Raw genomic sequence first — 72,089 nt, forward strand, 5'->3', positions numbered from 1 at the left:
CTACTAGAACATGATGCCTCTATGCACTTTTTTATTTTTATTTTCCTTCCTAAGATACTTGGAGAGCTGGAAGAATGAAAATGAGAGGTGTTATTCCTTTGGAAGGTACTAACAGTGTCTTGTTTGTTCTGGAGACAGTATGGTTGGTTGCTGAAACTGATAGTTCTGCAGGCTCTGGATGTCTGAGAATTTCTTCTCTTACCATATTTCCCCTTGGAGCTTTCCTAGTTCTTGTTGACTTTTTTGTTGTTGTTGTTGGGAAAAGTTTGGTTAAATCAGCTGAAGTATTCTCTAGCTTGTACCCTGTGTCCTAGCAGAGACTCCATCATGTTAAGTTTAGAACTTTGCAACCTCATGCAAAAGTTTGAGAGCTGAGAGTGTTGAGGGGAAACAGGGAGACTTCTGAATAGTAAGTGTGAGCTGTTTCCATTTAAAACATTGCCAGTGTTTCTCTTAAAAATAGAGAAATGAAAAAACCAAAAGGGGTGAAAGAAGTTGAATTTAATTTGAGAGAATACACAAATTTTAATGTTTTCATTTTTGGTACCCCATCTACAATAATATCCTCCTATTTTAACAGCTAACTGAATTCGGAAGTTAAATATCTTGTTGCAATCCACAAGAAGTAATAGTCTCATTTTGGATGAAAATACAAGTTCCTGACTTTGTGTTCTACCCCAGCAAGTAAATCTGGCTATCTACAACTCACTCTATTCCAACATACAAATACTATTGAACTATAGAGCAATGGTCTTCATACTCTATTCTAGAAATGCTCTATCCGTGTCCCTTGTATAATATAAAGTATTGACTGTAAAGTAAGTGGAGACATTAGTATGTAAATACATATAAGGAAATATAAATAAGTAAATAAAGTTTTAAAAAAGCATGGTATTTGAAGCTGGTCTCTCAAAATGAAGCTGATGCATCTGGGTCCCCACATGACTAGAAACATACATAACACTCTTGTGCTGGCTTTCTCACCTCTTTCTGATGCTGTTAGCAAAGTGAAGGAGGCCTTTGGCAATGCGTAGGAGCCAGGATAATGAGTGTTTCAGGTGTCTTGGGATATGTGCATGTGGAATGCATATCAACTCCTTAGCATTTACTTTAGTTGAAAAGGAAGAAGTTGATAAATTTGATTTTTGAAACAGTAAGTGGCTGATGCAATCAAAATATGGACCAGAGGGAGTATTGGAGATTTTGTGAAACAGCTGCTTCAAAGACACTTTCCACTTTCCTGTTCTAATTCTGCTTTTTCCTGAAACTGGGGCTAAATATTTTTGGTCATATGTGGCTGTTCTGGTTTTGCACTTGGAACTGTTTGTATTTGGAGTCATATGTAAAGAAAAAAAAGGTAACATTTCTCTCATTAAAACACAGAGTGAAGAAATTGAAAATTGCATATTTCCTTAATTCTGTGTCCCACTTCCTTTATCTTTGGTCTCTGGAGTACTCCCAACAATTGCCTTGTCTTGTCTTGAAGAGAGCATTGATAGTATCAGGATGGCCTGACAATACTGACATAGCAGTTTAATTCGGAGATGGGCAGAAATGGTTCTCTACTGAATAACCTTCACAGGCGTCTTTAGCACTCTAGTTTTCTTCTGAAATCTACAGTTTTGAATGGAGGGGAAAGGAATGTGGATGAAAGTCTATCTTTGAGTTAAGGAAATGTAGAGCTTCTTAATGTGAAGGAGGAAAGAATCTTGGGACATTCCTCTCCCCTCAGCCCACAGACAAAGCATAAACCATAATCTAGTACAGTATTCAGAAACTCAGTGCAGATCCAAAAAATTAAGACACTATCATTAAGATAAAACCAAACTAATTGTACTAAATTTTTTATGATGCAGGGGTGTTTCTCCCTTTGTGGTATGGGGTTTTTGGTTCTGTAAGGGTTTGATTTTGGGTTTTACATCTGGTACAATATTTTTCATCATTCTAAGTGTAGATTTGTATTTTAATAGTGGTGTTCACTTAGTTTTGTGTTGTAATCATGTTTTGTCAATTTTCTTTTATGATGTGCTGAATGGAATAAAAGCATTTGTGAATAGTCTAAAATGTGTCAGTGCAAATTGTCAAACCAAAACTGACTATGGGCCTTTTTTATCTTTATCCTTTTTTTGAGAATAAAGACCAGTTTCTTCATGATGAAGTTTCATCTTCAGTGTCACATCTTGCAACAAAGGTAAATACCTGTTCTTTGAAAATGTAACATTTAATAGCATATATGTATTTCAGTCCATGTATGTTAATAAGTTGCCAGTTTTTCATGGATAGCTGATTAGGAATATGTATAGTTCATTGATGATTTTATAATTATGTATGATCCTTGGTCATGGGGTCCTCACTGAAGTAATATTAGTAGTGCAGGATTAGTTGGAAAGCTCCCTTATTTCCTTTCATTAATGGGGATGGGAAGGTACCCTGATTTTTTTTCTTTTTCCTCCCAATAATGGCTATTAAAACACAAGATGAAAATAAGAAGCCACAGGAATAACTGAAGGCTAAACAAGCACTAAATCCTAAAAGCAACTGGCAATAAAAACATGAAAAGTAGAAGAGTTTGGGGTTGTTTATTCCATAACGTGTAGCTCCACTGGCTCTCTGACCACAAGAGGTTAAGGATTTTATTTCATATCTCTTTCAGAAAAGAGAAGTAGGAATGCAAGTTAAATTTTTTTACCTTGATATGTGTCCAAGAATCTTCTTTTATGTTCTTAAAATACATTAGTAGAAGATGAAAGAATTGGAAGTTATTATGATAAGCTAGAGCTTGTTTTGAAATTCCATAGGTATAAAGAAAAGTATTTTAAAATAGGTTCATTAGTGTAATAGGATACTTTGCATTAATATGTATAAACTGAACATCTGTCTCTTCTTTTTGTTCTACTTCAGATGCAGCATGATTTTCATTGAAAATAGAAGTCACATTGTACTATACGATTTTCTACCCTTTTGAAGAAATATGTTCTTTTTTATGAAAACATACATTACCATATATTTTATACCAGATGATAAATGTTTAGGGAGAGAATCTTCAAATGAATCTATTCTATATTGAAACTTTTTTTGCCCCTTTCTTAGTAATTCAGGAAGGCTTGCTAAGTGTGTGTTCTGGCTTAAAAAACCAGAAATGTCACTAGGTAAACCACTGAGCTGCAGTATTTTTGTGTTTTAAAGTAAAAGCGTCTTGTCTTAAAAACGTGTTCTCAAGAAAGCACCTTATCCTTCTCATCTTCTCCTTCTAAAAGCAATTCGGTGTTTTATCTGGTTGTTCTGTGGTCTTAGAAGCTGTCAGTCCAGTGATATTCCAGAAGTTCTAAAATCTTTAATATGCTAATAAAAGGCTGATGACTTGCATGTGTGGCCTTTCCAGAACGCACATGTCATGAATAAAATAGTCTTCATTTTGAAACAGTATGGTGAAGAGCAACAAAGATCTTGAAGAAGAAGGTGTTGGATGAATAATGTGTGTGCTCTTTAGGGAGACAGCCTTCCCTGTCTCTTAAAACCTGGGTTTTAAGGCAGTGCCGATGCCCATTTGCAGAGGAAAGCCTTTGACCTAGGTTTGGAGGTCTAGAAATGGGAGCTAGTCCTAAAGGCTGGAGGTGGAGGTTGGAAAGTGGTCTTAGATCCTGCTCTTGCAGTCAGCTGCCCACTGAGCACTGAGGACAGGCTAATTGCAGTGCTGAGGTTTTCTAGTTCTCTCATCACAGCTCTCTTGAAAGGCAGGTATGGGTGGTTAAAAAGCCTCATGACATCTCAAAGTGAGGAACTGTCAATGCTCCAGTGGTGCTCTGCAAAACGCAGATATGTTCACACTCTGCCTGGATGTATGAATTAGAGAGTAAGTCCTAGAGGAGTGACTGACTGAGCTGAGGGTGTTTAGCTTGGAGAAAAGGAGGCTCAGGGGAGACCTTTACAACTGCTTGAACACAGGTCGTAGCTAGGTGGTGGTCGGCCTCTTCTCCCAATTAAGCAGCAACAGAACAAGAGGAAATGGCCTCAAGCTGCATCAGGGGAGGTTCAGGTTGGACATCAAGAGGAATTTATTCGCTGAATGCATGGTTAAGCGTTGAAACGGGCTGCCCAGAGAGGTTGTGGAGTTACCATCCCTGGAGGTGTTCAAGGAATGACTGAATGTGGCACTCAGTGCCATGGTCTGGTAAACCACCTGGTATTCGGTCACAGGTTGGACTCGATGGTCTCAGAGGTCTTTTCCAACCTAAATGATTCTATGATTCTCTGCAAAAATAATCTTTGTGGGTCTCACTGCCATGCTCAGCTTCTGAATTAAAAGTGCAGTAGAAACTTCTTCTGCAGTTGGTTTTAGGCCAGATTTTGAAAAGAAACAAAGTTTTGAGAAACACAATAGATCAAGAACCTTGGTGCGTGCAAATCCATGGAAACTGATGAGATATGTTTGTGGGTTCTGAGGGAGCTGGTGGAGGAAGTGGCTAAGCCACTATCCAGCATACTTGAGAAGTTATGGCAGTCTGGTGAAGTTCCCACTGACTGGAAAATGGAGAACATAACCCCCATTTTTAATGAAAGAAATAAAGAAGACCAGGGAACTGCAGGCCAGTCAGTCTCATCTCTGTGCCAGACAGGGTCATGAAGCCAATCCTCTTGGAAACTATACTGAAGCTAATGTAAAATAAGGGGGGAATTGGTGACAGCCAGCATGGCTTCACTAAGGGCAAATCATGCCTGACAAATCTGATGACCTTCTATGACAGTGTTACAGCATTGGTGAATGAGGGGAGAGCGACTGATGCCATCTATGTGGACTTGCCCAAAGCATGCGCATGATATCCATGTCTTTCTACTGGAGAGACATGGATCTGACAGATGGATCACTCAGTAGATCAGAAATTGTCTGTATGGTCACACGCAACAAATTATGGTCAGTGGATTGATGTCCAAGTGGAGGCCAGTGACGAGTGACGTTTCTGAGGGGTCAGGTTTGGGACCGGGCCTGTTTGCCATCATTGCTGGGACATGGACAGTGGGATTGAGTACACCCTCTGCAGGTTTGTGGATGGCATCAAACTGTGTGGTGCTGTCAGCAAGCTGGAGGGAAGGGATGTCATCCAGAGGGACCTTGACCAGACGGAGTTGGGCCCATGTGAACCTCATGAAGTTCAATGAGACCAAGTGCAAGGTCCTGCACCTGGGTCGTGGCAGTCCCAATCACAGGTACAGGATGGGTGGAGAATGGATTGAGAGCAGCCCCACTGAGAAGGATTCAATGGTGTTGGTACACAACAAGAACCCTTTGTCTGCACACCAGAGGCTGGCTGACTTGAGAAAATCCCATCCACCACCAATGCTTTAATATCTGTAAGACAAATTTGGAGGGGAGTTGGTTTTTAAATTTCTGTTATCTGTGTTCTTGCATGTTATGAAGAGGTTTCCTATAATTTGGGGAGAATGCTTCTTAATAATTAAGGCTGATTGGTGTTTTTTTTAACTGTTAAACACTTAGTTGTAACTTTATTGAACTGTAAGGTATGTATATGGAAAATTCTATTTCTAGCTTTTTAGTTTAGCTTCACTTTTTTTAGGGGAGGAGTAAGTGAATCTGTGGAACAATTGTTTCTTCTCAGTCAAGGTCAAGAGGAAAATGCGTTCTTTTTGTTTATATTTATAAAAAATTTCTGCAAGTGTTTTGTGGAGTGCCTCTACTTATCTGGAGAATTTTGATTCACCAGTTGTCAATCCCCTGTGAAAATACTTGTGAAGGTCTGCTAAAACATGGCCCAAATATAAATTTCTGGAAATCTCATTTCTTACATGCTGAGCAGTGACTTTTTAGGGATTATCTACATAACAACACAATGGTATTGAACGTGCTGGTTCTCAGTGGAGGTGTACAGCAAGAATCCCCTGTAATTGCTCATTTTGCTTGCTAAGACTCTGGGCTTGTTCTAGCCCGCAGAGAGTAATTTCTGTGCTCCAGAGCCCTGCTGGCCTGGCAGTTGGGAAGTAGAAGAGTCTAACAGGAATATACTGAAAGTACTGATACCCACACCTAATGCAGTCAGAGTAAACTTCAGACATATTTGAATCTCTTGCTTTGTAAACTGTTGGTCTTGTACCTCTGACTCCATGTCCCAGATCTTCTTATTATTCTTTGACTTGATTGAATTCTGTGCTTTTTTATCTTTCCCATTATAAGGTGTTAATCTGTATTAACCACATCCATCTGATGCAGAAGTTTACCTGTTTTCAATTAATTTTACATTATCTTCTTCTTTAGTATATATTCATCTGTGTCTGCATACTTTTTTTGGGTGCAATATACTTTTAAAATTTGCTTTTAGAACTGAACTACTTCTTTAGTTTATACTCAGCTGTTAGTATTCCTGGTTTGTTGCCTTTTACCCAAATTTTTCATGAACCTTCTTGCCCTCTAGCAGAGCTCTAATTATCAACTGTTTACCTTTGACAGTAAAATTAACTGAAAAGTCTTCATAGTGATGCTTTACTGTTTCCCAGTAGACTCTTTGATTGTTCATTTATTAGTCTTTGCCTGTTTACCTATTACGGGAAGATGGGAGTCTTGTAAACATCAGTGTTTGTCGATGTGAAGAAAAATGGTGTAATTAAAGTAATTTTTGGTTATAATACCTATCAATTTTGTAGGAGACTTCCAACTTAAGAGGTCCTGACCCATTCTGGGGCATTTTATTAAGTTACCTATCAGTAACTTAATACTAATAATAAATAATAAATAAATAAATAATAAAACATGTGTTCCCTGTTTTATCTAAAGAAAGAAAAATTGCAGTCAACATACACAATTTATATACAGTTGACTCACTTGAATCAATACAGGTAACACAACTGAAGTCTTACTGTGGAGGTTGAGATTAGAGTGAAGTTTAGGGGTTTTGGGGGAGCCATACTGTATGTGCAAAGCTCTGATTATGGAAGAAAGTTGATAGATGACAGAGGATGCTTCAGCTGTTATAACAGTTGCTGCTACAAAAAAGGTGCTGTTGCCCCTAAATTCCACATGCTTTATCTTTAATGAATTGATTCTAAGAACTAGCCTAAAAGAATGCAAAAAATGAGGGAGTTAGATTTCTGCTGGCATAAGTAGTTGAAACAGTTTTCCACAGCATCACACAGGTACAAAACCATCGCCTAAGGAAGGCAGTATCAGTGAGCAGGCAGTGGACTGGGTTGACCCTTTTCAGAAGCAGTATCTGATAACCATATCTGCCACCTTATGAGACTTCTCTCTGGGGATCTGTGTGACAGATGGGCACCGATACTGAAGCGTTGGCAAAGCAGAGAGGAGAGAAGTGAGCAGAAGGAACAGTAGACAGTGTGACCAGGGATACAGACCACATCCTTTGCATGATGTTCTAGGAGGGACTGCTTGTACTCCCAGTTTCAGAAGATACACTAATTAAATGGCAGCTTTCTCATGGTGGGAAAAAAGTAGTTTATAAGCTAGGAGGAGCTAAAGGAAAAGAATCTGTGCTCTGGGCTTGAGCTCTTAAGATAGCAGTTGGAACAGAGCATGAGGGCTTCTCAATAGTTTGCCAGTTGATGGATTAATGTGTATGCTTAATGTCAGTTTTTACTGGTTCTTTGAGGTGATTGCACAGCGCATTGCTGCACAGGTTTTCACAACCTAAAGTGGAAGATACAGGAGAAAATTTATTAATTGCTGTTCAAAATTTAATCATGTGCTGTCATAGTCAAACTACTGTGAGACCAGTCTGTATTCTACTTCAGAGAATACTGAAATGGCATCTCGAGAAGTTTCTGCTTTGTTTCTCATTGACATTTTTGAAAAATAGTAGATTGCAGCATCCAACCTGGTCCTCTAACATCTGATGTTACAGTTGTAGTCAGTAATAGTGCTTTCTTCCTTAATAGTGGTCTCCTTTTTTTTTTTTTAGCTGTCCCATGGCATTTCACTGAAATTTTTTTTTAACCTGGTTTTGAGTGTACAGCTGGTTCTATCAGTCAACTTTGATTTTCAAAGATCACCTACTCCAAGCTCAAGCCCAACCCATCAGGCACAGAAAGAAGCAAAGGTGACAGGAGGCATGAACGTGATGTTCCTGAAAAACCTCAAGCATTAAAGGGAGGCCTACTAGAGGTAGAAGCAGGGTCGAGTGACCTGAGGGGAGTATAGATACACTTTTTGAGCATGCAGGGATGAGGTTAGGAAGGATTAAATCCACCTAGAGTGAAATGTGGTGAGCAACAAGAAGGGTTTCTGCATGTACACCAGCAGCAGAGAGATTGTGAAGAAGATGGAGCCTGACTCTTCTCAGGGTACTCAGTGAATGGGCAAGAGGGAATAGGCACAAATTGAAATAGAAGAAATATAATTTAAAAATAAGAACAAATGTTTTCACCATGAGGACAGTCAAGCCCTGGAACAGGTTTTCCAGATAGGTTGTGGATTCTCCAGCTGTGGAGATACTCAAAACTTGGCTGTCCATGGTCCTTGGCAATCTGCTGAGGGTGACCCTACTTTGAGCAGTAGGGTTGGACTAGATGGTCTCCAGAGGTCCTTTCCAGCTGTAAAGGCTGTGTAATTCTGTGAATTCTGGATGATGAATTATTTCTTTTTCCAGTGACACAGGGAAAAGTAGTTTAAAGTTTTGAGAATATAATCAGGTCAGTTATATTTATAAACCCTCTAGGAAATTTTAGGACTAAATAATACTTTTGTGTAGAGAGTTACATCATAAAAATGAAATACAGAGCTTCTGCCAGTGGATTGATGTTTTAAGACCATATCAGTACTGTGTTTTCATACTTTGCATAACTTTAATAGTTTTACATAAAATGAGTCTCCAGTGTGGTGAGGAGTCAGCTTACTGAAGTGTCATCTTTACTTACTGACCTTCCTTTGACATCCATTGCAAGGAAGCTAATTGTGCTGGGATATGGGTCTTGGTGCTCTGTAATTTGTAAGTGATTCCCAGCTGATTCAGAGACTGGCCCATGTATTCTGGCAATCTGTGAGTGTGGCAACAGGAGATGGTGTTCAGGGAGAGCATAACATGGCTGGTGTCTAGGGCCTCTTTCCCTAACATCAAGAATCATTGTTTTGAGGTATTAGAGAGTATACCCCTTTAAATAGGGGGTATTCATTTATGGATCTCCTGTCTGAATTTGTCTAATTCTTCTTGTGATGGTTCCCAGCATTTTTTGGCTGTACGGCTGCTGCATGTCAAACTGATGGCTCCAGGGAATGGTGACTTCAAGATCTCCTTCCTCAGCTGTACCTACCAGCTGATACAGTTGTAACTGTTCCAGCTGCACTTGCCAGTCAGTTAAAAGTGTTCCAAGAACTCTGAAAAGAAGCATGGAAATGCAGCAGGCTGTTCTGAGGAATTCCTTTATTATGCATCAGCTATATGACAGCAGTAGTCAAAAACCAAGATTGTTGTCTTAAAAACAGTTCAGTAGTTACGAAAATGCTTCTGGAAGTGTGAAATATGTATTTGACCTCCTCGTTTGCTAAGACTTAAATTCTGCAGTATGCTACCACTGAGAAGACAATCAAGAGTGAGCTGTTTACTCCTGGTTGGTGGAGTGAAAAGATGTTTCAGGAGATCGGTGCTGGCACGGGCAGGTACAGGAGAGGAGGCTTAGGCATGGTAGGCAGTGATTCTGGTTTTATTCTTGCACTTCTGTGGTTTCTCTCAGCCTAGTCTGTTTAATGTGTAGTAGGCTTTGTGCAATGAGTTGTATCACGTATTGGCAAAATATGGTTTACTTGGACACTGGTGTTCTTCTGCAGATTATCCTGACAGTGTTTCCTTTGGAAACCCCAAATAAGTAAGTGGTGGAAATGTATCTTAAATGTTCAGTGTGCATTTCTCCTAAGGACTAGTTGAGAGAAGAATAAATCAGTTACCATCTGGTTGTTAGCCTTATACCTACCAAATGCCATGGATATGAAAATATGGAAGGAATGGTACAATGTGTACATAGATAGTGATTTACATACAGGTAGAAAGAATGCAGAGCTTGTAAAGTTTTATCTGAAGACCTGCACATGCCATTTTTCTTGACAATGAAATGTTCTCATAATTGTTCTTAAAGGTATCTGTGAATCAGAATTGGACTAATGAAATTAAATTATAAAAAATCTAAAGTTAAAAAGTATGGAAAGCTTCTGGCTAGATATAGGTGCTTTTCTTTTTCTTTTTGGTTGGAGGATTGCTTGGGTATCCAAACAGTGCAGCAAAGGTTGGGATTGCATTGGCGAAGTATGTATGATGCCCTAGATTAAAGAAGGTGTATGTATAGGTATGTCCTTTTTGTTACATTGAATGTGTGGGTATAAATGCTTCTCTCCAATGATGAGTCTTTCATCAATGTTGTTCTTTAAAGGCACATATAATTTTAATTAAGCCTGTTCTATGTCTTAAATTGCTATCTCAAAACTAATAACAAGGTGGTTCTATTTTTTTGTAATCAGCAAATTTATTAGGTGGAAATGACTTGATGAAACGTCATTATTGAAAGAAGACAGCCCAAAATAATAGAATTTTAGTAAGATAACAGATGATAGAGTCATGGAATGGTTTGGGTTGGGCGAGACCTTAAAAATAATCTAGTTCCAACCCTCTTGCCATGGGCAGGGACACCTTCCACTAGATCTGGTTGCTCAAAGCCCCATCCAGCCTAGCCTTGAACACTTCCAGGGATGAGGCATTCACAATTTCTCTGGGCAACCTGTTCCAGTGCCTCACCACCCTCACAGTAAAGAATTTCTTCCTAATGTTTAATCTAAACTAACCCTCCTTAAGCTGAAGGCCTTTCCTCCTTGTCTATTACTACGTGCCCTTGCCAAAAGCTCCTGCTTGTCTTGACAGCTGTGGTTTTGTTTTGATTATTATACTTCATAATGTATCGTATTTTTTTAATATAGTCAAGTAACACTGACAGGCTATGCCTGCCATTCTTACTGGATCCTGTGAAGAAGAGCAGCAACTTTCACATTCTGTGCTTGACACACACGTGCATGTTTTTGTAAGCATGCTATCAAAGTAAAAATAACCTATACCTAGTTATTTTGCCTTGAGGGAGGGAGAATCAAACCTTTAATAATTTAAAAAAGTAATTTATGCTACATGCTTAATGTTCAGAGTAAATTTAGAGTACACACTGTAGTGCACCAGTGCCACATCTTCCATTTCACTGGTGCGCCAGTGCTCTTACCCTTCTTGCTTGCAGGGCCAGAAGTTGTAGTTTTAGGGTTACGAAGAGGGACAATATGTATAAAGCAGGTTGAATCTAAAGGGTTTCATAATGCACGTGGCTGTCCTGTCTGTGGTGACTCTTTCTAGAAATGACAGTTTGTTTCATTTCTTGTCTACTGAAGCCCTTTAGACTCTTTAAACCTGCCTGGATTCCCTTCTTACTGTGATACATTAAAACGGAGCCCAGCCGTATTCAGTGACATCATAAAATCACCAAGGATTTGTATTGTTTGCTCAGCAAGGAAGAGCTCTACTGCAGAAACTGGACTGGCTCTTTTCCCAAGCATGGCCATCCTCTGTAGCTGTATGGATTTGCCTAATTGCCAATGGCACTGCACGCAGGAGATACAGCAATTGCTGCCCGTCAGCCCCAGCGTTGGCAGTGGCAGTCCCACTCTGTGCCTGTAAGTCTGTCACTCCTACTGATGAGGATTTACTTCTCTGTGTAGGTTCAAGGTGCAAGTTTCCGGGGTTGGAAGGAAGTGACATCTATGTTCAATAAAGATGATGAACAGCAGTTGCTAGCAGGATGCAAATCTCCAAAATCCAAAGGGTGAGTAAAACCATTTGGTCTATCTGGTATTAAAATACACTCACTGGAACAGAAAATAGCTGTGCAAAGTAATGGAGCTGGACACTGAGAAACAATAGTGTTCAACTGCTGGAAATCAAATCAACAGAGAAGGGTTTATGGGCAAAGCTATGTATATGTTAAGCTTACAGTGAATAAGGCATGCTGTATTAGGAAAGGACAGACAATATTGTAAACATCTTTAGGTTTGTCAGGTAGTAAAGGCTTGTAAGTACAAGGGTCATTCTCACACTCTCCCTTTCCTCTTAGGGATTAATTATGGTTGAGTTTACAAATTCCCTTTTTTACATGCCTTACTCTCTCTTTTGAAGTCTTACTACACCTAGAAAGGTTAAGTGGAGTAGCTATACTAGGATCTGTTGGTGCTGGGGTGGATTTTTGGCACAGTTGTGCTGCCGATGTGGTGAGAGCAGTTCCCTGGACAGAACTTCGCTCTTCCAGGACTGACTATCATTCTGTTACGTGTAGGCTTTACTTCCATGTGCTACCTCACTGCCTTGGTTACAAACTAAATATGCCACACATCAGTAGATCGGTTCCTACCAGACACTAGCTTTGATAAGACTTGCTCTAGCAGGCTTTGTCTCCAGTTTACTTTGAAATTAATGTGTTTCAGAATGCAAGTGTACATATATGCATGTTAGGGGGGTGTATGTATATAAATAAACAATTTAGAATATAAATCCATGTATTTTATTTCTACTTGAGCCTGTTCCATAAAACTTACCAAAAGTTCCCAGCTACTATCCCTGTGCAATTTTATGGGTGTTATTAAGATGCTAGGCTCCTGTAATAATGCTTTGCAATTGATGCTGAATATAAGAATCAAGAAGAAGAGTGAAGAGAGCAGAAGTATGGTAAGAAGAGTTACACCAATGTAGAAACTATTTTGATATTACTATGAGAACTGCCTGGTTTTTAAGTTAAGGATATTTTTCTTTAATTATATGTCATGATTTTTACTTTACTTTTAAAGACAAGTGCAACTTTTATGTGTGCTGTTCACAAAATACAAGAAAAGTGTTTGGAATCTATGGCTGGTTTTAGCAAGATGAAAATTCTGATGAATCATAAATGCAAAATTCAGTAAAGGAAAAGGGATTTTTAAAGGTATTGGTTGAGTTGCTTCTGTTTAAATATGATAGAGCTAAGCTTTCATTAATGGAACAAAGCTCTTTTAATGGAAATATTTGAAAAAGATTCAGTGGTGAGTTTAGTTGTGACTAAGGAATTTATATGCTACTACAGATAATGTTTTCAATTTGCTTTTTAGCTCATTGAACCCTGAAGGCTGTGTGTTTCACCCCTGGTGTTCAACCTTTCCTTGTGGCCCATTATTTGACTATATATGTAATACTGCATATAAAGTTATGCATAAACTTCTGACATTCTTTAATTTAAATATTTCACACTGCAAAATTATTCAGGTTGAAGATTCTTAATGGGATAAGAAAAGTAATAATATGAATAGCCTTTCAAATGTCTGAGAGAGAAGTTACAGTTATTTTTTGGGTTTGGGAGGGGGATTTGAAGAGTTCTTACCAGAAATACAAAACAGCTGTTTTCACAGTATTGTATAGATCTTTATTAAAATATTAATAAAAAGCCTGGTATCTTTAAAGTCCTAATACTGTGTACATCAACTATTTTAGGGTATAAGGTTTTACTGGTGAGGTGGTAACATGTATATGAAACTGAGTAACATAGTGAATGTTAAAGCTGATGTTAGAATATTTTCATATTCCTTCTACTATCATACTCCTGGGGTTTTTTTAAATTTGTTTTTGTTTGGTTGGTTGGTTTGGTTAAAGTCCTAAATTTTTCTAATACATCCTAAAATACTTTGTACATTTCGGAAGGCAGCTCTGTGGAATTCACCCCACAGGAACAGGGTGGGAGATAGTGTTATGTGAATTCTTTTGTAATAGAAAATGACCATACTCAGTCCTCTTCTGATTTATCACTGAAAGATTCTGCTGTGTTTAGGTTTATGTGTATGTGAGGGTGTTTTTCCTGAAGCTGGCAGTAATGGATATGCTGCCTCAGGCTTTCCTTAGTGTAAAACATAATTTAATTGGATGTTTATTAATAACTACTACATACATTGTTAAATCGAGAAAATAATCACCACATCATTGTTATTTTCTAGAACAAACCTAAAATTAAAGGAAGAGATGAAGTCTGAAAAGAAGCCAGGTTTTTGGGACAGTTTGGTGATAAAGCAGAATGTTCCATCTAGGAAACCAGATGAGATTGAGGGATGGGAACCACCACAGATTACCACTGCTGACTCTGCCAGTGATGCAGCAACTCCTTTAAGTGACTATACAGCCTGGTCAGGCTGGGAAGATGAAACCAAAGGCTCCACAAAATACACAAACCTGGCCAGCTCAGGAAACAGTTCCAGGTGGAGTATCAAATCAGCTGGAAAGCTGGTTAGTATTAGACGTCAAAGCAAAGGTAACCTTACTGACAACTGGGAAGAACTAGAATGATACTGGTAGTGTGAAATACTTAATAGGTAAGAAGAGAAAGGTTCCATGATTTACTCATATGTTTAAACCAAAATCAAATCTGCTCAATATTGCACCTTTATACAGTGTTTTGTTTTATTCAGATTGTTACAAATTTTTGCTCACCAGATAGTAAATTTTCTTATTACATTGTTAATAGCTATTTTTTCCACACTGAAAAAAAAGTAGAGAATCTATTTTGTGCCTATATTTCACATTCAGACTCTGCGGTATGTCAGATTGTTGATTTTACCAAAAAAACCCAAGTAATTCCTTAGTGAATGTATATGCTGATTGTAAATTTGACTGCCTTATGTAGGAGCTTCCACTAGCTTGAGGTCCTGTTTCTTTTCTGTTATTTGAGGGCCATTCAAAATTTTAGTTTTGATGCTGTCCATTTTTAACTATACCAATCTGTTGCTTGCAGGGAGAATGCTTGTACTTAGTACTGTTTTCCAAATCTTCAGCCTCAGCATTTGCTTCAGCTTGTGCATACAAGATGCTTACTGTCACATTGTGCTGTACTGTGTGTGACATGGGAAAATACTATTCTAATGTAATTCCTTCCATTACAGGATTGTCACCAACAGTTGGGTCAAATGGGTCTTCCAGAGTTGGAAGTTTTTGCGTTTTGGGTTTTTTTTTTTTCCCCTGTTTGTTTGGGGGGTGTTTTGTTTTGTTTTATTGGGTTTTCTTCCTGTGATTTTTTTGGTTGTTGTTTTTTGTTTTATTTTGGTTTTGTTGTTGTTGGTTTTTTTTTAATATTGAACTTTTTTTGACAAAGCTAAGTTTCTCCGTTTTTAAGATGCATGCTATGCCAGAAAATAGAAATTATTGAAAATTTGGAAAACAGCACTGAGTAAAGTGTAAGATGATCTTGATATTCTGGGGGGATATTGAATCTGGATATAGGAATAAGCTGCTTCTTATGGAAGGGCATATGTTTTCATTTTTTTATAATAGCTGATCCTTGTCCTACAAACTTCTTTTTTGGTTTTGAGTGTGTTTTACCTTTCTTCCCACTGCATAAGCAATGACTGAATTATACTCTGGCATTTTCAGGGTAGCTGAGTAACTGAGCCATTGCAAGTATGTGCGTGCACACAACTTCTGAAGCATTTTTGCTGAAAAGTTCCGTCTTATTAGCTACTGATACTCTGATTTTTTGGTAAAAGAAGGAGAAATGTTAGATTTGAGATTTGAAATGTATATATGACTAATAAAAGTGCCTCTTTTTAGCATATTGTCTCTCACTAGTGGTGCAGCTGATGTCAGATCCAAAGTTAGTTTCTGTTTTGTTTCTATGACCCACACAAAGACTTCTTTAACATTCATGTATACAAATCAAACCAAAAGTTTCATAAGAAATGAACAGTAGGCCTTTTCTCTCCTGATTGTTAAACTGGTATAACAGAACTGAAACTTGACTGTCTAGCAATATGGCCAGTGCATTTGGAAGATGAAGCTAGCATGTCAGAGAAAATCAGCATTTTTACAAGAAAGTGTAGATCTTTATATAACAGATGTCTTGTAAACATATTTTTGCAAGAAGGTTATGCTGATGAAAAGGGATGCATGCAATTTTTTTCTAAGCTTGTTTCTGTTACTGCCACATTACTCCTCCCTTAGCTCTCTCCTTCTCCTCTCTCCTCCAGTTCATGTACAGTTTTCTGGCTTGCAGTTCCTGCATAGGTATTTTTTGGAGATTCCTGCTGAGATGTGCCTGAAGGGAAACTGTAGCAAAATGGTTTCAGTTGGTTGGGTTTATTTTCCTAATAGGATGCTAAAAGATGTTCTTAAGTTTATATAAAAGAACAGTGATGTTTTGTGCTACAAAACAGGATCTTTCAACTGGTGAATATACTTGTAAAATTCGCATTAGATATTAACAAGTATTAATAGGGGAGAAAAAGTTAGCATTTATATTGCATTGTTTAGTCTGTGAGTAAACTCTTTTTGCCTTGGGCAAGTACGTATGCTGAGGTTAATTATAGGAAAGAATTAGTATTCTTGGGTAAAGTATGCTGCATTTTATAGTTTATGGAATACCCTCTAAGGCATGAGCTAGTGTTAATTTGGTTGTTGGTGCTGACCTGAAAGAACAGAAGAAGATCTGTTAGTAGCCCTTAATATTTTGCTCTCAAAAATGGACTGAGAACTTTTAATTTCCCTCTTAAGAAACTATTTATACTGTGACCAGTAAAGGTTTTGCCTTGCACATTATACTGTCAAGTGCCTGTTTCTCACCTTGATGTGTTTGATGCACAGCTTAACTGCAACCTTTTTCAATTTGTTTTTAGATGTATGATAAAAAATATGCTCACAAATCTGAAGCCTATTGTAAAACAAGTGGGAAATTGACATATGTAAAATTCCAGTTTCACTCCTAGTGATGAAAGTTTTGATGTGCTTTTTAAGTGATATTTCCTCAGAAATAACCATTTTAAGGATCAACATTATTAAATTTAATATAATTTATTGTTATGCTTTAATAATGTATTTGTCTGTTGAGAACTCACCGGTGTGAGCTTTCCTTCTCTCATGTTTATAAATGTGTCTGAATTTTCAGAATGGGGTCCTTTCATCTTTTACCTTTGTTAGATGCTAACTACATTATACATTATGAGCTTAAGCTGTACACAGCTCCATATGTGGAATAAGTGTAGAATATGTCCCTTAATATTTTTTTGAAATTGCATTTCAATCTATGTGAAATGTTTTAGAAGAAGGTAGCATTAAGATTGTATGATAAGATTGCACAAAATAAAATATAGTTTATATTGCTTTCTCGTAGCCAATCTGCATGATTGTTGGCGTGGTTTTAACGGGAATTAAAAGCTTTGTGTGGCTGTTAATAAGTCACTTAGCTCTGAGCAAAGTTCTTTCTGATTATTTTTATTTATTAGCATCATTTGCAAAAAAGAAAAGTAGTATTTTCCATATGAATAAAGATCTAGTTTGAACTGAAATGCCTTATTTTTTGACTTTTTTTGGTCCCTCCAATTTTATTTGTCGTGTGAATATGTTTCCATTTGCTTGGACAGTTTTGGCTACCAGTATATAAGAAAGATATGAAACTATTAGAGAGTGTCTGAAGGAGGGCAATGAATATAGTGAAGGGCCTTGAGGGGAAGCCATGTGAGGAGTGGCTGAGGTCACTTGATCAGTTCAGCCTGGAGGAGACTGAGGGGAAACCTCATTGCAGTTACAACTTCCTTGTGAGGGGAGGAGGAGGGGCAGACATTGATCTCTTCTCTGTAGTGACCAGTGACAGGACCTGAGGGAATGGCCTGAAGTTGTGTCAGGGGAGGTTTAGGCTGGACATCAGGAAAAGGTTTTTCACCCAGAGGGTGGTTGGGCACTGGAACAGGGTCCCCAGGGAAGTGGCCACAGCACCAAGTCTGACAGAGCTGAAGAAGAGTTTGGACAATGCTCTCAGGCGCATGGTGTGACTCTTGGGGATGGCCCTGTGCAGGGACAGGAGTTGGACACGGTGATCCTTGTGGGTTCCTCCCAACTCAGCTGGTTCTGTGATTCTGTGACATGACTTGCATCATTGTAGAGCATGGCCAAGGAAGTGATAGCAATGTTTGCCCAAACTCTGTGAATCATGCCATCTCAGAAGTTGCAGCATCCTAGATTTAAAGCATCACACACTGCTTTTACAGTAGCAAGAATTCCTTGGTTTCAACAAACTAAAAATACCTTGCTTTATTGGAATTTATTGGTTTAAAATGTTACGGGTTTGGTTTTTTGATTTTTTAAACTTACTGGCTGTTGTGAAAGCTTGGGCAGAGCAGCATTCTTTCCCTGAATATTTCACCAGCTACACATAAAGTGGAGGACCTGAAATGTTTTTGCACACACTGGCCCCATAAGAAGGTGAGACCTGCACAGCCTGGCCTGCGACACGTGAGGAGCAGCCACTGCTACCAGTGGAGCAGCTGCAGAAGGAGGTTTATTGTCAGTCTCTCATTCTTCCACTCCAGTCTGCTGGCTTTGTGGTTATCTAGACAGACTTAGCAGGGAACATTTAGGCAAGATGTTTCTTATTGTAGTGTGTGAAGCAGCTAAGCCAGAGAATTTCATTCATATAAGTTATATTCTTAGGGGGAAAAAAAAGGCTGTATTGAGATGCCTCTGACTAGACACAGATGGTCAGATGCACATCTATGCAGGTGAAAGGAAGGGGAAGGACCTGCATTTCCAGAGCCTGGGTAGATGAGGACCCTGTCAAATTTTGAGCATAGATGTTCCCACATCCCAGGTGAATTAGGCCTGGCATCTGTCTCAATTTCCGAAACATTTCAAAGCCCTTGTTATTGTATGGGAATCTTGGATGACAAAACTGTCAGTCCTGTGCAATCTGAAAGCATGAACGTGCATGTTATTTAGCTCTTTCTTGCATATCTGAGCTGTTGTTGCTAATTTGGGTTGGTTTGTTTGATTTTTTCCTCTGAGTGCCTGCTACTTTGTTTCTGATGTATCTGGGAAATAAAACCAGTACTGTGAAGAAGACAAGTAATTTCCTAAAAGGCTTATCATCAGTGATAGTTGGCAAAGGTGGGTATCTAGCTATGGTCAGTCTCAAAAATTTCTTGTAGCATGACTGCTTTGTACCATACAAGACAGGGAATCAAACATATAGGCAAAAATGCCAGTTTAGAAATCAAAAGGCGAGAATTACATTTATTGTAAGTGCCACCAGCATCATAGCAGAAAATAATGCTGCTGCTATAGTTACAAAGAAATAAAGAGTATAAAAACAATAAAAAATAGGGATATAAATAATAGAAATTTATATGAAATATATAGTAATAAACAAAGTGGAAGAAGATGATGGTTTTTCTTATTGTATCTACCAACTGCTATCACTGGTAATGAAAAAAGAAATACCTGCCCTGTATTTGGGAAGAAATCTTTCCTATTCTGTGTCTAGCCATTACTAAAAGATGCAAGAAAGTGAGTATATTTTTTTGAGTCCATAACAATCTAGTAAAAGCTTGGCTGGCATTTAAATTTTATGCTCGTGAGACCCAAATAACACTACTGGAAGTTAATAACACATTTTGAACTGTGAGTTTGCTATTGGAAAAGAAAAATTATTATTCTTTGTATAGAGAAGTGCACAGCTGTCTTTTCTGAGATTGGTTTGTCCACTTCTGAAAATAATAATATGGTATTTTGCTTTCTAGTTGCTCCAGTCCCTTGTACTAAGGAGACCAAACAGTTGAGTTTGATTTTTCAGAGAACGGGCTGGTTTAATTATTTGAGATTGTGTAGTAAAATAGATCAGATTTGGTACAGAAACTTTCCTATAAGTTATCAGTGTCTTTTGGCCTTTATCTTGTACCTTTTTTCCTTGAAACCCTCAAATGCTGTTGTCTTGACCATCTTGTTTGTCCAGGAGTCTTGGCTTCTCTGCAAAGTTACACTGCAAAATGCTTCTGGTATTTGAGGGAGGGAGGAAACACTGTGGTGTGTGTGTTTGTGCTGGAGAAAGGAAGGGAGACCAATGTATCCTAACATCAAGTACTGTACTTGGCATATTATTTTTTTCTACTAAAGCTTTGTAATGTGCAAGATCATTAATATTAATTATTCTTTGATTTGTTTTATTTTTGTACTTGTGGTCTGTGAGCTTTTGGTGGGGGGTCACACATGCAAAGACACCCTGATTACATGAAGACCTACTCTTTGCTGTTTCTCTCATGACCAACACCCCCCTTTTAGGCTGAAATGCCTTCAGTTTAGTTAGTGCCTGTAAACAGTTTATCTCTTGAACATTTGGACAGAAACTTGGCAACCAACATTTGATAGGACAAAAAAAGGAAAACAATTCAAACATCATTTCCCATTAGGAAATAAACCATTGTTTGATGGGATGAAGCACAAGATTCCCAGAAGCCATACTACAGATAGAGTAAATCTGCACATAGGGTTATTTTGAAAATTAGAGACTTTATGAAATATATACTTGCTGTTTTTTAAAATTTTATAAACTAACCCTAAGTGCACAGCATGGCTTAGTTAGTTTATAAACTAACCCATCTGCACAGCATGGCTTCCTCAGTGCACCCTGCCCCAGAGCAGGTGTGACCTGACCAAACCATTGTGGCCAAGGTGAGCAGCAGCCGAGGCCGTGGTGCAAGATCTGAGCTCCTGAGCTGTGCAGAGAGAACTGGATGCACTGGGCACAGGGAGAGGGTTTCAAGACTAGAGAAAGAGCAGATATTCTGGGATCAAGGAATAAAGCCCAATATAAAGAGAAGTAAGAAGTCCAGAACATCTGGGAATGTTTCTACAGGTGCTAGTACCAATATTTACTATTAGGCCAGGTTTTGGTGTCAGAGAATCAAAACTAACACACATCTAGTCCTTTTTCCTGGTGTTTTTTCGTGGTTTTCCTATTCAAGACCAGGACTTTTGGCTGTGATAAGCAATTGAAAAGAACAGCCCCTGTGGACAGGTAAACCGGCAAGTTCTGTTTGTTCGTAACGTTGGTGCTCTGCAAATTGCAGCAAACACTTCTCCAGATCTATTCCATACTACTCTGCCTATAAATTAGACTGAGTTGATGAGAAATGTAGAAAGTGAGTGCAGGTGGTAGAAGAAACATAGGATCAGCAGAAGGCACATGGGCAGCTTGCAGCAAGAGCTTAAGTGGTGGTTGGATTAATACACTGAAGTGAGGTGGCTGAACTAGGCAGTGGAGCAACACCCATCCTGGTTAGTGGTGGTCTCAATCTGCCACGTGGCTGCTTAACCATGGTCAGGCTTCAGTGTAAGAGGAGGGGAAGGGCACAGAGAGCACGGGATCAGGCCAGGCACTGTGGAGCTGTGTAAGGAAAGATAGCAGAGGTACAGCCTGGGACATGCACTGCAGGAGCTGCTGCGTTATGGCCAGGCAGGTCTGGTTCCAGTGAAAATGCTGCCAAAGTATTGCTTTTATAAATTCACCAAGTTCTAAAGGGATACCACTAAGCTCAGAAGGGGAGTGCAGCTTTACAGCCTTAAAAGTTTCCAGTAGGAATAGGGCTAAGAATAATGGCTGTGCCTAAGAGAATGACGGAGACCAAAACATTGGGAAGAGGTGCTCTCAGCATGCAGAACTTTGTTCTATATCTGAGCATTATGTGGGAATGACAACTGACTTTAGCAAATGAATTATTCTTCCATTATTGTTTTGCTATAAATACTACAGAAAAACAGCATTCAAGTGGGAAGAGCATGTAAAAATCAAGTAAGTAAATTTTAGAATTAAGTGGCTGCTGTTGGTGTAGGCCTTGAAAATTGTTAAAAAAACTTGCAGCTGAAGGCACAATGACTATAAAGTGCAACAAATATAAAAGTGAACATGTTTTATTCATATTTTAGAAGAATGTACACATAAACCTACAGGAAACAAGCATTACCAGCATGTCTGACAGGTAGAGGGACAGGTCTGTGGCACAGAGAATGGCCCATGGGAATTGAAAGAAAAGATTTTTACTCTCACCTCTCATGTTCTGAATCCACTTTTCCTGTCATGTCCTTCAATACAGACATTTTAAGCTTTAAAAGTAACCCTAATCCTACTGAACATTGTAGGAATTTTGCTGGGAATTATGTTCCAGTGTCTTTGAGGGGTTGGACCTGAGCCTTGCAGATGAAAGTATAAAAACACTGCAAGTGAATAGTATAGTTAGCTAATGCTTCAATAGTCTGAACCATAATTTACCAAGTGTTTCCAAACATTTGATATTGTTTTATTTATTTAATGCAGGTATCCATCTCTCTGCCACTTCAAGCAACCTTAGTTGGATATTAAGGGTCTAGTCTTCCTGTAAGTTCCTTGCCAATGACGGAGCTGTATATATGCTAATTTGTGCACCACAAAATCTGAAATGTTGTGCTACTGTTCCCCATCCCACCCTCTCCTTCCTGCTAGCCTTCATTGCTTCTGCCTTCTAGACTCCAGAAAGGCCACTGGTCTTTTCGGTGCCAGTCCTAGTGGAGAGCTCTTGATTTGAGCTTGGTGTTTTCTTGACATTCAGCTTCTTCCTGCTCCTAAAGCAACTTAATGCATTTCCAAGGGATGGGGAACAGGGGGAAAGAAAGAGCAAGGTCCCACTCCTCTGTTTTTTCCAGGTAAGAGTTTCAGTCCTGTCTGACATTCAAGTAGAAAGGTTCACTCAGTGCTCTTGGAAAAGGTCCATGACTGAGTGTCTTTTCCCAGAAACAGGTGAACAAAACTGTTGGGAGAGAATGTAACAAAAAAGGCCAGGAGTCTCTAGAAGACAAGGTTTGGGAGGCAGTGACTGTGGAGTGGGAAGGAAGATCCTGTTTTCCAAAACTGTGATTTCAAGCTCCTTGTGGACTATGGCAGAGAATGTCCTGATTGCCTTTGAATCAATATTGTTTCTCAGGACTAGAATTCACTAAAACCCAAATCACCCAGGATTGGGAAGTGATCATGGAGGGGCCACAGTTAAAACATTATTTCCCACCATCGCCACTGCAAAATCTGTCTCTAAGCAGATCCAGGTTTGGGGACAAAAGCTGTGGAGCTGTGCTGTAGAGATTAAGAACACATTTCAAGGCACCCTTTCTACTGAAAGGGACAGCACTTGCCTTTCTTTGCCTGGGGCAGCATCACACAGGAGGCCGAAGAGCAGAGGTTTCACACTAAGGCATAACCCTTCTCATGGTTACAAATGGTTTAGGTTACATGAGTGAGTGCTGCTGTAAAGGAAAAGGAGATGAATTCAGGCTCTCAAAATACATTCTATGCTTCAGGTGAGGTATCAACAAGATTGTTATCCTAAAAATGAAATTCTTTCCCCTCTCTTTATGTGATTTAAAAAAAACAAAACAACAGACCAACACAAAAACCCAAACCCCACCAACCCTATTACCAACACTGCCTTAGCTTTTTTGCGGAAGTAACACAATTGAAAGTTATCCTGTTAGGCATCCGATGACTTCAGATCACATAGTTAATCAAGCTTGTATTTGCCTAGTCTAAGCAATGTATTCACTAAATATTTAACTAGTTCGTGGAACTATTCCCAAAGCTCAGTTTTGCTGAGTGTTAAAAGCTTGTGACACTGCTCATGACAATGTGATTCTGCACTTAGTGTTTAAGTTTTTTTTTTTAAAGAGAGTCCTGAACTGAAATGCTTCTCAGCACATCTGTGAACATCTCCCACCTCTTCTGTTTTTTTGTTAAACCAGAAGAAAGGTTTAAAAAGCCACCTTACTGGCTTTGGGGCCTGGTGGGCACCAAGTTGAACAAGAGCCAAGCAATGTGCCCTTGACACAAATAAGGTTAGTGGGCTACATGGACCTACTGCAGGGAGTCAAGTGAAGGGTCACAAAGATGATAAAGGTGTAAAGAAAAGGAGATGACTGGAGCATCTGTCCTGTGACAAAACACTGAGGGAGCTGGAACTATTCAGCCTGGAGAAGATAAGGCTCAGGGGGGGTCTCATCATCTAGAAATACCTGAAGGGAAGGTGGAAGGAAAAGGGAGCCAGGCTCTTGTCACTGGGCACTGAAAGGACCAGAGGGAAGAGGCATAAATCAGAACAGAGGAGGTATGTTACCTGAACATCAGGAAATGCTCTGTTTCTGTGAGGGTAAGCAAGCACTGGCACAGGCTGCCCAGAGAGGCTGTAGAGTCTCTTTCCTTGGAGATATTCAAAAGCCATCTGGACACAGTTCTGGACAAAGTCCTAGACAACCAGGTCTAGCCATCCCTGCTTCAGCTGTGCCCCTTCCACCCTCAACCAACCTGTGAGAGTAGAATGAAGCCTCTGAAATACAAGGCAGAGTCCTGCTTCTTGTCATCTTAGCTCCTGCCCTCTGAGACCAATGAGGCATATCCTGGTTATTGTAAATGGATAGCCACACACAGGAACACATCTCAGAATTTAACCTTCACCCTGTAAAAGGCTTTTTTTGCTACTGAAGAAAGAGCAATACAACAAGTAGTGAAAGGGAGAGTAAGCCTGACTGCTGTCACCTAACAATTCTAAGAGAACAGAAGATTAGTTTTACAAATACTGATTTTTTTTCCAAACCTGTCTTAAAGTGGCTTATAAGACCTTAAAATAACTTCTCTCCCTCCTCAATTCAGTGGCTAGGAGAGAGGTTCCTCTCAGCTCTCTTAATACCTTTCCCCAAGTGTCACTTTATTTGTCTTTTCCAGTGCTGGGCAGCTCTTAGGTAACAGTGTAAGAGCTTTGCCCTCTGCCTGCAGGAGAGGTGGTTCTGCACAGTCCCTCAGCAGAGGCCTTCAGCACAAGGGGAAGAGCTCACAGCAGCATTAAACCAAATGCTGGCTTTAAAACCATTCTATGAAGCTCTGAGAAAGCATACATGTATTTATAGGAAGTTTTATGAAGGGTAGCAAAACTACAACCACAGTAAAGGAGTGATTAGTGGATGTCAGCTGTCACCAGCCACTGTCAAGGTTACTGAGGCCACAGAGACAGGAAAGCACCTGATCTATTACAGGAATTAAAGAAATGGGGGGCAAATTGTTGTTAAATAAGGGCTGCTGGGTCCTTAACAAATCCAGTGGCTACAGCAGTGTGTGGCTGGGAATGCAAGGCTTGCAGTAATGCTCTGAATGAACAGGAATAAGAATGGGTGTCCTTGGCTCCACACCTGACCATTACTATGGCCATAGCCAACACGTGAATTGAAAGAGAAAAAAAAAATCCACAAACCCCTGTATTGAAAAATCCACCTATCAGCAATTCAATTCAATCACCAAGATTTAAATTAACATAAAACTACTTCTTGAGGAAATAAATATTCTCTTCTTCTTGTGCAGCCTATTAACAGCCCAGCTATCCTATTAAAAAAAGGGCTAATACAACCACTGTAAAGCAATAGCATTAGGACTGCTTGTATGCTTCTCATTCTGTTACCAATTAGTACAGACAACAGGTTACAGAAAGATCTTACAAAATTCAAATTGACTCATCGCTATGCATCAAGAGGCTTCTAAGAAGAACAGATAAAAACATGATTTATTACACTGTAAAAAACTAGATTCAGAACAAGCAAGTGCAGAATATGGTACATTATTTATTTTTTCTGTATATTACATATTGTTAAATTTCATTGACAAACCCAAAACTTCCATAATTTTTCCTTTACCTGCTTAAGCCAAGTAATTTATTTTGTTCTACAGGATAGAACAAAACAGCTTCCTGGAGAATTGATCATCTGATTAACTTGGCAGAAGGTGCTCCAGCTCAGACTGACTGTCAGTGTTTCCCGTAGTTTGTCAGGTTAGAACCTCAGCTGGTAGTGTTCTGCCACTGTACCAGTCTAGAAATAAGCAACTCCATTCTCATTAAATTTCAATAATGTTTTCTTCTTAGAAGATGAATTAATGCAGTTGCATTTGTAGACATTCCATATAAATGAAGGCTATAGCTACCATCAGAAAGATTTCCAGTAGCCCCAGATTGGTGTCATGAGTTCTGCAGGATGTGCTAAGATAGGTTATATGTTTAATAAAGTCCTTAAGAAAAATAAATATTTTTGAATAATGTATGTACAAAAATTGGTTGTTTTCCTTCATTCATATAGGTTCAACAGCAGATATAACCAGTTATATTTTATTCACTAGCTCACAATAATTAATGCCACCTTTGTAATGATGTAGTAAGAGTCTAAGAGAATATTGGCCTATTCTTTATAATAGTGCAAATTATATGGAGGTGTTTTGAAAGCCATGGCTTCTAGAAAGAAGGATTAACAAAAAAACCCCTCCTTTGGTCCCTGCAAGAGTAGGTTAATTCTTCCATGAAATTTTCAAAACTCCCCTACATAATTTTAACCAACTATTAAGGCGTCAAAAGCATGGATTTAAAGTTGAGATTAAAGTGGCCTTTCTTGGACATGAAAAAAAGTCCACTGGAGATTTCCTGACAAAGAAATTTTCTTAATGTTTCTCCTTCTCCTCCTCTCTATTCTGCACAAAAGCAATACACCAAATAAACCTCTCTGATAATCCCCCCCATATATTTTTTTAAACTACAATAAAACATTACACTTAAATATATTGCACAAAAAGCATAACATATCCTGCCTGACTCTTCACAAAAATGGCCACAAACACAGGAGAACAGCTACTGAACATCTCAAAATTTGAAGAGATCAATGAAATGCTGAGGAGATACTGGCATGAGACAGGTGTTTGGATCACTGGCTGTGCAGGGGTGTCCTGTATCCTGAAAAATGAAGGAGAAAAATATGTAAGTTCTCTTTCCATATTCAGTCTCCCCTCCCCCCCAAGTAAAGGAAAAGGAAAAGGAAAAAAAAACAAACAAAGAACAATTCTCTCCTTCTACCAAAACCAGAACCCAAGTTGGTGCCCTTGAAAAAGTATCATCTTCCTTATACATTATTTTTTGATAAGCATAACAAAAAGGCAAAAAGGCACCTGCTTTGTTGAACCTAAATTGTTGGTTTAATCAAAGCCTGATGTCAGCTATTGCTTTGGGGGAAAATGACCCCCTTGCTTTGAAAATGATGGGCAGCAGATACTTCCTCAAAAAACCTGAGCAGTTTGAATTTTTGAATTCCCAGTCTTAGAAGCTTTTCTACCTTATTATGGTTTTCCCCTCATATCTTTCTTTTCCTACCTTTTCCACAAGTGAAATGAAAGCAGTGCCTTAAAAGAGAAGTTGGCACCTAGGCAAATTAGGAGTTGAGAAGTTAGACAGGATGCAAAGGCTTTCTGCAAATTCACTAAGCCTGCAGTGCTATCTTTCCTCTTACAGAAAACTGACCTCAGCAGAACTGCCTGATTATTTAAGATTCAAATTCCTCTTTGAAAAAAAAAGGTTTTGCACTTTATTAGAACCCCCTAAATGAGGGAAATGCAGAGGTGTAATGAGAAGAAGTTCCCAGACAGTTCAATTGAGAAGTTAAACAGCTTGGTCAGTGTTGTAAGGCTCAGAAGTGTCCTCACCAGGCTTTAAGGAGTTTCTCTCCCTTTTCCAGTAATATTGATGAACTCACCATGTGAGGCAAGAAAACTAGATAAATACATGGCAAATTGATCACAGACTACTGTGGTCTTCATTGCTTTTGTTTCCATAGGAAGTGAAATTACATGCAGTTCAGTTAACAGAAGGAAAGAATCTCTAAGGGCTTTTTTTCTCACTGCCACATTCCCACCCAAAGTCTTTGCAGCACCAAAGTACACCAGGTGAAACACATTCTAAATACTGTTCAGCTTTTCCAGTGCAATTTGTTACTCAATAGATTTATTACCTGTGTTTTTCCATTAAGTCTATAGAGGACTACATGAATATACCATGTGGTGTCAACCCCTTCCCACTCTTTTTAATAATTGCTTTAACATCACCTGAGAAACAGTTGTTAGGTTCATGACATAGAGGGAAAAACAAACACACACATGAAAAAAGAGACCCAGGTAGAACTGCCTATTAGGGGAATCTGCAGATGAGGAAGACCAAATGACCAAGACCAAAACCAGCAGTGTTAAACTTAACACCTTCATCTTGAGATGACATCTGCAAGGAAGAGCTGCACCACACCAGAAAACACTCTTAAAGGTAGTTGCTAATGGACTATTATCTTCTCTACCCATTGCCATGTCAATGTCATGTCATTACTTTCCTAGCTTCCAGGAAAAAGCACCATCAGAATTGCAATTCTGGGAAGCAAGGTAGGTAGGGTTTATCCTCGTTTAGTACTAATTTATACTCCTGAATATTTTAGACTGAGTTTGTAACATCCTATCTGCTTTCTTTGCACATCATTACAAAAACACTCTTGAAAGCTCTGCCTAGGCAGGAATTACAGGTACAATAAAAATCTCAGAGATCACTTATTGGTGTTTTTAGTAATTGAAAACAACAAGTTTTATAGTGAAAAAGGTGATGAGGACTGAAAAGAATAATCATAACTTCCCTGTAATTGAGTATTCCTCCTTTCAAGAGAAATATATTTTCATTGCATTTATATTTAATAGTGTTAAATCATACTGATTTCGAGGTATCAAAGCTAAAGCAGACTTCTTTTAAAATAAGGAGAGAATTTCCCAGGAGGAGTGTTTACTGGCAAATGTAGTTGTTTCCCTCAAAATTTAGCATAGCTAGACATTAAGAAGCACTGCATAAGTATTCTCACCATTTCTTCATTCAGAAGGCAACAATATAATTGCTTCCCTTGACTATCCCAAGTCACATGCAGCCTGTTTTGTAGAATTCCTTTTCAGAGAGATTCTCCATAAAAATAAATATGACTACAGCATTCCAAGTGCAATAAAATCAATTCTAGTACCTCCATATGAAAGTTATCTGAGGTACATGTTACTCTTTTCAGATTTAAGTACTGAATTAAATACATCAGGGAGTACAGAAAACAGTTTATATTAACACTGAGTGCAGAGAAACTATTTCTTAGCAAAATCTGGCTGATCTCACTGACACCTATGCTCATTAGAAATTGAATTATGATTCCTAGTTTAAATGGCTTTAAGAGGGAATATGGCAAAAATAAAAGACAAAACAATGAAAAACTGAGATGGGAATTCATTACTACCTTTATCTAAAAGGCAACAAGAAACAAAACTATTCCTGCTGCTAAACTGATGTGCAGAAACAAAAATCAAAACAAAGAGCATCAGATGATTAGAAAGGAACACATTATTTACTTCAACATTACAGAACAGTCAGCAATGAAAACAGATGAGACAGGAAATACCTGGAGTAACAAAGCAAGGTGGTAGTCCTTTGAGATCGTGAAGGAAGCAGGAAGGAGAGCCGTAAAGTAAAAGAAGCAGAGTTAAGGTTTATTTAAGCAAAAGTTCATAAGCCATTTAGAAAAAATCTTTTATTCTTGTGGCATATCACAAGCAGCTTTGTGAGAACCAGAATCAGCACAAATCCCAAGAAGACTAAAACCAAGTGTTATGCAAAGGGCTTACACTGTTTTCATAAAGCCCTGGAAACTGAAAGAAGAAAAGGTATTTCAGCTTCTGTGGCCATGTCTGAGATAACTGAAGAGTGCTACTAAGTAAGCTTAAGAAAAAAGAACCTGCCAGAATTGCAATGGTGCCTAGTGGAACAGAAGAAATAGTACACACAAAAGCACTCACGAAGGCATCACACAATAATTAGTCATTACTTTCGCACTACTGAAATTGTGTTTTTCTCAGTTTCATCATGGACAAATCCTTTAACAAGAAGTCATTTTTGAAAACAGACATTCAATATGAAAATTTTCTTATGACTCCCTCCTAACACAGAAGAGTACAAAAGCCACTGTACTTCCAACAAAGAACTTAGGAGACTCCTATGTACTATATATAAATTTACTTTGGTCACAGATCTTAGACAAGTACAGGAATACAAATGCCTCTTCCTGAAAAGCTCAAAGACTTGTTAAAAATCCCCTATGCTTATTATAGCATACTAAAAAAGTGAGAAGTCATTTCCCTACTTCAACAGTTCAATAGCTAATTCGATTCAGCAGCCATCAGTCCCTTCTTTTGCAAGGCCTTCTTTGAAAAGAACACAAAACAAGAGGGCTCTAAGAATTTCCTGTGTGTAGCCCTCTCATGTTGCAAGCAATTACATTATATTATCAATTTCATAAACTGCTGAAAATTCTTCTCATCACTAGCTAGGCCTAGTGCTTTGGGACTATTTCAGACCCTTGTGGCTTTGGTTCTTAGAAACTCTTAACTCTCAGCACACTTACTCAAAACTACAATTTACTTGCATTGTGGATGTCCCTTAGTGTAAATCATTTCCCTAAGCAGTCTCATGCTTATGCACCACTTCTCTGTCTCCAAAACCAATTTATGGAGAGCAGTCACATTCCTTGGTAGCTTTAACACAGCTGAGTTAAGAGAAACTAATCATTCCTAGTTCTTCTTCATGTCCTGATCACTTTAGCACTTTTTTCTCTGCAACTATTCCAATGTCTTGCTTTGTTCTTTAATGAGGGAAGAAAAATAAAAATAGATGCCCTATGAAGAAGTTCAGCTATGCCTGAAGTTCTTCTGAATGCCCTTGGAAACAAAAGTTGCCTGACTTCAGAATTATACTATTAAAAGAAGAAACAAAAGTTTTACATATTATCAGCTATCTGAAGAATACAGTGCTTCCATTTGTTTCAAGATTCAAACACTTGCTACTTTCCCTCGATAAAATAACTGATTTATCTTTTAAAATTTGGATTTGGTGGAAGTGTTTTTGTTGGCTTTTTGCTTTGGTTTTTTTGGGGTTTTTCTTGCTATGCATTACAGATACAATTGTATGTCAAGCACTCATATTTAATTTAACAATCTTTCTAATCACTGAGTGACCAGCACTACTTGACCCACATTGCCCTGTAAAAAGAGGGACAGTATTTCAGATCAAAAATTAACCTGCCCCTGCCAATAAAGGTCCCAATTATGCATAAATCAATTAATTTAACAATCTATTTCAGCCTGATCATCATTTATTTTAAGACAGAGACAAGGCTTATTAGATGCCAAGACTAGAGAAGGAACACTGCAGTGTAGGGTCACAGAATGATCAGGTCAGGAGCACCTCAGGAGGTCTCCAGCCCAGCCTCCTGCTCAAGGCAGGCTAAGCTGTGAGATCAGACCAGGCTCCTCTGAGCTTTTTCAGTCAGTTCCTGATCACATCCAAGGATGGAAGCTGCATCAGCCCTATTGTCAAACTGTTCCCTTGCTTGGCTGTCCTCATGGCAGGCTCTTCTGTCCCTCTGAAGCAGTCTCCTCCAGCCACTCCTCACAGGGCAAGTCCTCCAGCCTCCCTGATTATATGACCCTCACCTGAACTTCCTCCAGTTTACCAGGATCTTCTCTGTACTGGAAGCCTCACTGGATGCAGTATCCCAGATGGTCTAATGAGTGCAGCATGAAAAGGGATAATGGCTTTCCTCAACATGCTGACTGTGCTCTTGTTAAAACAGCTGATCCCAAACACCTGCTCCAGTATTTTTGTGCAGAAGCACACAACTGATCTATAACTGCACTGTAACTTTAAGACCTGCCCAAATCTCTAGGATGAGGCAGTCAGCACCAGAATGGTGATCTAGGAGGTACTGCTCATCAATCCAAAGTACCTTTAGAACTTCCTGTGCTGTGTTTCAAAGAATTTAAAAGTCCAAGACGAGCCCTATTATTCCAGCAGTAGATTGGAACAGGTGTCTTATCACTTTGACTACTATAATCTACTACTGGAATACTACTGCAACCTGCACAGGTTCACTGCCTCTTCCTGTCACACCATCTCCAAAGTTAAACATTTAACTCCAAACACATTTAAAGTAATTCCTAATATTAGAGACTTGTACTTTAAATTATACAAAGATCAAAATGAGAGAAATCTAGTGTAGAAAGCATCAACTCTTTACACAGTGAAGGCAGACAATCCAAAGAAATCTGATACCACAAGTGCTCATCTAAATGCATCTGTGTATTTACCTTTGAAATCTCCCCTTTTAAAGAGAGGCTTTACCCTACATATGGAGCTACAAGCTGAAGACTTACTCCACAGCAATAAAGGTTCTTAGTCATTCTTGACACAGATCCTTCAGCAAACGTCCAGGCTTTTCACAGTAGAAGCCAATTCTGGCTACCTGCTTTCCTACTATTAATTTTGCAGAACATTACTACCAGGAAGGGCTCCCATGATATCAAAAATACTCAAGATAACATAATTAAGGAACATGCTATCTCTAGCAGGATTTAGCTTACCCTGCTAAACAGCCTAGGCTTTTCAAAGGAAAATAAAAAAAGTCTCACACTGACATACAACTTCTCTTAAAAATCATATAAATATCACACAAGAGCAACTAATTTATGTTAATTAGAATACAAGTAATATGATTATTTTCCAAGATTTCTCAAACACTTCTTACTCTGCTGTCCACTTAACACTATCCATATCTGATCTTTCAGCTGCAAAATTAAAGAAGTCTCACTAATTAGAAGGCTTTGTTATAGTGCAACACAGTAAAAGCAGGACTATGTAATCCCACATGTTAAAGAGAAGGATGCTCTACTGAAATTAAAATCATGCCCTACTGAAATTAAAATCATCCTGTAAGACAACATATGCTTCATAGTAAACCTCAAGACCAGGGTAAAACACACTCTGGATGAAGTTTTACATTCCTCCAAGCTTCATATGGGACAGAAACAAAAATATAAAAATACAGACCTCTACACCACTGTGGTAGGAAAAATGTAGTAATTATTTCTCATTAGAGATGAACTGATTATCATGGCATCATTAGAAAACACTAACTTCAGACTAGTCCCTCACAACTTTCCATAAGATCAAATTAATAAAAGTAGACAGTAACTCTTTCCACATGGCACTTTTCACTGCAATTCTAAGTACTGAGGTTATCAGATATCAAGAAGTAAGAAGGCAAGATTAAGAACAACTTTAGAATTTAATATGGATTTTCTGGAAGTTTTATACATTATTTTAAAGTTAGATATTAGTTACCCAATCACATTTCATATGAGAAAGCTGACAAGATGACCTTAATATTTTTCCTTGCAGATGATCACCTGTTTGAACTTATTTCTGATTATCTGTTTCAAAGCTCTTACCTTCCAAAACAGAATACTACAGTGTCGACAGAAATGCAAGGTGTCCCCATACTGTTCCTTTATTGGGTAACATTTCTGAAGTGCAAAGTACATCAGCTTCCAGTCAATGTGACCTTTCTCTGATGGAATCAAATGCCTACAAAACTAGACATAAAATTAATATCTTCCTTTAAAATTGCTGTAGTCAATGCAGGCAAAGGACAGGGGAATGTGGGGGGAAGGTTGTTAAACTGAAGTTTTGTAACTAGAATTCTTAGAAGTCAGTATTATGACATCATACATCTCTGCAAAGCAGTGAGAGAGATCTGGCCACAAAAAAGATAGAAGGCAAAGACTAAAAATAGAAGAATGCATATTTGCCAAGAAAAACTAGGCCATACACAGCTGATCTAATTCTACTGTCTCAATATTATTCTAATTATAGTCAAGAAGCATTTAACAAAACAGTATTTAGAGCTGTAAGCAATTAATTTTATCCTTTAAAAAAAACCCAAACCACTCAGGAATAAGATTTAGAAACACGATTGTGCATTATGGATAGCGGTTTTCTGATAAAGCATTATGGATTTATATAAAGCTCTTTAATTTTAAAAGCATATACATGATTATTTTTCACATTTGGTTGTGATCTTTCTAGAAGGACAGCAATAATTAGTGATTGATGTACTTCTTGAGGACCTAATCTGCATGTAAAGATTAGCTGATGCACAACAGCGATCTCCCCCCAGCTTGAGAGACAGCCAAGGTTTATTAACTATGTATTTATAAAAGACTTCTGTTCCACTCAGTGTGGATTAATGCTAATACATTGAGAGCTTTCTTCATTCAGAAGACAATTCCTGGATGGGGAGAGAGTAGCACTGCTTTTCTGATTTCAGCTACACTTCACTTTGTTTCATAATGGCTCTTATTTTTTCCAACAGTGCTCTTCAGATATCAATTATGTTTTTGTGATTGTTTCAATGGTTCAACAAATATACTGCAGAGGACAGACAAAAAAACAACCTAACGTGATTCTGTGGCTTATTAAGACAGAAAACTTTTAAAAAGAGGAAGCAGAATTTGATATGGCAGAATAAATAAAATCATTAGATTTCTATCATTTATAACTTAGTAAGAAATTGAATGTGAACATTCAGGACATACTGGAAACACTGTACAAGAGTACTTTATGTGGCATAGAGATAGCTAATTTCACTGAAATCCTCAAGGATCTTTTTCCCTGCATTACCCTAGTATAAGAAGTTCCTCTCTAACCAGTTTTGTCACTGTTCAATAGAGCTTACCTCATCTACCCTCAAAATCCACTCAACTGCTACATAAGCTTAAATTTGTTATCCTTGTAACTTCACCTTGAATTCTTCTGGGCTGCTTCTGAAGATGGGTTTTCAGTTTGCTTTTGTCTGTCTAGTTTTTCCACAGTTACTTCTAAAACCTTTCATGTCACAAAAAAAAAAAATCTTATTTGGGTCAACTGTGCATGAGTTAATTGATCTTCAGTTCTGTCTTACCCATCACAAAAATACTTAATCTGGTAGTCACCAAGCAACTTCAACCTGTCAGATTTTTAAGAATGGGCACTTGCGCTTCCTCCAGTACGGAATGTACTGGGCTTCAAAAGCTCTTCCTCCAGCTCTCATGAGGTAACTTTCTTAGGTTTATTTTCACCTAGTCTGACTTTTTTCCCAGCATTTATTAATGGGAGAAAACAAAGACAGTTCTGGAGTCATTCCTAGATTACTTTAATGCTCTTTATGAGGAAGTGACAGGAAAGTCCTACTTCTCTTTTTGTTATTAATTTCAAAGCACTTGTTCTAGGCTTCTTAGCAAAAATTCAGTTTGGCTTCTCCAGAATTTTCACGTATGTTAAAAGTCTGAGCAACCTGTCTGCCTACCTTAGTAAAGCAAGCTCTACTTTAGGGGAACACTTTAGAGGTATCCTCTACAACACTGGTTAGGCAGCTTTTAAAAAAGCCCATCTTGTAATAGACTTTTAAAAATAATGGAAAGAACAGCCCAGTAGTTATCCTAAACTCACAGACATACTGAAGGCAATATTTAGGAGGAATCAAGCCCCAAATACAGAGAAAACTCATGATTACTGCGCAATGATAAACTTTTAATCTCAAAAAAGGCAAGTTCATGCTCCACTATTAGTATATAGTATCAAAAAGGCTACATTTATACAAAAACCAGGGTTAATTACCTGCTTTTCTGCAAAATGGTACTGGCAGAGTTTTTTCCACAACTGTCTGTCTTCACTAAGCATGTACAAAGTTGGGGTCACTTGACCCAGAGTAATAATGTCCCAGCCATCAGAGAACCTGTATAAGATGTTATTCAGCATATGGAGAGGGAGATCGCTAAGCGTAAGTCCATTGTTGACTTGCTGGAAATAAGAGTTGGAGACTTTTAGCTACAGAAAACATTACAGTATAAAGTACAAATAAAATTCTTTACTTTAGAGGTATCTCAGGTCTTAGTTTAGTTTTATCAAATCATTAAGTAAAATCTATGGTTAATTCTTGCCTACAACTATTCTCTAACTGCTGTTGAAAATTGAAATGACTAATGGTACAGAAGGAGCAACAGACTGTAAGTTTGTAACTCATGGCTTTCTTACTGTTAAAATAAACATATCCTAAATTCATTATTTAAATTTCAAATAATTTTTGAAACACTTCTGCTCTCTCAATATCATGCAGTCTTGAAAACTATAATATAGTCATTTCCATCTTTACTGTGCTAAACCCTTAACTACAGTAAAGGTATGAACCAATTATTTCTAACTTGGTTGGATCACTACAGTTTCTCAATTTTTATTAAGAAACAAAACACATGTCAACTTGCCTTAAGACAACTAGAGCACAGAATAGAATACAGAATACAGGACTGAAGATCAGAGATACAAAATGAAAGCATTATGGAAGTCAGAGGCAGAAGAGAGCAGGATAATTTCTGAACTCTGGAGACAGTTCCCCCTGATATATAAATGAGAAGATCTGCAGAGCTGAGAGATTAGAGCACTGAAGAAGTTTTCATTAAGACTATACATCTCTGTGAACTGTAGTGGGGTAAGCTACGCCACAGCTCCTACACGACTAAAGCTGGAGCCCACAGTGCCAGGTGGCAGAGGCCCAGGAGGCTGGAGGCAGTGCCCGGCTGGCAGTGAGGGAGCACGGGCAGTGCCAGCGCCAGGGAGCAGAGCTGCCCCAGCCCAAGGCGGTGGCAGCACAGCAGCCCTGCACCCGCGGGCTCGCACTTCTGTTTCCTTCCGAGCCATTCACCTCACTTATAGACCAGACTTTGCACAGAGCCATCTGGGACTGCTGGGGCTGTTCCTCTGTTGAGGAATGAATATGTGAGCACTACAGATGCAAGATTTCTCATGGGCTACTTCAGCCAACGTCAAACAGCTCCGAGGGAATTGTCACGCTGGAAGGAAACAAGCACAGCAGTAACTGCACTGTCTGTGCAGAAGTGTCTGTGCTCTGGTTGCCTGGCACATGAAAACTGCTGAGACCAGGTTCCTCATTTCTCCTTTCTATTCCAAAAGTAGCTCGTTTATTCAGATAACCGGCTCACATAGAAAGGACAATTCCAAAATTTCATAGCTGAAAGCCAGTAGACAAAACACTTGTATGACTTTACAGTGAGTGATATCTTATAGCATTTCTTCCAGGAGTAACCCAGCCAGATTAAGAAAAAATTGCCGGCTTATCATCAGAAGTTTCCACTATAAAACCCTGGAATAGTGCATACCACATGCTTTGAACACAGTCACATGAGGAGAATCCAGATGCTGAAGTCATTATCTTTTCTTATTTTTTACAAAAGCAACTGTGCTAATGAATAAATCTGCAAAATTGCTATTTGAATGATTTCTTTTTTTCCTCTTTTCTTGATACACCTCCAGAATGCCTTTTAGATTTTTATTTCTTCATTTGTAGAAAACTTATTTTGGAATTTAAAATTTGGGGGTTTTCCCCCATCTCTATCTGACAATCTAGAGAATTTTTTTTAACTTGAGAGAGAAAATAAATTCTAACTCTACTACAAACCAGCAGTACAGACATTGTAGCAGTTTTCATTAGCAAAAAGCTATTAACACATTAGAAAATTAAGTTGATGCCATTTAATTAATTTCATATTACTTCTTTAAAAACCAAAAGAAGTAAAACTGTTTAAAATGTATTTGAAACTTGGTTCACTTACAGATCCTCAATCAATATTCAATATAATCTCCCTCCCCCAAATATTATTTAATATGATTTAATAATATACCTTGTTCATCTGAAGGTTTTTTAATTGTTGTTGCCACAGAAGGATAGTTTCTAATCGGCAAATCCAAATATTGATGTTGCCTACCAACACAGATTTTCCTACTCCCCTAATCAGTATACAGAGAGTAGAACTCAGATCCTGTAGAAGATCTTTGATCAATCGTGGATTATATTGGTCTTCCATAACTGGAAAACAAAACAAACCAAATACAGTTTTGGTTCACAGAGTTAACCATGCTAATCAACACCTTTTCTACAGGAACTAATTACAACTCAGTTGTTTGTGTACAAAAATGCCCTAATTCCCACCAAGACATTCACTGGTGCTGTTCCATATACACAAGATCAATAATTAACAATTTCACAGGCAAATTTGCTGCAACATTTCAAGCTATGCATTTGCAAACTTAATGCCAAACAGCTAGCTATAAATCCAAATTCTTCAGTTCAAAGCAGACAGTATAACATCTCCATTTAGTGTGGTTACCAGAAAAAAAGAAAAATCAATAAAATGTAATGTCTTTTTCTTAAAATAATCAAAACACATGTATTTTGAGTCTCAGTACATCATGCAAACTTAAGCCCAAACATTTTATTAACCTAAAAGCTTTCACATTTTGTGAAGAGTATAATTTAACAGTAACCAATAATTTCTGAATAGAATCTAAATGTCACTTAATTTCACCAACCTGTTCAATAGACATTATTCAATAACTAACAGAAAACAACTTATTGCAATCATGCAATGGGAAGTATGAAACCTTGCACTAAGCATGCTATTGCTATGTCTTACAATGTAAAAATGGTAATAAAACTTAAAAAAAATTAATAGCTTAGTTACAGCAATTAAATCTGAACAGTCAGATTAAAAATCCTTGGGTCTTACCCTTCTGCACAATTTTGTCCAAAATGTTAAAGTAGTTCTTCTGTGCTGCACCACTCAGTGAAGTTAACTGGGATTTTGCAATTAACTGCAAAAGCTAAGATAAAAAATTAAAAGTCAGAAGGACGGAAGTAAAACATGATTTAAAATGCACACTTAGTGCATACACTCACCTACAACAGCCTGGCATTTTGTGAAAATATAACTACAGAGTTCAGAAGACAAAGTAAGATATGTGGAAAGCTTTAGGCATTCCCACTGGCATCCCATGAACAATTCCTGAAGGATGTACATTTTCAAAATACTGTACAAATACTGGTGCTTATCTCTGACAAAGCAGATGACATACAGACTTTATGAGCTGTAGTGAAGTAACAGAGAGAATCTGTTTCAGGGGCTCACAAATGCAAATGTGAATTTGGATGTACCTGGATCCTGAAATCCTTGACAGATTTGGTGGCCAGGAACATCACCCTGAACTGATACCAGCTACCAGAATTACAGCTTCTGAGTGAAGGTATCATACTGGTCAAACTGAAGTGTGATGGATTTAGTGCACTACTTTCTACTCATGGAGAGGAAATACCCTTTTTTGCCTAAACTAGGGGGGAAAAAAAAATTCCTGTATTACTCCTACATTCAGGTCCCTGGTAGAATAAACCACAGTGGTCTTATAATCAGCAGTGTACAAACCATGTCAGTAACTTTCCTTTGGGAATGGTTTAGAGCAAAAACCAAAACAGTTTAAGTTCTTTCTGCACATGAATGACAAGATATAGCTACTAGAGGCAGCCCTTGCTCCATTCTGGCACATTTGCTTTTATATTTTAGATTCATTTTTGTAGCTGATAAGAACCATTAGCTCTTCAACAAAAAATGGTCTCTTATTATGAGAGACTTTGATGTTGTGACATTATTACAGTGTTTAGAGGTGTGGCACTGAGCTTTGCAATTGCACTTTATAACAGTGAGTTCAGAACAAGTGCTCTCAACATACTGGAAAGGGAAAGCAGGGAGCAGAAAACACCATTCCCTACAGAGTGCTCCCACCACTGACCTGCAGAGTGTTCCTGTGTAGGGTAGCATTGAGTGTTGGCACAGAGGATGAAAGAGATCAAGCTTGCCAAAAATTATATTGTATCTTCATTTCTAAAACACCAATTTGACACTTCACTCAACATTAATCTTCCTTGGGAGGAAGAAAGAATACACCTGTTCTGTCCCTGATTTAATAATGTTCCTTCTGGCTTCTCTGCACGATCTCTGACAAAACATTATGTACTATGAAAGAAAGAAATAATTATCCTGATGTATTTAAATACAAGCACTCTTGTCTCAAAAATTATATAAACAGGTATCAGGATCTTTTTGTTGGCTTTTCCAAAGCCTATTAGCTTGATTAATAATTTGGAATATACCTAGACGTCTCTGGCAGTCTGCCAGTTCAAGCAAGTAGGTACATTTGTCTTGATTAAAAAAAAAAAATCAGTTATGTTGCTCAGTCTAAAGATCAAATCAAAAGACAAATTCCACCTGACTGATTTTAATGAAGATTACAATTTCAGTGAAAGGTAATATGCAAGGATTAAGACAATTTTAGCAAAAGCAAGGTAGGAGGACTACAAGGATCTGACACACTGATACAAGCAGAGCCATAGCTTATGTTGTCTACTACAGATTATAACTTTGAATGGATCATCTCTTCAGTCAGATGGAAAAATTTGGAAAAAACCGACCCATATCAAATTCAATGTATCAAAATTTAACAGCTACGAAATTATCAATATACTACAGCACCATCAAATACAAAAATCTAACTGATCCTACCTTCTCCCCCTCACTCCTCATCCTAAAAGGGTCCTGGACAGACATCTATATTAACTTTTAATAATGAATGGCGTATTTTTACTTAGTTGGAGAATCATCTTGGTGGCCTGGGATCAAAGAAGAACTAGAGTAGGGACTGATCTTTAAAAAAAAGTATTCTTGATTTATACCTTGCTATCAACAAGCAGCCACCACCTCAGGGGAACTGCTGCAAAGACAAATCAAAGTTTTGTATTTGTAAAACAATTCTAAATTTTAAAAATTCCAAACAAATTCTGAAATATTTAGAGGATTTTGAAAGTCTATCTACTATTTTAAATTCACATAGATTCCTTAGGGTCTATTATTAACAGACTAATGGTTTGGATTGCAAAGCCAAATTTCTGAATTTTAAAAGTAGTGCTCCTTCCTCAATGATCTTAAGCCTGACTGACTAAACCAGCATTTTGTATTCCTTGGCAAACAGAAGAAAAACTGGTCAACGTGCTTATGTTGGACTTTGCACTTTGACTTGATCAACTGTTTTGAGTAACCCAGTTTAGGCACTGCAGCATCTAAAACTAATGCAAAATTCTAGATCTGCATTCCTTTTACCTGCTTGCTCTTCAAGTGAGGCGCCCAAGGTTGACACCATTTATACGAATCACCTTTTGTAGGTGCTTTGTTTTTTTTCTTCCTACTGTTCAAGGCTGAGAAGTCTTGGGAAAGATCACAGCTCTTGATTCTTCTCCCAAAACAGCATTAAAAAGTAATGTTCTAAACCACAACACATACATGTACCAAAAAACCCCGAAACCCTGCAAGGGAAACAAACCAGGCAAGTACACTAACCACTACCCTGGAAGCAAACTCTTTTTGCTTTGTTTCCACATCTCTTGTTTTTCTGAAAGTACAATACATTGCCTCAGCTTCACAGGCAATGATAGAATGTGTTTTCTCTCCAAATACTGCACAACCTAGTGGTAAGGGTGTTCTCCTGGTATGTTTATTTAATTTTTATTTGTGTCTTTTCAACTTCTGGATGCATTCCAACAAATACAATACTTGTGAACAGCCTCACCACAGAACTGAACTCTAGTCCTGATGTGACTCACATTTTGAGCTTCTCTAGGAGCTGGAACAAGCACTTTACTGCATCAGGTTAGATAATAAAATAAACCTGGGGCTAGAAAGAAATCAGTATCCCCAGAACAAGCATTTCCAAATGGGCAGCTGATTAGGCATTGAGGTAATTAAGGCTGGAGTCTCAAGTTTTAAGGGATGTTAAAGACAAATGCATAGATATCTTCTCCTTGATAAAAAAATTGTGCAGTCAGCCACAGGACTAGTAAGAAGTTGCAGAAGATACCGAAATATCAAAATATTTACACATCAAGTATTCTTCTGGAAATTGTTATTTTAAGCATATTTAAGATGTAGCAAATATTTAAGATGAGTAACACTTTGCTATTTTTGGTTGTATAGAAATTGTTTTACCTTTAAAGAGAGTTCATTACCCAGACTGGCGAACAACAATTGAAACTACCATCAATGTCTCCCTCTAAATACACAGCACACTGGCCATCACCATCCCCCCTCTAGCTATAGGCTTTCAGACAGCCATATACTGCGTTTTCACCAAAGAAAATTTACTCAGTTTAAAGTTGTTGCTTGCATTATAAATTACATATGAACAGGGTATTTACACAATTACAAACCGTTACCTGTTCAGTGCAAAAATACTCCTTTTGTACACACAGGCACATCAGCAAATGCATTTTTCTAATATGCATATAAAATAAAGAGCTTACTTTGACCACATAATTGAACCTCCTGATGTCCTGAATCGCACTTGAAAAGTCTAAGCGGTTAAACGCTTCTCCCAAGGTGCAATAGCCGTGTCTCTGACAAGAGGAAAAAACACACTTTAAATGGAAGGAAACAAAGACAAAATTGAGCAAAACATTCAGAAAAGCACGCTGACATGCAGCTGATGCTAATGGATACCATGCTCCCTGGAAATACAGTGCCTCTGGACTGAAGAGTTCTTTTTTCTACAAGAAATTAAATGAAACCAGATATGCTATTTGTAACTAAGAGGTACATAGGCAAGGCCTTTCAATTCATACTAAGTGTGTAATCTGGCATCACTGGTATTTGATTTCCCTGGGAATCTACTCCACTCTTGCAGAGTGCCACGATGCTGGCATTTGCCATGCACAAGGAAGAGCTTGCCTGTACAGCAATCTGAGCCTACAAGTATGAGAATTATCTGATTCACACTTGAGGGTAAGAACACAGCTAGTTGCTTCTGGGATCAGAAGAACAAATGGTCTCAACATCAAATAGAATTTATTTTGGTGCTAGAAGCTTAGGCACCACAAGCAAAAACAACTGCATTTCCTTTGGTACTTCTCCACATCTTAATGTGAAAATGGAAGTTTCAGAGGCTGTTGTGAATGACTTAAGGTGGTAGTAGCAGCCCAAAATGACATGAGATCACGTAAACTCAGTATATTTAGAGCCACAAAGCCACATTGGAGCCCAGGACCAAATATACTGAGGCTAGGAAAAAACTCTTAACTGGTAAAAGATAGTTTTGCAGAGCAGTGTGCTACTATGGTTTTATTAGCCATGGGAAGGAGGCGGATAAATAATTATTTGAAGCTCATTCCTAGACAGACTTCCTTGGTAAATTATGTGATGGTGACAAATTTGACAGTACAAATTAATGTTCCTTTTTGCGACCCAATGAAAGCTTACCCTGCATGTGCCCCAGTGGGACAGGACAGTTAACAATTCACTGCAGAGTGGTGATAATTACTGCCTATTAGTTAACAACCAAATTCAGGATTGTCCTGCTTGCTCATTCAGCTGATACAGCTCAGATCCAAGCACACTGCACACTTCACAATATGTGCACCTTGCTTAGCTAATAGCAGTGAATGAACACATACAGTTAACTAAACTTTTGTTGAAATTTAAATATTTGTGGCTGTTCTCTGGCTAAACAGTTATCATAAGGTTATGCTTGAAACATTAACATGAGAGACATTTCCTTGAACAGATTTCTATGAAACTACAGCTCTACCTTTCCCAGTGTACCGTCATGACAAAATTATTCAAAAAGCATCTCTAATTTCATTTCAGCTACACACATGCATTTGTTTTGGTTTTCTTTCATTTCAATGCTCTCTCCTGCAGCATGTTTCATATGTTCCTTATCAAGACCTTCCTAACTTGTCATTTTGCCCCAAAAACGAGTATCCAGTTTGGGAAAAAAATGTTTCCTAGTTGTGAGTCTGCTATTTCAAAATCAAGAAAGATCAGAACCTGTAAGAAAAACTAGAGCCTCTAAATAATGTTTTAGATTAGCTTAAATTGTTGCTCTGAAATTTTTGGTTCATGTATGCTTATTCCTTGCTACTTTTTGAACCTTCTACTCTAAGCTTTTAAATTTATACAAAGAATAACTTGAAATATTAGTGTTTAATTCTAACCATCCTTACTTTGTTTTTTAAATTAAAAAACCCAAATAAACTTGAAAGGTGAATAGTCAAATATCAGAAGATAACCAAAATATTTTGTCCACTCTGACTGGACAAGAAACAAAAGCAAATACTTACACATCACTAGTACACCAACTTCTGCATAAGTAGGGGAAAAAATAATCCCTATATATACAGGTTATGAAGGACACCAATGAGAGATTTTAGGCTATTTGTATTTTGGCCTCTATATAGTTTGAAACCTCAGCTTAACACCATTACCATTCAAAGGGCCACAATGACTGGTGGCAGGCAGTCTGTTGTCCCCCTGCTCCTTCTCACCCTAATTTGAGATGGCACAAAGGGAAAAAGCATGCTTGAGACTTTTGCAGACCAATCTAAGTTAACCTCATCTAGAAGATAAAGCAGAAAGAGGGCTGTGAATCTGGTGAAAGGCTTTACAGTACCCTTCAGATATAGACAGGCAGTCTCTGGGTCACTGGTCTACAAGGTCTGCAAAGTCTTGCAGTATGTCCTTTGTGTAAGCTCTCCTCAATAGCATGCCCTTCCTGAGTAAAAAGCTCTGTATTGTCTCTCTCAGCTCTAAAATGCAAAGCTACTTTTGCCTGCATGACTACAATCATCACACTCACCTCCATCCTTCTCTCCTGGCTGGTATTACTATGTGGATGTAAAACCTCTTTACTGGTGTTCAAGGTCCACACATCCCAGACAGCCATGGCAATCAGCACAGGATGAAACTCAAACTTCAAGAGTTTAATCTCTACATAGAATGGATGTATTTTAACTCTTGGCTTTCCAAGAGGTCATTCCAAGAGCTTTCATGTTTCCTTTACAGTTACATGATACAGTTTTTATCCCAAACTGAAAGCATATGGACTTTGTTGATCCTCTTTGTAAAGTTTGAAACTGATGTTTTACTTACTTCCATTCAAATTTACACCAAGATTCCAAAATATCAGGTGGCTGCCTGCAAGCAACTTCTTTGGAGATGTTTCTCTGGTTTTGCAAATACTTTCAATTTCAGTTCAAAGAGAGGCAGTAGAAACACAGATGGGCTTGTATAAGTAGTGGAGAACTGTATGTCTATCCTTGCAAGTTCCCACATCTCTGCCACAAAGACCTACCTAGAAGTCACTTTGCCAGCTGCCTTTGCCTCACCATGTGCAGGTCTCCAGTGTTGCCAAAGAAGAGAGTAAAGCATAAGCCCTAAGACCACATGGCAAAAATGCTTTTTTCAATATGCTTTCTGTCAATTAAGAACCACAAAGACTGTAGGAATCGACCCACACCATGCAGACTTACTTCCCTGGTGCTCTCTTTATGAACATAAATCCACTTTTCACGATAAAAACCTAAAAGAAAATCAAAATATAAGCATTTTAGGCTTCCACATTAGTTAATGCCTTCCACAAAGAAACTCAACTAAACATATAATTTTCAATAAAATGCTTCATAAGATAGTAGAACATTTTTAATGAAGGAAGTTTATAAAGCCTAGAAAAAAAAATTTCACAAGTTATGGACCTCATGAAAGTAACAGAAAAGTTATATAATTTTTTTTTTTTTTAAACCAGAAGAGGTGGCACACAATTGGCAGACGAATGACAACTTTTGTCAGCTGTGACTAATCACTGACATAACAGTAGTCCTACATAATTCCTGACCTTTTTTTTTCCATACAACAGGCTCCTCAGCATTTGAAAGTACAGCAGATTTGGACAACATTTTTGTTCCTGGCCACTCTGCCCCTGTAATCCATTTTCTTCTGTACAGGTGCCTGCTCTACATTGACTTGGTTCAACTAACTGGAGGAGACTGCAGGGAAGTTAAGGATATAAGACTAATAAAGGCAACCAGGCAGACCTTCAGCTTTCACAAGTCTCACATGTTGTCAGATGAGACATCCAGCCTCTTGAATCTTCTGAAATACTTTAAACTCAGACAAGCTTGGAGAAGCTTGCAGCTTTCTGCAATACCATCTCTCTAAGAATTTTGGGGATATACAAATAACAGATAATTTCAAGATCAAAGCATTAGAAATGCCAAGAAGTTGCTAATCAACTTATCCTTTTTTACCTACTCTACCACATTCTTTGCTTCAGTAAGTTACTTGCTGCCATACACATTTGCAGCCCAAAGCACAAGTGATCTTTTAAATATGAGAACTGATAAAATGGCTTTCATATTTTAAGTTTTTTAAAGGGATTTCTCTCCAAGAAATTCAATACTGATAGAGTCTTTATCCAGAGATATCATTACTATGACAAAATATATTTATTTCTGAACTGATTCTGGAATTGTATAACTAATTAGCATCTGAATTAAGCAAAAAATAAACCAACTGCTTTGGGAAGCAGAAGCTCCCATAAGCATCCAGAAGAATTTAATCTCAAACTAGTCCACAGTCTCAATTAAGACATATCACTTTTGACACCAGAATTTGTTGCCAATACAGAAATAGACATAATTTGGAAGGCTACTCTATAGCTGAATATAAAATAATGGCTATTATAACATTTTTCTGAACCTACACGAGTCTTCTAAAATAAATGAAAAAACCCAGCCTTACATTGTGAATCCGTGTTATTCCTAAAATGATCTTTTTTCCTTTTCTTGGCTGCAAACTCACAGTCTTCAGTACTGTATACTTCTTCATTCTCATCATCCCCAGTTATGATACTGAAATAAAAATATCTAATTAGAATAACCATAATTAAATAAAGATGCATACACCATTACAATTTTCTGCATTAAAATCTACCAGCTGAAAAAAAAAATACATCGTATTCTTAATTAAGATCTTCTACCTGATTGTCTATAGCAACATGTATCTTGAGAGCAGCTGTCTTGTTCTTTTCTTCTCAAAGGGGTTGAATTTTGTGTCGAAGTGATTAAATATGCAAAAGTACCTTCCTAAGAGGCATCTTGTAAGCCGTTACTGACATTCAGGAAGAACTACTAAGAAGACAGTACTGACCGGACAACTGCAAAACTCTGCAAAGCTCTGGTGTACAAAAATCCATTACTTGAAGTGGCCCAAGCCTTAACTACACACAGGTAAAAGTCTGTGAAGAATTACTGCACATCCCTGCACAGGCAGAAAGCCAGCAAAGAAGGACATCTCTCTTACTACTGTCACCTGCGGGACAAGGAAGGTCTTTCTTTTAAGAAATGCTTGACTCACAGCTCAGCACATACAGGTGTCATGGCACTGTTCTACCAATGATTTGTACAGCATGCAGAGCCACGTGGTCTGTCTCTGCCAGAGGGACTTAGCTGTACCTATGTCACTTCTGACAGTTAACTGTAACCCAACAGTGAGGGCTATACCAAATACTTATGTATATTGTACATACAATGTGAATACAGAAAAAAACCATACATACATACAAAAACAACACATACTATTAAGGCTTTTTTTAAATAAGCTAACCTTTCTAAAATTTATATACATTTAAAAATTGCCTGTGCTACAGAAAATATACACAGCTTCATAAAATTTGCTTTCCATTTTTGCAATAACTGTAAGGACCAGCAACAAAGATAAGAATGGGTGTTCTCTTTTCTAGCACGGAGAAGGAAGATACTTCATATGAAGGCCACAGTCTTGCACAGATAAGAATAATGAAGGATACATGGTAATGAAGTTTAACAGGGAGACTTTTTTATTTCTACATTATTGCTCTTTGACAATAAAGTTGTATACAAAACTCCTCACATTCATTACTATTTTTAATCTAAATTGCTTTTTATCACTGCCAGTTTGAACTTCAGATTTAAACAACTGAACACTGTAAACTGAAGGACACGATTTTTTTTCAAAAAGTATCTGGGCATTAAGTGACAAAAATCAAATTATTTTGGTCTACTTCTATTAGCTTCTAGAGTTAAAATTCTCAGGTTTGAATCATTTGTTAAACAACACTGTAAAAAATTTTTGGTTTTTGAATAATTCTAATCAGTAAATGCTAGCTCAGCTTAAAGATACACAAGTTGAGAAGATTTAGAAAAAAAAAATTGGTTTCATCTTAGCTTTTTTTTTTTTTTCAGGATTTAAACCTAACAAACCTCTGCATTCAGATAGTGCTCAATCCAAGGTGGAGGCCTTAGTTCATGCCTTAGTATTTTTAATGCAGACAGTAAAGACTCAGTACCTTAAATACTCTGTGCAACGGTGCCAAATATCACATCTGGTCAAACAGCAAAATAGTTCAGAGGGAAGAAACCATCAAGAGATAAAAGCAAAGCAACTGACAAAAGCAAAACATCAACACCAACAAGTTACTTGATTGTGTAATATTCCAATCCATCAGTTTGGGAGGTTTTTTTCCCCAAAGCTACCATACAGGAAATCAATAATTTTACTAAAATTAATTTAATTATGTTTTAACATATTGGCTGCATCACCACACCATCTGAGAAGTTACTGCAGAATCTGAGGAGTTGCTACAGAACCAGAAATTGAGCCCAAAGCTCCCAGAGCTTTATCATCCTAACAACATATACAAGACTAGGGAGATATGTCCTGATACTCTGCCAGCAGATAATCCAGGCAGCACAGAAATGCACTCATTCCCCTTGACCTAGGGCAAGCAATGGGGAGAGGATGGGAGGCTACATTCCTGAAGGCCTGCTTAGAAGAGGAAGGTTAATATGTAAAGATTCCTTCTTTTGTTCCTGGAGAGGAAGTGTCCCTAGAAAGTAATTTAGACCAGTAACATACCTGAAGTGATTTAAAGCCCACTCCACTCAAGCATCATATAAATAACTAAGGCAGCTTAAGGAGTCAATAAATATAAGGAATTGTGAAGATAAAAAGGGTTATTTCAAACACCTTTGTCTAGCATTCAAATTTGCCTGTGACATTCCTGAAATTCCTCAAATCTCTTAAGAGAAAAGACAGATTGGACTGTTACCTCTAAGGATCTTCTGATATGAGACTTTATTTCCTCATGTTCTGTCCCACTCCACATGGAGAGTCTTTCCCTACTTATCTGTAAGCCACCAGTCTTCTTGACAAATTTTTAGTATGAAAGCAATTCATTAAAGCAAGGGTCCCACAGACATCAGAATAGGATAGAAACACAGAGTTACCCAGTGACTGCTAGTGTTCCTTCCAGAAATCTGTAGAGCTGCTTGACGAGTAATAAAAATGCTGCTCTATTGTTCCAAAAGCAACCCCTGCCCCCTCAAACACCAAGCTAAGATACAAGAAACCAAATCAAGTGCTGCACATGCCATATGGTGTAACAGAAGCCTTAATTTAATGTTTTTATTATAATACTGCATGTGACATCAGTACACCTGGAAGGATTTAAATACATACATAATACTGCCAATTTACAGCTATTCTTACTCTCTTGTCTTGATGACGCACTTCATCAAAAATTATTCTAAAGCTTTTAAAAGCAAAGTACCTGGTGTCCTTAGAACTAAAATATCTTAGATAAATCATGTAAGAATTTCAGTTTTTCCAAAAAAAGTAATTTCATAGCAGTATTTAAATAACCTCTTGGCTATGACACTTAAAATGATGGAAAATGTGACAGGGTTATCTGAGCTCCAACTATTTTCCCTCATCCCCTTGCTTCTTTTCACGTGGCCCTCAAGTCATGAAATTATATACAGAGACACACTAAATATTTTAGAAGTGACTCTTACAGCTTGACCACGCATGGAAAATCCTGAGCTAAGTGCATGCACCAAATGACTTTTGTCACTTGACAAATATATTGTAATGTTATCTGTTAATAGGTTCAAATCAAAGGACTTCCATCCAGTGCCAAAATCACTCTTGTGAACACTGTATCTCACAGAACTAAACAAGAGACAATGCAGACTGAAATGACTACCCTGCCAGCCTAAGTAGTTCATATGAACTTAACACAAAAAAGTAAGTATCACAGTCATGAAAATCTTATTAGTCTAATTCTCCTTCTTTTACCTCAAAAGGAACACATAAGACAGGTTTACTCCTAAATTGCAGGCTACTGAAAGGCACTTGCATACAATTCTGTAAGGCAGCTCCTCTCCACACCAAACTCCACGGACACAATGGCACAGCACTGGAAGTATATACCTTTGCTTGGATTTACAGGCAGTCATGGCCAGCATTCACACCACAGAGCTTGAATGCACACAGCCCAAGCCACACTTCCAGTTACTGTATACCTTGAACACAAGGCACTCATGCAAATAACTAAGACCTACAGAACTGATGGTCTAATTTTTTTTTCCACCTTAGTTTCCATAGAAAGATCTAAAGTGCAGCTATTCAAGCATTATGCCAAACAATGAAAACTGTTCCTGCACAAGTGATTATATTTCTTCAAGCATGGGGACCATTAGGTCCACCAATTTTACTAACTGAGCAACTGGATTCACCAAGGCACGGGGTGACTAATCAAGCAAAGTTAGAAGTTCTATTTTAATATGAACACATTCTTCAGTTTAAGTAGCTGACGTGTCTCGAAGGTTTATTTCTAAATCTGTTTGCAATTAGATCTTTGTAATTTCTGAAGAGAAAGTATTTGCAACAGGTAAAGGACAAAGTTTGGCAAGCAACTATATCTATACTTTCTCTCACAGAAGAGAAGCAAAACTAGAGGGTTTCAACCAACTACATAGCTTGAATTTATTTCTTTATAAAGGAAAACTGCTATACTGCTCCCTGAAATACAATACTAAAGTACTAACTTCAGAAGAGATTCCTACAGAACATTTTGGTGAAAAATATTATTCCTTCCAACGGATGTAAATGAATAAAACCCTGCTAGAACTGCCAGACTGGCATACACCACCATCCCTATTCACAGGGCAGTTTAAAAAAAGACAAATAGGTATTTTCGTAGTTTACTGTATGCTTCTTCTACAAGGAAGCACTTTATCAAGTCTCATTCTTTTTTAGTGCTACATCCTGTTAACAAATATCCTAGGCTGAGTTGTCTCCAATATACACCATAATGATTTCCAAATAGCTTACAATGGTACAGAGGATCAGCCAGCAACACATCTTACACTGCTGTACCACAATGTGAAGCCCTGCTCATGGCACAGAAGAAGCCCAAGCCTGGGTATATGCTGGGTACAGACTGGATAGGAAGCAGTTTTGCAGGAAAGGAGCCTGGAGTCTTGAGGGTAAGTAGCTGAAAACAGGTCAGCAGTGTGCCCTTGTGTTCTATTAAGCCAACTGCACCCTGGTTTGAGCTAACAAAAGTGTATCCTGCAGACTGAAAGAAGCAAACATCCATGTTTACTTGGCATGAGTACTCATCTGGAGTACTGTGTCTAGTTTGAGGCTACCCAGTACAATGAAAATATGATCATACTGGCACAACTCCAGTGGGGACTTACCAAGGTACTGGAGCACATGGTGCACAAGGGTAAGAGAACTGACCTCGTTCAGTGTTAAGAGCTGGTGGTGAAAGGAAATCTGATTGTTGTCAGTTTTTAATATGAGGCTATAAATAAGATGGAGTGAGACTGTAAGGTTGGAAGATGTGGGCAGTAGTAAGTCAAGTGGTAATGGACACAATATGTAAAAAGAGAAATACTTACTAGACTGAGGAGGGCAGGGAGAAATGACACAATACAGGACAAGCCAAAAACAAACTAAAAACCAAAAAATTAAGAGTAACAAAACAGGAGCCCAGAGAAGAACTTCCATTCTGGGAAAAGCACAAAGCTGAACTGGGCAAGGCCCTGTACAATCCAACCCCAGCTGGCCTTGCTTTGAGTACGTGTTTCAATCAGATGACCCCCAGAGGTCATTTCCACCCTAAGTTGTTCCATAATGTTGTGAAAATAGATGTTGTTAATTGCCGTTTAGCAGCAGAACTTAACTAGCATATAAAAAGTCCAAGTTATAATCATAGATCCAAATTTCAAAGTGTAGTGAAATTACTCAAAAGTAGTGCTACTATACCAAGAAGTACCAACTTGAATTCGCTAGTCTGAGTTTGGACAACATACATCAGTAATTAAATAGACAGAAGCAGAATTAAGAAGAAAAAAGTAAAGTCACAGTTTGTGGCTCCAGAGGAGTTCAGTTCTAGGATCTTCCAAGACTAAGGGAAAAGAAAAAAACCAAAAAACCAAAACAATCCAGTACTTTTGCTCAAAGAAGCAATAAAAATAACTCACCTTGCTCTTTGGGAGAAAGATATATATATATATACATATACACACACCCCATTACAAGCAGAAGAGCAAAAGTCTCAGTGGTATTCACAAAGAGTGAGAACTAGCAATTTTCACAGTTGCTAAATACTTACTAGATTTCCCTTAACTTGCCAAGTACATTATTAAAGATATAAAAGAGGGAAGATTTTTTTTTCCAAAGGTATTTGAGGCAACTTTGATGTTGGAGGCTTACTGAACATTCTTTCAGACACAGTGTTTTGTAGCCATAGTGGCCAGACTGTGTGGATAAATTAGTCCGAATGAGATCAGTGACAGATGACCACAAAAAGAAAAAAGGCATGAAGAAAACAGTAGGTTAAGCTTAACAATAATGCTTCACTGCTTGATAACTCCCTTGAGGATTGTTTCAGAAATTTAGAAAACACAGGTGTGTGACTACAGGAAGTCCTAGCTTCCCAGTAAATTCCATCTAAACCAGATGAGTTATCATTTACTGGACTAACAACAAAACACTGAATGTTCCCTTTCCTCATTATGAGCACATTATGCTGGAATTTATGACCAAGAATGTTATCCCTGAGAATTTACTTCTTTGTGGAGAAATTTGCCTTGACAAAGCTGTTTGTATCACACCAGTCTGTGGGCATTTGCCACAAGTATTACTTTATTTATCTAATCTCTTTCTTACCTATCCTACAGGAGCACATACAGTCATATATTGTGTTAGAGAATGAGCATTAAGCTACTACTGACTGTATATTTGGAGGAAAGGCATTTTCTGTCTGCCACACACTAATGCAACACCCACTCAGAAAACCTTCATTCACTTCCAGGTAACAGTTCAATATGGCTGTTTGCACTTGCAATTTACAAGTGTCACTTTTACCTTTAAATACTACTCGACTGGCATTCGGGGAGGGGAATTTTTTGTTGGGGTTTTTTTTGCTGTTGTTTTGTTTTTTGGGTTTTTTTTTTTCAGTATTTATTGTTTTATTATTTTGAAAGACATACAACCTAAGAAAGGACCTGGCTGTCTCAAATAAGCAACTCACAAAGAAGTGACAGAAGACAGACAATCTCCACAGGGGTCTCCTGTCTGCCTAACAAAACACATGACTGCATTTGTATACAGATGACATCAGCTACCACAAGCCGATGCAATCTGAATGGAAATTAAGTCAATCTTTGCCTTCCCACCTGCTATTAACTCATGCAGAATCACTTTTTTTTTTTTAAACTTACACAGTGTGGCTGATATCATTCAGCTGATTATTCCCATCCTCAAGGGCAGGACTAAAGGGTTCACATCTTTTCCATCCATCTTCTGTTTTAACCCATCTCCATCCAGGGGATCTCCAGTCTTGGCCCAAAAATGGCATGGTTCCTCTATAGGCAGCAAGAAGAGATTTTTGGTCTATTATTTATTAAAAAAAGTTTCAAAACTTCCTGTCATTATTTCAGTTTTCTCTTTAGCCTTAAAAAAAAAAAAAAAAAAAAAAAAAACTACCTTGAGAAAAGTTCTCTATAAAGCATCCTTTTAAGAAATAGATTCAGTGCTTTAAGTCCATTTTTTATTCTCTAACCACATTCTTCTTGTCTTTCAGCATTTAGTAGATGAAGGTAGATTTCCTTGTTCTTTAGAGAACAAGGAAAAGAAACCTGGTAGTCCAAGACAGGAACGATACCAAGAAGCAAAATTGTATCATGTGTAATCTGTTCTGCCATGATCAAACAGATTACTGATTTTTATATGTGACTAATAAATGGTTTTTAGAGAGACTGATGGATCACAAAATCAATATTGCTCCTTTTATTTTTTTCTAATCCTTACAAATACTGAGTTTATGGTACAATGTGTAGTGATGTTTTGGTAAAGGAATTTTCACTTTTCCCAAATATTTTTTCAGTTGCGGTTGAGGGTCACCACCTCTCATGCCAGCCTCGTATTAAGCAGATACCAAAACAAAAGAAGACTGCAACAAAGTCCATTGTGACATGTCTCCAGAAATTCCTACAAATAGATGCAGATCAACACAGGTATATCACTCAAACAGTGTTCTGCTACCATTTTTCAAAAGTGAGATTCACTTCCGACACATTAAGAATTTGAACAAGGCAATTTCTACACTCTGAAGACTATGACCTTGCCAGATTTGCCCTCTTCTTCCCATTCATGACACAAACATATTGCTCCTTAGTTTAAAAAGGGATTTCACATGCAAGCTATAGAGGGAAGATAGCATTATCATATTTGAAACACATGTTAATATATCACAGCAACAGGTTAGGTTCTAAAAAATATGCATTTTCTAATATTTTTTCAACTTGAAAAAATACTAGGCGCCACATCAGTAAACATCACTATGAATTTATTTAAACATTTGCACTCTTGACCAGCATTTGCCCAGTATATTCTTCAGAACAGGATAAAACGCCAGAAGAAATACAGGCTGAGTGAGCCAGCTGGGTTTTTCTTTAATTAAGAATCTGCATACTATGCAAAACGAAGTGCATTGTCTAGGCCTCAGGATTGACTAAAGTCCCCTTCCTACTCATAACTCAGCTTTCCTCTGCTCCTAACAAGAACCTTTTCCAAAATTTACAACATCCGTTCCCCCAGTCATGACAAACTTTATTCATGCCTATCTGCTTTTCCAATCCTTTTACTGGTTCCTAGGAATAATACAAACCACAAGAAGTTGTTTAGTACTCCCCTCATACTGGTGTCATTATCACACCATGGTTTGGATTGGAAGGGACCTTAGAGATCACCCAGTTCCAACCCCTCTGCCATGGGCAGGGATACCTTCAACTAAACCAGGCCGCTCAGAGTCACATCCACTCTGGCCTTGACCGCCAAAAAGGATGGGATACCCACCACTCCTCTGGGCAACCTGTGCCAGTGTTTCATTACTCTCACAGGAAGGAACTTTTTACTAAGACCTAACCTACACCCACCTTCTTGCAGTTTGATGCCATTCTGCTTTGTTCAGTCACTATGTGCCCTTGTAAAAAGTCCCTCTCCAGTTCTCTTGTAGCCTTCCTCTAAGTACTGCAACACTGCTCTAATGGTCTCCCCGAAGCCTTCTCTTCAGCTGGCTAAACAATCCCAATTCTCTCAGCCTGTGTTCATAGAACAGGTGCTCCAGCCCTCCTCTGGACTCTCTCCAACAGGTTCACAGCCTTCCTGTGGTGGGGATCCCAGAACTGGATGCAACACTGCAGGTGGGATATGAGGAGAGCAGAGTAGAGGGGGAGAATCACCTCCCTTGACCCACTGGCCACATTTCCTTTGGTGCAGCCCAGAACACGTTTGGCTTTCTGGGCTGCAAGAGCACATTGCTGACTGATGTTGAGCTCCTTGTCAACCAATAACCCTGAGTCCTTCTCCTCAAAGCTGTTCTCAATCCACTCTCCACCCATCCCATACTTGTGCTCAGGACTGCCATGACCCAGGTGCAAGATTTGGCACCTGTCCTTGTTGCATTTTATGAGGTCTGCACACACTCATTTCTGTCTGGTCAAGATGCCTCTGGATGACATCCATTCCCTCCAGCTTGTTGACTGCACCATGCAATTTGGTGCCACCCACAAACTTGCAGAGGGTGCACTCAATCCCACTGTCCATGTCTCTGACAAAAATGTTAAACAGGCCTGGCCCAACCCTGACCCCTCAGCAATGTCACCTGTCACTCCTCTCCACTTGGCAACAAAGCTGTTGACCACAGCTCTTTGAGGGTGACCATCCAGCCAGTTCCTTATCTACCCAGTGGTCTATCTGTCAAATCCACATCTCTCCAGTTTAGACACAAGGAATTTGTGTGGGACAGTGTCAAATGCTTTTCGTAAGTTCAGGCAAATGACATCAGTTCCTGTGTGACTCCGTATGACCTCATCCACGAACCTTGAAACCCCACCATAGAAAGCCCCCAAATTTGTGAGGGAGGATTTGCTCCTAGTGAAACCATGCTAGCTCCCATCCTCATACAACCTAATGAGATCCCAACACCCCATTCCTCCAGGCAGGCTCCACACACCTCCCTCCAGACCCCTCAGTGCTGCCCGTCACGCCTCGCCCCAGCCTATTCCCCAGGCCCATCTGCACACCCAGACTTTAACACCTCGTTCCACGCTCCTTCAGCTCCATACGCCCTTAAGAGCCAATCCCAAACCCCTCAAGCCCCGACTGCCCACACTCAGCCCCGGGCCGGCGGGGCTCACACAAGCGGCCCCGCAGGCGTCCTCCCGGCCCCGCTGCCGGCCGGGCCGCGCTCACCTCAGGGCGCCGTCCCCGCCGCTGCCCGCCCGGCGCTCGGCCCGGGCCCGGGGCTGTTGCCGGAAGTACCATGGGCCGCTCTGGCCACGCCCCCCCGCGCTGATTGGCCGCCGCCCGCCGAGCTTGTTGCTACCCGGCAGCGCGAGCCGCCATTGGCGCAGCGGGGCGGGGCCGTCCCCGCCCGCCGCGGGCCGGCTGCGTCACGTGACAGTCGCCCGCGAGGAGCACGTGCCAATGTTTTGGTCGGCGGGGGGCGGGGCGTGCGGCGCGCGCGGGGCGGGGCGTGACCCCCCGGCGTGACCCCTGGGGAAACCCCCCCGGTGTGACCCCTGGGGAAACCCCCCCGGTGTGACCCCCCGGTGTGACCCCTGGGGAAACCCCCCCGATGTGACCCCTGGGGAAACCCCCCCGGTGTGACCCCTGGGGAAACCCTCCCGGTGTGACCCCTCTCGGTGTGACCCCTGGGGAAATCCCGCGGTGTGACCCCTCCCGTGTGACCCCTTGGGGAAACCCACCCAGTGTGTGACGTGGGATGGCCCCCTGTGACCCCTGGAGAAACCCCCCGCCCCCAGTGTGACCCCTCCTGGTGCGACCGGGGTGACCCACCCGGTGTGCCACGCTCTCCCTGTAACCCCTCCCGGTGTGACCCCCTCTCTTCTATGACCAGCGTGACTCCCCGGCATGACCGGTGTGTCTGATATGACTCCCCCTGCTCTGGTGTTGACCCCCCCGGCACGCCCCATTGTGACCCTATGTCCCAGGTGTGCCCGGGTGTGCCCTGAGTACCCTGGTGTGCCCTCCCAGTGTGCCCCCACAGAGTACCCCATGCTCCCTGGTGTGGCACCCACCCTGTGTGACCTGCCCATTGTGACCGGCCCAGTGACATCTGGTGTGCCCCTGCACCCCCGGTGTGCCCCTGTGTGCCCCTGTGTGCCCCAGTGTGCCCCTGGTGTGACTCTCCCTGTGTGCCCCGGGTGTGCCAGTGTGCCTGGAAAACCAAGCTTGCGGAGGGCCTTGTTTCTCAAAACTTTAAATCATTAATATATGATTGTATAAACATTTCCAATTTCACTTAAAATCATTTATTTTCACCTTTTTGAATGTGGAGAAAACTATAAAAACAAAAGTCAAGGCATTAATAGTAAAATTAAAATTGTATTTTCAAACGTTGTAATTGGTCTTACATTTTGTGCTGTAGAAAAAGGCTTTATTATTTTGTTCGTATGCTTGGGATTGACAATACTACAATTACTGCAACTTGTCCCCCCCCCCAGCAGCAATCCTTAATCTTTTTGCTAGTCTTTCCCATAAGAAAATGGAGGTTACGAGTTTATAAAATAATTTCAGTGTTGTAACAGCCCAGAATTCACCAAAGATTCATACTGGATGGGCTTCTTTTCTGTCTTTGGTCTTGAAAAAAATTGCATGAGTAGTTATTTTTGGTCTGGGATTCATTGTGTTCTCAATATCTTACTTTAAATAATTAAACTAGAGATAAGATTCCTTTCTTTTCTTGAAGACAGAAAAAAAAAGTTGAATACCCAAATCTTTTTCAAGACCCCATTATCCTGACACAAGTACAGCCGTGGCAAAGGTGCTGCCTTTGCACAGCAAAAGGCTGTAGGCCACTCTCTCTGCTATTGCCTGATTGAAAAGAGTTTCCCAGCCCTCACACTGGAAAAGGATGTGAGTCAATATTTAAAATTCTACACCACTACTCTGCCAGAAACATGTCCATCTCCTTGTCCAGCCCATGAAAGGGTTTTGGGGCTTTGGTTGTTTTTGTTTGTTTTTTTTTTTTTTTTTGGCATCTGGATCTACAGAATTCTTTCCTAATGTGGCAAAAATCATTTTGTCTCTAGGATCCTCCTGTATTTTCTGTCTTTGAGGTATCCTGTGATGTGTGGACATACAATGAGTACTCAGTTGCCTCATCGCTCTGGTGGGGTTGTTCCTTTAGGGCAGGTTGGATTTTACTAGCAGAGCTTCCTGAGTGAAACATCTAATCCAAAAGTGATGCAGTCCAGGAAGTGTGCTGCCATTCTCTTGTGTTTACCTGAGGAGTAAGCAGCATTAAAACTCTGAAAGACAGTAAGCAGGAGATTACTTCTTGAAAAAGTGCAGCATTTTGGGAAGGACTCACACTGGAGTAGTTTGTGGAACACTTTGTCCAGTGAGAGGGATTCCATGCTGGAGCAGGGGAGCAGCATAAGAAGGAAGGAGTGGCACAGACAAAAAGTTATGAACCAACCCCAACCCCAGTTTCCTATCTCCCCGTGATACTTGTGGAAGAGAGGATGTGGAAGAAAAGTAAAGAACAAAGAGTGGAGTTGAGTCTGAGAAAAAAAGGAACTTGGTGCTTTTATTTTTGTTTCTGTTTCTTGCAGTACTATTTTAAAAATACCCAATTTTTGATTCACAGCAAATTAAATTAATCTTCCCCAAGCTGAGTCTGGTTTACCTATGGTAGTAATTGGTGGGTAATCTCTCTGTCCTTATCTGGACCCATGAGTTTTTCATTTTATTTTTCCCCCTGCCCTGCTGAAGAGGGGGAGTGAGAGAGCAGTGGGGTGGGCACCACAATTCCTAATATCACAGAATGGTTTGGATTGGAAAGGATCTTTGAAGGTCATCTATTTCCAATCCCCCTGCCATGGGCAGGGACACCTTCCACTAGACCAGATTGCTCAAAGCTCCATCCAATCTGGCCTTGAACACTTCCAGGGATGGAGGATCCACAGCTTCTCTGGGCAGCCTGTGCCAGCACCTCACCATCCTCGCAGGGAAGAATGGCTTCCTAGTATCTAATCTAAACCCACTCACTCTCAGTTTAAAGCCATTCTCCCTTTTCCTATCAGTACACGCCCTTGTAAAAAGCATCTCTATGGGGTTTTTAAGGTGTTCTTCATGTAGTGGAAGCTGTTGAAGGTCTCCCTGGAGCCTTCTCTCAACTGAACAGCCCCAGGTCTCTCAGCCAGTCTTTGTGGGAGAGGTGCTCCAGCCCTCTGGCCATCTTTGTGTCCCATCTCTGTCCCCAGAGCTGGATGCAGCACTCTGGGAGGGGTTTCATGAGAGCAGAGTAGAGAGGCAGAGTCACCTCCTCAACCTGCTGGTCACACCTGCTGGTATCAAGACCACCTGGGGGATGTTACCCTGGGGAAATACAATAGGGAAGGAAGAAACAGAGGAAGTCATATGTTTTCAGCTTTTTTCTTTTTTCTGGTATAGGTCCCAGAAGGACAAGGACAAATGTGTCTTCCCAGCTTAAGTGGTCACACTCTTTGACTTGTGCTTCAAATTTAATAACGTTATTAATAGCTGAGGTACATAAGTAACTGGGTTTTCCATGACAATTCTCTTTCCTGCATAGTTGCTGCTACTCATGCCCAGCTATTATAATACTCAACCTGCTGGCTTCAGCATATTTATATTAATTTTACAATAGAGGGAGCTGGAAGAATGTGATTTTTTTTCCTTTTTTTTTAGTATAAAGCCACTTATTACAAGACTTTATGTATATGTGTTTTCATTCCAAGTGTTGAAAAATCTTGTGATTATTCAACAAGCAGATGCAAAGTGGTTATTGCCCAGAGTTACTATTGAGCCATCCTCTCTTGCAAGGGTAATTTTCTCACTCTGTACTTCAAAACCAAAGTCATTTTGCTATGTAGTGTTTATGAAGCAATTCTGCTATTTAATGTTTATGATACCTTTCCATCTGCCTTTTTTTGTAACAAAATATGGTAAATTTTCAAATGAACAAATTTAGAGATATTTTCCATTATATGAGTAGTTGCTATCTTGAGGGTCCATGCTCTGACCTATAAAAAATTCACTGAAGACCGAGAAATTTATTTTAAAATATTTTTTTAATGTGTAGTGCATGTCTGTGTTAAAAGCATGCAAAAAAAGCATGTTGTTCACTTCAGGGGGTTTCGAAGCTGTAAAATAACATAATGGAATGTGGAAGCTTTTAAGACTATTCTGATCAACATGGAGCAGTTCAGGCAGTTCTTGAATAATTTAATAATGATTGACACGATTCCATTTCAGACATTCTTTATAAAGTTCTATGGTAATTTTCTTATTCTGGTATCACAGTCTCCTATTATGTTTTATTTAGTACTAACGCAGTTTAAACCTTCACAGTGTGGTCTGCAGTGTGGCTGTTAGTGCTTTTGATTGTTTCGGAGAGATTTTTAAGTGAAAATTTCATGAAACCCAGATGAGTTTTGCAATTGGGATACTTAACCTTACTGCTGATTGCAGGTCCATGTAGATGAGACACTAGATCATTGCCACATTAACATGAAATTAGGAGACCTAAAAAAAAAGATAAATTCAATTTTTCCCAAATTTTCTGTTAAATTGCTTAAATTATGATTTCCATTTAATAATCCACAGCAAAGGTGAATTCTTTAAATGAGCTTGCACTGAAGGAAAGCCAAGCTATTTTACTTTAAAATTACAATTGCTTGTAATATCTGACACACATTACTAAAAGCAAAACAAATGTTGTTATTTGGTGTGGCTTAGGATAACCTCATGGAGCATGTAAAGCAACTTTTCGTTAAGATTAATATTTCCTTAACTGCCTGGTCTGGAAATATGCATTGTAGGAATGCTTATACATGTTTATGTTTATATATAATATGTTTATAAGAATCACTTTCAATTTTTTCTTAGAAATCACCTGAAAATGAAGATTGTGGTAGATGCAAATGACCTTCTTTCCTTTGGGAGAGTAGTTTTCATTTTGCTGAGTAATCTCTATAAATATATCAAAAAATATAATAGTTCTGCCAAATAATACCACAGCCTGATTCAGTTACTTAGCAACATTTAATGCTAACAAAAAGAAACAGGAAAGTGATTGAGGAGCAATAAAATCATTAGAAAGCAGAAGGAAACTCATGACAATAATGAAGGCAAAACTCATAAGTAAAACAAAAATGGAAAAAAAACACATTTTCCAAGCAGTTGGCCTTTTTCCAAGGAGTCGGTTGCTTATAGTTTCATTTTTCAGGAAAAAACTACCAACCCATAAAAAAACCCCCAAAACTTGGAGAAAAGCCTCATTATTCCAGATATTACTTAATGTGTGTTTTTCAGTGTATTACACAGTCCTTCAGATGTTTCTTTTGTGGCTGGCATAATTTTTTCCTAAATGTTTATCATCAATACTGCCAAAACAGAATGTAATGCTACTGCTCTTCCTTCATTAGGTTTATTACTCTCCTCATTGTGAGAAGATAAATAATTAAGTGTGTTAGGGTAACTATAGATGCCTAAGACAACATTTCCCCTCCTGAAGGCTTGGATGCTGAGGACCTGGACCAACTCAGCAGTGGTGCAGCCCAGGGCAGCTCCTTTCCTCCTGGGAACATGGGAGAGAGGCTGCTGACAGTGCCAGGGGAACCAGACTGGCCTGTCCGCATAGCCTGTTGAGCTGGGCTCCTACCTAGACATGCAGAGTGGCTTCCCAGCTTGACCTTGGAGCTGCCTGAACCTGCCTTATCCCATGATCTGCACTCTTGGTTGAACCTGGCCACCATCTTCGTGCCTTTTGCAGAGGCACTCTGACTGGCAAGGCCCCCGCCTTGTCACCCCAGCATCCCTCTCAACTCCCCAGTCCACAGGGATGTGATGTCATCAGACAAATAGCTCTCCAAAGAGCTATTTTCCATGGGGAATGGAAAAACTTGATGAACAGAAACATCTTACAAGAGCTTTGTGGGAAAAAAAGGATTCACAGATATACAGTAGGTTATTAACAATCACACTCAGAAAAGTAATTGTCTTCAGCAGATTTGCAAATAAATCAATGTTGGTTGCAAAATTTTAATATGGAAGACGTTGTATTTTGTAATAATTTCACTGTTGAATGTAAAACCAGATTTACTTTGGTTGGAACAAACACTTTATATCATAGGGAAAAGAATTTTGAAAACTAATAATTACTCTAGAGAAAAAATAAGTAACAGTTTGCTGGGAAATTACATTACGGGAGAAATACAAGAACATTCAGTGTGGCAGTAAAAACCCATGATCTTAGATAACTCTAGAGAAACAGTCTGAAAAACATCATGTACCATATCTTGAGACAAATCTTTAATTGAAAGCCCTGGGGTGCGAACACAAATTTCACCATTTGATCAATGACAGGTTGGACACTGCAACTAACTCATTTGCAATAGGGGAAATGTGAGATCAAAATTAAGGTTTGGAAAAGAAATGTTCATTTTTCAAGAAATATGTGCTTTGCCTATTTTAGAGAAAGATAACTAAGAAAGAAAATTAATTAGTTTAGGAATTTGCAGGGTAGAATTTCATGGCAGTCCAAGCTATAGAAATTGATAAGAAATTATTTGTCAAAATAAGGTTCATTGCTTTTATGGTAGTGAAGGGTGGTGAGAGTTTTCTAACCTTCTTGAAACATTTAATCAGAAAAAACCACCAATTTTTAGAAGCAGACTTCCTATATTGGTAAGTTGCCATCTGTTTTCACTGTATTTGTATGCATCCATAGAACCTGTAAATTGGTTTGGATTAGTGGTTTCAAATACGTTCCTAAGAGAAAGTGGTTTCTGCAGCAAAAGCTGGGGACATAGAACTCAAGGAAAAATTGATCAAAACTGAAGACAATGTCATAATAATAATGATAAATATAAAATTAATCTGTAAATGAGAAGATATCTAACTGTTGAAGGAGAGAAGTTCTTTTTCTCTCGGCTTTTCTCATAGGAAGAATTGGAACAAAGAAATCTAATTTTACAGGAAGTTTAAACAGTATAGGAAGGAAAGCTTAATCAATATATATGATATAGTTGAATCTGACTGCCGGGAACTGAATGCAAACTAGTAGATGTACTCAGAAGGGTAAGAAAATAATTAAACTACTAGTCTGCTGTTCTACAAAATGTTATGCACTGGTGCTCGCTAAAATGCTCAGCTGAAGGAGATGGCTAACAGAACTGCTAGATGAAAAGAGTAGGTTTTCAAAGGAAGACAAAGACAGAAAAATAGGTCTTGAAAGAGAAAGATAGCTAGAACATTTAGAGAAATTAGAAGTTCATCAGTTTGGCTGAACCCAGTAAATTGAGTTACATAGCCACTAAGCAATTTTAAAGAATATAGCAGTTATATAGAAAACGTATAGAGGATTGGAGAAGTGTGACAGAACTGCACAAGAGCAAATACTGGGTCTATTTTTAAAAAATGAAAAATAAAACCTATCAATTATAATTTGTAAATTTAACTTTAACTTCTGGTGGAAAAATCCAGTACTAATACAATCTCTGTAGTGAGCTGGAATACAGAACTAAGTGTATGCATGTTAAATTGGTAGATGATAGGAAATTGGCAAGATCTCTAAGAATGTGGAAAGATGCGCCAAGAATTAAAAATGACCTTGGAGAAGTGGTCTGAAACAGAATGAAATTCCCTACAGACCTTCTTTTGTGTATCTACTCATAATTAAAACATCTGTCCATAGAGCTCTTCACTCCCATTTAGCTGTGCCTGTGATATACATGGTTTAATGGAATAGCATAAAACCAAACTTAATTACTAGTGCTATCAGTAACTGTCTTTATCTTAACAGCAGAAGCTGTATCTGATACAACAGTAATGTTATTGAGATAAAGCTGACCAGTGAGGAAATAAAAAAGAATGCATGTTGAAACAAAAAAAAAACCCCAAAACAACTCTGAAGTTTAATTAGCTTTTGCTTATACTGAATGAAACACCTATAAATAATTGTGTTAGTCAATTTATGTTGTGGTTTATGGAAGTGGGAGAACAGAATCAGGCTTTCTGGTTTATCAAAATTTTAATGGAAGTTAACAGACACATTTTAATCTTGTCCTGGTTTCAGCTAGGGTGGGGGGGAAGGGAAGGGGAGTTGAGTGAGCAGCTGTGTGGTGTTTCTTCTCCAGGTGGGCTTGAAATCACAACAGTGTTTCATCTACATGGGATGCAGAATCCTAACTTTAGTTATTCAAGTTACACTCAGCTACTGCACTTTAGCTCAGTGGTATCAAAGAATTGTGGTTCTAGCTTACAAAATGTCCTGTTCCAGGTTTGTTTCTCGAAGGGAACTGCAAATGCATAGTAAGGAAAAAGAAAAGTCTTGTACAATAAAAATTCTGATTGAAGTCCCTTAAAGTCAAAGTGTCTTTCTACTGGCATAGCAGACTCCAGAGAAATTTCTAAAACAAGATAACCAATGTGTTACTTCAACTACTTTCATACTATATCTATACCTATGTTATTTTTCAGCACCATCTCCAGCTACTGGAAATTAGTGGTTTTATCTAGTCTTTGTGTAGATGTAAGCTTGCCTATTAGACTTTTTTTGAGAAATAAATTTTGGTTATAAATAATATAATGCTCTTTGTTTTCAATAGAGTAATTTACAGTACTGCTGAATAAGAGTGCCATCAATGGACTCTCAATCTGACCCAGAGATGAAACAGCAAGCAAGCTCTCAACACCTTTAGTTGGTAAGGTATTGGAGTAATGGGTTCAGAATAATTTTATCTTTTCCTGGAAAAATGCAGGTATAGGTGATTCTAATGAACAAAACAAAAACCCAAAGGTTGACTGTTATAGAAGTTACTCTGTAATTACATGCTTCATATGTTGTATATTTACAACTAATTTAACCACTCAACAGTCTATCAGAGATTAGTATGTGGACAGTAATTCTACACCTCATCATTAGCAGTCCTCATGATTTGTAGCCCAATGTGTTCCGTGGTAGTAAAGAATTCCCTTTGGAAGCACTGAGCAGAGGAAGCCTTAGAAAGTAATATACATTGTGAAATAGGAGCACAATATACTTTTATGATTATTATTCATAGCCTTCCTCACCATGTAATTATAATCCTTAATTTCACATTTCCTACTAAAGAATCCATTTCTTGGGGGGGGTGGGGGGAGGTGGTGAGTTTGTCCAGTAAGCTTTATGGGTTGAAATTCCTGCATTTGATCTCTGCTTACTGTATTAATACCCACTTTATATAATAATATATATATATATATTATATTTTCTGACATATATATAATATATATATATATATTATATATAATAACCACTTTTTATGACAGCCTGAAGTGCCATCCAATTCCCAAGGGAGTCAAGGAGGATTTTTGACCTTTATTTCACAGGAAATGAATCAAGCTTTTTTATATGGAAGAAAAGCAATTGAATATGATGCAACTCCAATTCTAAACTTTATAGTTAAATTCAGTGCCAGTCCCATACTAAAAACAGTAATGAAAAAGCTGAGCAAATTTCAGGTTTGCTTTCTTGGTGTTTTGTTTTCTCCCTGATAAGGAAGAAATAAAAGCAGCATTTTATTCACTCACAGATAGATTTCTGCATAGTTCTTGGGACCATTCTAGAGCAGAACTCCGTGGCAGTCCATCTAACTAGTTCTCAGAGAGGTTTATAACTATTAATTCTGAGTGTACATTTCCTCTTTTCTGTTTCTTGGATTTTTTTTATTATGATTTTGTAGATATCTTAAACATAAAATCTATGGATGGGGATAGGAACTTTTACAAAACAGCCAAAGGCCTTGTGGAGAGGAAAATTCTTTTTCCAGGTTCATTTTGATAGAAAAAGGAGGATTACCATTAAACTAAACAGTCATTTTCAGAAACTCATAGGCATGGAAGACACATAGATTTCATTCATATATTATTTGAACACAAGCAATATGCAAAGAATTAAATCATTTCTACAACCTATTAAGATAAGACTGCCTCATTAACACACGTATTAGACTAGAGAAACAGCAGGAAGTGATCAATGTGCCTTTCAGGTTGGAAATTTATGCTAGCAAATACCAATAAACAATGTGAATAGTCTTGCTGATTGCATTGGAAATGCTATTTAGGCTGACATCACATAAGTAGGTGTACAGCTATCCCATGAGCTAGATTCAAGAATCACTTAGATGTTCTTCTCCTGCAAGCACCCTGGTCAAATGAAGATAACATTTACTGCAGCAATGATTGCCTGTCCATACCAAAAGGATCAGTAAATGTCTTTAAAACCCTGAGAATAGAAAAGGATCCACATTTCATTGTGTTGCTTTTTCCCCCCTTCCATTTCTTCTGCTTCTTTCTACTTTGTAGGTCTCAGACAGTGTAAGTCCCACTCTGCTCCTCGGCAAAAAACCAAAGGACTTGTGTTCCCACAGAGACAGCTGTGGGCTGGGGCCCCATCTCCTTCAGTTAGTTTATGGCTTCAGTGGAGGCTTCTTTTCTTCACAATTCTGACCTGACAAAAAGGGTGCCATGGACTGGTGTTGTCTCCTCACACCGTGGCCATTCTCAGCTCTTTTGATGCTGTTTAACATCTAGATCAGCCTGTAGGCCTTCGAGAAAACAAATGGATACCTGATGAGTGCATCCACACTGCCACGAAATGGGGGAGGTTAGCGGTCACTCCTCATCACTAGCAGTAGGTCTCTGGGATAAACTGGAATTTAGGCCACTCTGTAAAGTACAGTAAGGATATAGGCAGTCTGTTTAAAGATGCAGTTAATTTGTTTAAAGATGGTCCAGTCACTCCCTTCATATTATATAATTTTTATAAATGTCCAGTTCTGTGATGTCACCAGTTGTGAAAACTGCTGATGCTGAAAGGAGTTTTGTCTAGCTAATGGCAGCAGGATTACCTGTAGAATTACATGTAGAATTCTGTTCTGTGGCATCTATTTAATTTGAATCAATATGCTTAAGAGAACATATTTATGATGGTACTAATAATTGCTGCTGTTAACCTCTACCCTTACATTAATTCTTCAACATTGGGAAGACAGAGCAGCTGTCTATAGATTATTAAAGTTATGACATAATTCTGATTTACCTGTCTGAAAGATATTACAATTTGTTGTTGCTAAATTAAAAACAGTTAATTGCTTTCCTGTGTTCATTTATATTAAGGAGATCATTTCCTGATTGAATTTGCTGACAGCTCTAAAATTTAAGTTCATGGCATGTACTATTTTCGTGTCTCTATTTTATAGCATGGTTATATTTTATTCATTTAATTAAATAAAGAGAGTAATTTATAACTTCGATGCTAGATCTTTGAGCTGCAGAATTGGGATCTGTACAAAATGTTTTTGGCATAGTAGAGATAAGAGGATCACGGAAAAGTGGTTTTTCAGCCCTTAAAGCTGGACTAGGTTGAGTTACTATAGTGACAGATGAAGTTTCATCTGGATGTAACTACCATTTTGAATGCTTATTCCTTTGGTAGTCACTTCCATGCTTGTTATGGAAGCTGCCTGGTTTAGGGAGTATTAATCCCATGGCAGTAATAAAGTGGTGCTGTAGAGGTTACATCTGTGACATGAACTGGGCTCGGTAACTCCAGCCAGAATTTGGCAGAGTGAAGACTGGCCCCAAGATGCTGTTGTTTTTCAAATGTCTGTGCCAGTCTGGGGAATTAATTTTATTTTCATGTCAGAAAAATTAATGAATTAAAACCAATTTACAATTATTTAACCTTACTTGAGGGCATGCATTTAATTTAATGCAGTGCTGACCACTGATCTGTTTTTTTTTTTACAATTTTATGTAGCTTGTACATGCTTTGAGCATAATGTCCATCAGGAGATAGGGAGCAACACCTTCACAGCTTCCAACAATACAAGAAAGTAATGGACCCCACAAAGTGGCAATCCTACTGGTGGGAGGAGTTATCTGATGAATTCTAGTGGCAGCAGCACCAGTGGTTGTAAAGCGCTGAGTTTAGAGGCTAAAAATGCATTAAGCAAGTGCTGTACGCTGTCACTAATCTATCACAGCACGATCTATCATGCATCTCCTTTTCCTTGGATGACATCGCCTTCTAGCAACATCAGCACAAATATTTGGAAGAAGCTAGAGAAACATATGGCTTGCAGTACTTCACTGACAAATTGCTTCAGCAGAAAGCATGCCTTTTCATTTCCCTTCCCAGCCAATGCTTAGAGTTAATCACAGCAACCAAGTGCCACTGCTGTGCCATATGGAAGCAGAGCTAACTGCATTCACAGAAACTTAAACACATGTGGGGAGAGTCAAAGGAATTATGAGTTCTGGGAGTGTACATTTAATAGACAGGAATACTTGACAGAAAAGAGAGGAAAAAGTTGCACATTTCTTGAATCTTACTCTTTCCAAGACTCTCTTTTGACTTCAGATTTCACCTCATATACTCCTTCACATGTTGCTGTGTTTCATAAGCCTTGGCTACTTGATAGAGTAGGCAGCAGCAATACTGAGAATGCAATCCTGATCTCACTGAAATCAGTGGCAAGACTCCAGTGGAGTAGGACAAGCCAAAATTTCTCTTTTAATGTAGGTTCAATTCTATTAAAACTGTTGCCTTAATACAAAACCAAAACCAAAACCAAAAAACATCCTGCTGTCTTTCTAAATAATACAGGCAAATACCACAACTGGATCCTCATTCTCCAGTTACTTGTCATTATGATGAATTATTGGGTTGGATTGTGCTTTGGGTTTCCAGGTCTAAAGAGATTTTCTTGGCAGCTTCGGTGTATCTTCACTTTAATCAATTATGTAATCAACTTGTCCTTCTTCCTCCAGTGTTCTGTCGACCTCTCTTGAAATGATTAGAAAAGATTTAAAGGATACCAGCTGCCATCACTGACAGCAAGCACATAACTTGAAAATCTCATTACTACTTGTGAGGAATATTCAAACAGGGCTATTTAAAAGACAGGCTCAAGTCCAAATTTGGACAGTTAGTAAATTCTTTCCAGACCTTAATAGAGCGAGTAAGATTCATCTCATCTGCCTTTAACCGTCTCTAGATGTGTCCACCTGAGTTTGCTACGTGATGCTGGCTGTATAGTAGGGGGGAGCACGGAGAGGTAGGCAATTTTAAAGCACATCAGTAATTTGACCTGTTTTACTCTGCTGCTTTAGGATGAGATGAATTGTTCCCTGAAAGTACCAGTGTCTTTCCAACGACTGCAGAGGGAACTTTAAAGGTAAATGTCTATACTGTAAATATGTCTAGTTAAATGAGATTCATTCCCTCTGGTATCCTGCTGGAGGATAGCCCATATTCCTTGCGGCTTTTGGGGAAGAATTTCAGTTTCCACCATAGTTCCCAAGTACCATATTTGCCTAGGTGGCCCAACAGGTTTGAAGTTAAAGCATGGATCCCTGCTAGCTGACCTTGGAAAAGATATGCAGTAGACATGGTAGGAGTTGGGTGGCCTTTATCACAAATTGTTGGTAAGGTGAAAATCACAGATACAGAAGAAAATAAAACTAATTTAAAGATTAGTAGAGACATACAAATATGTTCTTATTCTCCTAAAAATGGGAAGTAGAATTTTAAATACACTGCTGGGTTTTTGACACTAGATGGCAACAGTATACATTAGAAATACTGGATTGTCAACCAGTAAAAGTAAAGTTTACTCAAGGAATTGAATGAAGGAGAATCCCGGAAATTATTTTTAGAATAGATTTTTGAATGAAATTAGAAAAAAAAGCATGTTTACAGTATCGCGTTTCTTCTATGAAGATATAAAACCTAGAGAAACTAATTTTCTACTAGAAAAGCTTATATTTACTCTGAGTTAGAATTTGCCCTTCCATTAAAGTGTATTTATTAGAGATTCATCAGTCTAAATAAAGGTTAAATGTTGCTTTTACTGGCTGGATTATAGAGTCTGACAGCCACAGGCTCCACTCCTTTGCTCCCCAACTTCCTCAACAAATTGGTGTAGCACAGTGTTTGAGAGCAGTTTTCTTTTATCATGAAATGCATTTGTAGAATGTAAGAATCAAGTCTTCATTTGCAGCTCTTCTACTGAATAATAGAAACATGCTGCATGACTAATTTAATTAAAAAACAATACTGAAACACTTCAGCGAGTCTAAATTTTGGTGTTAATTTGGGAGGAGACATCACAGCTGCACTTCTCCTTTTACAGTGGTCTAAATCTTTTGGTTTGGTTGGTAGCATTAGCCAGTGAAGAGAAACAGAAGGATGTGACTTTCTGGCAATTCCTTTTGCTTTCCCGATATACTTGAGATACCATGTTCAGGAGATAGCATGGATAGTGCTCTACAGGATGTCCCAGCTGCTCAGGGAAACCAGTCCTCACTGTTTGTTGGTTTAGATAATTTTTCTTAATATATCTTTCTCATTTCCAGGTTCCCAATGGTGTTGTTCAGCATCCTGCAAGAGGAGTCTAGAACTAATATTCTGTGATACCATAACACAACTTCTACAGTAAATGAGAACACTGGACTTTCAAATAATAGAATGGACCATTTAAGGGTTAAAAAACACAGAGTAAAGTTCCTAGACTATTCATGAATATATCATTTTAATATTGCTACCATTTTGAAAGAAAAAAAATCCATTTATTTTGTAGAATATTCTGCTGAGCTGTGGAGCTACCTTTTTAATATTATTACTATTTTGAAAGAAAAGAAAATCTGATTTCTTTTGTAAAATATGTTTCAAGGCTCTGGATGAGTTTCCTGTAAAACAAATTGGATGTTGACTGAATTAGCATGCTGCAGAGTTTTCTGCAGGACTAAAGACATAGTAGTACTCATGGCTTCTCAATAAAAGAATATAAAGAGACCCCTTGTTGGATCAAAGTGAGAATTGCCTACCTTTTTTTTTTTAATAAAATCGTACAGTGGATACTTGGAAGATGGGCACCAAAGCTATGTCCCCAACTGCAAGAGCTCCATCTATGCTGTCTTTTAAGTGGACTCTTCCTTCCACCTTCAAGCAGAAGCTCACTAAGCATCTACATTATCTACATTCAGGTCTGTGCTATGATCAGATAGCCTGTGTATCCAGAATTCAGATTCTGAGCTTGCCAGTAGATATTTCTGTGGAGAGAAATTATGTGGCATTGAGAAGAGACAAATTTTAACCCAGTCTCAAAGGTTCAAAGTCCACAGGATAACTTTCAGTTCACATGTGACTTTGAGGTGAGGTATGGACTAAGGAAAATATTTTTTGGAGACTAGAAACAATGACCTTTCTTTACTGTTAGGTGAATATGGTAAGTACATATTTCACAGATGTGGAGGATGAGGCAGAAAGATTAAGTGAACACCTCAAGGCTATAAAGAAAATTTTGTATCAGAGCCCAGATCAGAAGGGAGGAACTGCTGACTCCCAATGCTATGCTAAGATACCTCTCTCTGTTAAAATTGGCCTATGAATCATCTTAAAAGCCAACAGTAATGCTTTATGAGTCTCAGCACTGCAGATGCTATTAGTCCTGTTGAGGAAGGAGGAACTTCTTTGTCAATGCGCAGCAATAATCATTCCTGACTCTTAAAAGCATTTGTAAATATTCAAACCATTCACAATCAAAATCCAGCAGAACACGTTGTGTGCCAACCTTACCTTCCCAGGACTAAAAATATCCTATTATTATTGTTATTGTTTTTTCAAAATGTAGTTTCCAAAACCTGTAAAAATGACTTTGCAGTCATGTCCACTTCCTGAAAATGCGTTTATTTTCCTTCCTTAAGAGATATTTATAAGATATAGTAAGGTCCTTGGTGGCAGCAGTGCGCAGAGAGAAAAATATCCAAATGTGAGCCTTTGTATTTCAGGACATATCTTCATTTGCTTCTAAATAATAGTACCTGATTATTTTCTGTCCTATTTCAGATATGAGCAAGTTTATTGTCCCTATCTTGTGAATAAAGTGTCTGTATATGAGGCTGTGGTGCTACAGCTTGCAGAGAATACTCCAGTTCCCAAACCTTGCAAGATATATCTGGCTTCCCAAGAGTATGTTTTGAGACTAAGGATTTGGAATCACAGAATAGTTAGAGTTAGAAGGGACCTCTGGAGACCATTCAGTCTAACCCCTTTGCCAAGTCAGGGTCACCTAGACCAGGATACACAGGCACGTGTCCAGGTGGGTTTTGATTGTCTGCAGAGAGGGAGGCTCCACAACCTCCCTGGGCAGCAGCTCCAGTGCTCTGCCACCCTCAGTGCAAAACAGTTCTTCCTCACGTTGAGGTGAAACTTCTTGTGTTTTACTTTATGGCCATTGCTCCTCGTCTTGTTTCTGGGAACCACTGAAAAGAGTCTGGCACTATCCTCTTGGCACCTGGCTTCGAGATACTTGTATGTATTGATGAGATCCCCTCTCAGTCTTCTCCAGACTGAGAAACAG

The 72,089-nt window shown here is 38.6% G+C and overlaps 2 protein-coding genes across 4 annotated transcripts in view; one reads left to right on the forward strand and one right to left on the reverse strand.

Annotated features, from left to right (window-relative positions):
- TDRP (testis development related protein) overlaps positions 1-14,342 on the forward strand; it is a gene marked incomplete at both ends in the record, with an annotated part of 24,552 nt that extends 10,210 nt beyond the window's left edge. Inside the window, 2 exons of the mRNA XM_082303438.1 lie at positions 11,705-11,808; positions 13,997-14,342. Of these exons, the coding sequence (XP_082159564.1) occupies positions 11,705-11,808; positions 13,997-14,342 (450 nt within the window). The remainder of the gene's footprint in view (positions 1-11,704; positions 11,809-13,996) is intronic.
- An 11,087-nt stretch (positions 14,343-25,429) lies between these two features.
- FBXO25 (F-box protein 25) lies at positions 25,430-55,929 on the reverse strand. 3 transcript variants are annotated; one of them, XM_082302377.1, is made up of 11 exons: positions 55,882-55,929; positions 52,848-52,991; positions 46,033-46,142; positions 44,766-44,815; positions 41,763-41,855; positions 38,149-38,242; positions 37,264-37,448; positions 35,186-35,368; positions 32,980-33,123; positions 29,100-29,126; positions 25,430-26,593 (listed from the first exon to the last, which is right to left on the reverse strand). In XM_082302377.1, the coding sequence occupies exons 2-11, from the start codon at positions 52,982-52,984 to the stop codon at positions 26,504-26,506; spliced, it is 1,113 nt and encodes a 370-aa protein (XP_082158503.1). In that variant the 5' UTR covers positions 52,985-52,991; positions 55,882-55,929; the 3' UTR covers positions 25,430-26,503. The 3 variants fall into 3 exon arrangements, with proteins under 3 accessions (XP_082158503.1, XP_082158504.1, XP_082158505.1); XM_082302378.1 differs by having other exon boundaries at positions 52,848-53,079; positions 55,882-55,925; XM_082302379.1 differs by lacking the exon at positions 29,100-29,126.
- Between the last annotated feature and the right edge of the window lie 16,160 nt (positions 55,930-72,089).

The sequence above is a fragment of the Coloeus monedula genome (assembly GCF_965178545.1).
Source record: "Coloeus monedula genome assembly, chromosome: 2".
Taxonomy (NCBI): Eukaryota; Metazoa; Chordata; class Aves; order Passeriformes; family Corvidae; genus Coloeus; species Coloeus monedula.

Coding starts and splice junctions, on each gene's coding strand:
- FBXO25 (XM_082302377.1), bottom strand. CDS start 52,984: ATGCCATTTTTGGGCCAAGACTGGAGATCCCCTGGATGGAGATGGGTT. Junction 44,816..46,032: donor GAATAACACGGATTCACAAT/GTAAGGCTGGGT, acceptor ATTTTCTTTTAG/GTTTTTATCGTGAAAAGTGG. Junction 26,594..29,099: donor ACCTTGCTTTGTTACTCCAG/GTATTTCCTGTC, acceptor TTCATTTTTCAG/GATACAGGACACCCCTGCAC.